At 45.9% G+C, this 70,683-nt stretch overlaps 1 long non-coding RNA gene across 1 annotated transcript; it reads right to left on the bottom strand.

The window, feature by feature from the left end:
- Positions 1 to 15,837: 15,837 nt before the first annotated feature.
- On the bottom strand, positions 15,838 to 40,745 carry LOC140205480 (uncharacterized). The gene is made up of 5 exons (XR_011887855.1): positions 40,659 to 40,745; positions 40,466 to 40,565; positions 37,561 to 37,689; positions 35,018 to 35,178; positions 15,838 to 16,230 (listed from the first exon to the last, which is right to left on the bottom strand). It is a non-coding gene; the product is annotated as an uncharacterized lncRNA (long non-coding RNA).
- Between the last annotated feature and the right edge of the window lie 29,938 nt (positions 40,746 to 70,683).

The raw sequence follows: 70,683 nt of genomic DNA, 5'->3' as shown, positions 1-70,683 counted from the left end.
GTATACGTAATAAGGTAGATGAGCTTGCAGCAGAGTTGCAGATTGGCAGGTATGATGCTGTAGGCATCACTGAATCATGGCTGGGAGATTAATGTCCAAGGATACACATTGTATCAAAAGGACAGACAGGAAGGCAGAAGGGGCGGAGTTGCTTTGTTGGTGAAAATGAAATCAAATCAATAGAAAGAGGTGACAAGGGAAATACAAAGGTAAAAGGAACCTAATGGGAATTGTATACAGAGCCCCAAACAGTAATGGGGATATAATGGGAGATAGAAAATACATGCCAAAAGGGCAATGTTACAATAGTCATGGGGGATTTCAATATGCAGGTAGATTGGGAATATCAGGTTGATGCTGGATTCCTGGAGTGGGAATTTCTAGAATGCCTATAAAATGGCTTTTTAGAGCAGCTGGTGTTTGAGGCCACTAGGAGATCAGATATTCTGGATTGGGTATTGTGAAATGAACTGGAATTGATTAGAGAATTTAAGGTAAAAGAACCCTGAGAGGCGAGTGATCATAATATGATTGAATTCACCCTGAAATTTGAGAAGGAGAAGCTAAAGTCAGATGTATCAGTATTACAGTGGTGTAAAGGGAATTACAGAGGCATGAGAGAGGAGCTGGCCAGAACTGATTGGGAAAAAACACTGGCAGGGTTGAATGCAGAGCAGCAATGGCTGGAATTTCTGGAAGCAATTGGGAAGGCACAGAATACATAAATTCCAAAGAGGAGGAAGTATTCTAAAGGAAAGATGACACAACTGTGGCTAAAAAAAGAAGTCAAAGCCAACATAAAAGCCAAAGAGAGGGCATATAATAGAGGATAAATTAGTTGGAAGTTAAAGGATGAGGAAGCTTTTAGAAATGAACAGAAGACTAAAAAAGTCATTAACATGGCAAAGATGGAATATGAAAGTAAGCTAGCCAGTAATTTTAAAGAGGATACCAAAAGTTTCTTCAGATACATAAAGTGTAAAAGAGAGATGAGAGTGGATATCGGACTGCTGGAAAACGACACTAGAGAGATAGTAAAGGGAGACAAGGGAGGCTGATGAACTGAATCAGTATTTTGCATCAGACTTCACTGTGGAAGACACAGGCAGAATGGTGGAAGTTCCACATGTCAGGGGTCATGACCTGTGTGAAGTTAGCATTCCTAGGGAGAAGATTCTTGGGAAGAGTCTTTTCTGAAGGTAGATTAGTCACCTGCACTGAAATAGGTGGCTGAAGAGATTGTGAAGGCATTAGTAATGACCTTTCAAGAATCACTAGATTCTAGAATGGTTCTTGAAGACTGGAAAATTGCAAATGTCACTCCATTCTTCAAGATGAGAGACAGGCAGAAGAAAGGAAACTAAAGGCCAATTAGTCTGGCCAGTGGTTGGGAAGATGTTGGTATCAATTATCAATGATGAGGTCTCAGGGTACTTGGAAGCACATGATAAACCTAGGCCATAGTCAGCATGGTTTCATAGAAACATAGAAACAGAGAAAACCTACAGCATAATACAGACCCTTCAGCCCACAAAGCTGTGCCGAACATGTCCTTACCTCAGAAACTACCTATGTTTACCCATAGCCCTCCATTCTTCTGAACTCCATGTACCTGTCCATGTATCCGCCTCCACCACCATTCCACGCACTCTCCACTCTCTGCATAAAACCTTACCCCGACATCTCCTCTGTGCCTAGTTCCAAGAACCTTAAAATTATACCTTCTCATGCTAGCCATTTCAGCCCTGGGAAAGAAGCCTCTAACTATCCACATGATCAATGCCTCTCATCATCTTATACATCTCTATCAGGTCACCTCTCATCCTCAGTCACTCCAAGGAGAAAAGGCTGAGTTCACTCAACGTATTCTCATAAGGCATGCTCCCCAATCCAGCCAACATCCTCATAAATCTCCTCTGCATTCTTTCTATGGTTTCCACATTCTTCCTATAGTGAGGTGACTAGAACTGAGCACAGTTCTCCAAGTGGGTTCTGACCAGGGTCCTATATAGCTGCAACATTACCTCTCAGCTCCTAAACTCAATCCCACGATTGATGAAGGCCAATGCACCACATGTTTTCTTAACCACAGAGTTAACCTGCGCAGCAGCTTTGAGTGTCTTATGGACTCGGACCCCAAGATCCCTCTGATCCTCCACACTGCCAAGAGTCTTACCATTAATACTATGTATCTGTCATCATATTTGACCTACCAAAATGAACCACCTCACACTTATCTGGGTTGAACTTCATCTGCCACTTCTCAGCCCAGTTTTGCATGCTATCATGTAACCTCTGACAGCCCTCCACACTATCCACAACACCTCCAACCTTTGTGTCATCAGCAAGTTTACTAACCTATCCCTCCACTTCCTCATCCAGGTCATTTATAAAAATCACAAAGAGTGAGGGTCCCAGAACAAATCCCTGAGGCACACCCCTGGTGACCAAACTTCATGCAGAATATGACTCATCTACAACCACTCTTTGCCTTCTGTGGGCAACCCAGTTCTGAATTCACAAAGCAATGTCCCCTTGGATCCCATGCCTCCTTACTTTCCCAATAAGCCTGGCACAGGGTACCTTATCAAATGCCTTGCTGAAATCCATATACACTACATCTATGGCTCAACTTCATCAGTATGTTTAGTCACACATCCTCAAAAAATTCGATCAGGGCTCGTAAGGCACGACCTGCCTTTGACAAAGCCATATTGATTATTCCTAATCATATTATACCTCTCCAAATGTTCATAAATACTGCCTCTCAGGAAAATCTTACCCCAAGGGAAAATCTTGCCTGACAAATCTGTTGGAATTCTTTCAGGAAATAACAAGCAGGATAGAGAACAGAGAACTGGTTGATGTGGTGTACTTGGATTTTCAGAAGGCTTTGGCAAGGTGCCACACATGAGGCTGCTTAGCAAGCCACGAGCCCATGGTATTAGCAAGATAAAACAGTGGCTGATTGGCAAGAGGCAAAGAATGAGAATAAAGGGAGTCTTTTCTGTTTGGCTGTCAGTGACTAGTGGTGTTTCACAAGGGTCTGTGTTGGTACCGATTCTTTTTACATTATATGTCAATGATTTGGATGATAGAATTGCTGGATTTGTTACAAAGTTTTCAGACAATATGTAGATAGGTGGAGGGGCAGATAGTTTCAATAAGCAGAGACTACAGAAGGACTTTGACAGATTAGGAGAATGGGCAAAGGAATGGCAGATGGAATACAGTGACGGGAACTATATGGTCATGCACTTTGGTGGAAGAAATGAAAGGTTTGACTACTTTCTAAATGGACAGAAAACAGAAAAAATCTGAGGCACAAATGGGAGTCCTTGTGCAGGATTTCCTAAAGGTTAATTTGTAGGTTGAGTCTGGTGAGGAAGGAAAATGTGATACTATCATTCATTTCAAGAGGATTAAAATATAAAGGCAATTGATGTAATGCTGAGACTTTATAAAGCACTGGCGGGGCCTCATCTGGAATGCTGTGAGCAACTTTGAGCATTTAGAAAGGATATACAGAAACTGAAGAGGGTTCAAAGGAGGTTGACGAAAATGATTCCAGGATTGTCATATGAACAGCTTGTCATATGAAGAGCGTTTGATGGCTCTGGGCCTGTATTAACTAGAATTCAGAAGAATGAGGGGTGACCTCATTGAAACTTTTCAAATGATGAAAGTCCTTGTAGAGTAGATCTGGAAAGGGTGTTTCCTATGGTGGGAGAGTCTAAGACCAGAGGACACAACGCCAGAATAGTGGCGCCTTTATAATGGAGATGAGGTGGAATTGCTTTAACTAGAGAATAGTGAATCTGTAGAATTCATTGCCACAGGCAGCTGTGGAGGCCAGATGTTTATTTATATTTGGAGCAGAGTTTGATAGATTCATGATCGGTCAGGGCATGAAGGGATATGGGGAGAAGGCAGTGGATTGGGATTGAGAGAAAAATTGGATCAGCATTGATGAAATGGTGAAGCAGACTCAATGGGCCAAATGGCTTAATTCTGCTCCTGTATCTTATGGTCTTATGATGTTGCGCTTTGGTAGGACCAACCAGGGTGGATCTTATACAGTGAAAGGTAGGGGACTGGGGTAGTAGAAGAAAGGAATTTGGGAGTACAGGTCCATAATTCATTGAAAGTGGCATCCCAGGTAGATAGGTTCGTGTAGAAAGCTTTTGGCACGTTGTCCTTCATATGAGATGAGATGTTATGTTGAAGTTGTATTAGACAATGGTGAGTCTAATTTTGAGTATTGTTTGCAGTTTTGATCTCCTACCTATAGGAAAGATGTGAATGATATTGAAAGAGTACAGAGAAAAGTTACAAAGATGTTTCTGGGTCTGGAGGACCTGAGTTATAAGGAAAGATAACTTTATTCTCTGGAATGTAGATTGAAATGAGATTTGATAGAGGTATACAAAATTATGAGGGGTATAGACAGGGAAATGCAAGCAGGCTTTTTCAGTTGAGGTTGGGTGGGACTACAATCAGAGGTCATGGGTTAAGGGTGAAAGGTGAAAAGCTTAGGGGAAACATGAGGGGACACTCTTCACTCAGAGGGTCATGAGAGAGTGGAACAAGCTGCCAGCACAAGTGATGCATACAAGCTGGATTTCAATGCTTAAGAGAAGTTTGGATAGGTACATGGATTGTAGGGGTATGCAGGACTGTGGTCTCAGTGCAGGTCAACGGGACTCATCACCATCATCATCATTATGCGCCGTGTCATCTGACGTAGGCGATCATGGTCTTTGACCATGATTGTTCTTGGCAATTTTTTTCTAAAGAAGTGGTTTGCCATTGTCTTTTCTGCCAGTGTCTTTACAAGGTGGGGCACCTCAGCCATTATCAATACTCTTCAGAGATTGTCTGCCTGGCGTCAGTGGTCGCATCATCAGGACTTGTGATGTGCACTGGCTGCTCATACGACTGTCCACCACGTGATCCCATGGCTTCACGTGATGCTGATCAGGGGTAAGAGGCTAAGCAGGTGCTACACCTTGCCAAAGGGTGACCTGCATATTAGCGGAGGGAAGGATGCCTTGCACATTCTTGAACCTGGTGGTGTGGGTCTTCAGGCTTCCGAACCTCATGACCAATAGTAGTTGTAAGAAGACGGAATGGCCTGGTGGGCGGTAATCTTTGATGAGAGATGTTGCCTTCCTGTGACAGTGCATCCTATGGTCCCTGTCTTCCTGAGACAGTACCTCCTGTAGATGGGACTGATGGTGGGGAGGGATGTGCCCGTGATGTATTGGCCTGAGTCTATGTCTCTCTGCAGCTTCTTACCTTCATCCGCATTCAAAAAACTGTTCCAGAGCATGAAGTCAGGATGGTTTCATTGTAGAACTTTGTTACAGTATTTTCTGACAAGCTGAATCTCCTTAACTTCCTGTGAAAGTATCAGAATTATGTTTATTATCACTGATAAATGTCCTGGTAATTGTATTCTGGCAGCAGTGCAGTGCACTTCAGCAAGTGTAATATAAATGGTAATGACAAATACCTATTAAAATTGAATAAGGAGAGCAGAAAGAGAGCAAACTCAATGACATAGTGTTCATGGTTTCATTGTCTGTTTAGAAATATAATGGTGGAGGGGAAGAAGCTGTTCCTGAAAGGCTGAGTGTGTATCTTCAGGCTCCTGTACCTCCGCCCTGATGGTAGTGATGAGAAAAGGGTATGTCCTTCGTGATGGATGCTGCTTTTTTGAGGCACCACCTTTTGAAGGCGTCCTCAATGGGGGGAGGCTGATTCCCATGATGGAACTGGCTGAGTCTACAAACCTCTGCAGCTTTTTACGCTGCTGCTGGCGTGATTCCTTGTGATTGTACCTGTGTGCTGGGCCCAGGAATTTAAAGGTGCTGAACTGCACCGGTTTTGTCTTGCCCTGAGAAGCAGCCTGTTTTAATGTCACTTGTGCATGATACACGTCTCCCCCAGTACTAGCCTGCCAGTGGCCTAAGTGGTTATTGATTTAATTTTATCATATTTAGAGACACAGCACGGTAACCAACTGATGCACTATCAATTACTCCAAAAGACTGGAAGTAGAGTAAATACTTAAAGGCTTTTATTAACAATAAATGGACCAACGTCCATGCTGTATGTCTGTCCTGGACTGAAGGAGGAGCAGTGACACAATCGCCTTTATTCAGGGGTCTGTGGGAGGAACCACAGGAGCAGTCAGCAGAGGGGCGTGTCCAGACAGGTAACCCAGTTACAACCTATATATATATGGTTTACCACACCAGCTCTTCCAGCCTATGGCCCATGCCGCCCAGTTATACCCACGTCACCAATTAACCTACTAACTAATTAACCTACTAACTCGTACGTCTTCGGAAAGCAAGAGGAAGCTGGAGCACCCGGAGAAAATCCACGTGGTCATAAGGAGCACGTCCAAACTCGCTACAGACAGCAGTGGAACTGAACACGGATGCTGGCCCTGTAACAGCATTACGCTAACCACTACGCTACCGTGTCCAGTCAGCATCCATCCTCACGATAAAAGCTGTACAATCATAGAAACATAGAAACATAGAAAATAGGTGCAGGAGTAGGCCATTCAGTCCTTCGAGCCTGCACCGCCATTTATTATGATCATGGCTGATCATCCAACTCAGAACACCGCCCCAGCCTTCCCTCCATACCCCCTGACCCCCGTAGCCACAAGGGCCATATCTAACTCCCTCTTAAATATAGCCAATGAACTGGCCTCAACTGTTTCCTGTGGCAGAGAATTCCACAGATTCACCACTCTCTGTGTGAAGGAGTTTTTCCTAATCTCGGTCCTAAAAGGCTTCCCCTTTATCCTCAAACTGTGGCCCCTTGATCTGGACTTCCCCAACATCGGGAACAATCTTCCTGCATCTACCCTATCCAATCCCTTTAGGATTTTATACGTTTCAATCAGATCCCCCCTCAATCTCCTAAATTCCAATGAGTACAAGCCCAGTTCAACCAGTCTTTCTTCATATGAAAGTCCTGCCATCCCAGGAATCAATCTGGTGAACCTTCTTTGTACTCCCTCTATGGCAAGGATGTCTTTCCTCAGATTAGGGGACCAAAACTACACACAATACTCCAGGTGTGGTCAGGCCTTGTACAACTGCAGTAGTACCTCCCTGCTCCTGTACTCGAATCCTCTCGCTATAAATGCCAGCATACCATTCACCTTTTTCACCGTCTGCTGTACCTGCATGCCCACTTTCAATGACTGGTGTATAATGACACCCAGGTCTCGTTGCACCTCCCCTTTTCCTAATCGGCCACCATTCAGATAATAATCTGTTTTCCTATTTTTGCCACCAAAGTGGATAACTTCACATTTATCCACATTAAATTGCATCTGCCATGAATTTGCCCACTCACCCAACCTATCCAAGTCACTCTGCATCCTCTCAGCATCCTCCGCACAGCTAACACTGCCACCCAGCTTCGTGTCATCCGCAAACTTGGAGATGCTGCATTTAATTCCCTCATCCAAGTCATTAATATATATTGTAAACAACTGGGATCCCAGCACTGAGCCTTGCGGTACCCCACTTGTCACCGCCCGCCATTCTGAAAAGGTCCCGTTTATTCCCACTCTTTGCTTCCTGTCTGCTAACCAATTCTCCATCCACATCAATACCTTACCCCCAATACCGTGTGCTTTAAGTTTGCACACTAATCTCCTGTGTGGGACGTTGTCAAAAGCCTTTTGAAAATCCAAATATACCACATCCACTGGTTCTCCCCTATCCACTCTACTAGTTACATCCTCAAAAAATTCTATGAGATTCGTCAGACATGATTTTCCTTTCACAAATCCATGCTGACTTTGTCTGATCATTTCACCGCTTTCCAAATGTGCTGTTATCACATCTTTGATAACTGACTCCAGCAGTTTCCCCACCACCGACGTTAGGCTAACCGGTCTATAATTCCCCGGTTTCTCTCTCCCTCCTTTTTTAAAAAGTGGGGTTACATTAGCCACCCTCCAATTCTCAGGAACTAGTCCAGAATCTAACGAGTTTTGAAAAATTATCACTAATGCATCCACTATTTCTTGGGCTACTTCCTTAAGCACTCTAGGATGCAGACCATCTGGCCCTGGGGATTTATCTGCCTTCAATCCCTTCAATTTACCTAACACCACTTCCCTACTAACATGTATCATGAGAGCTATACGTAGCGTAAATGCAAGCAGGCCGCTTCCACTGAGCTTGGGTGAGACTAGAACTTGAGGTCATGGGTTAAGGGTGAAAGGTGAAATGTTTAAGGGGAACATGAGGAGTAAACTCTTCACTCAAAGGGTACTGATAGTGTGGACGCAATTTTAATTTCAACGTATGAGAAATTTGGAAAGGTACGTGGATGGGAGGGGTATTAAGGTCCGGGTGTTTGTCAATTGGACTCAGCAGATAAATGGTTCAGCACAGACTAGATGGGCCTCAGGGCCTCATCTCCTCTCTTGCCACCATTGAGGGCCCCAAACAGTCCTTCCAGGTGAGGCAACACTTCACTTGTGAGTCTGTTGGGGTCATCTACTGCATCTGGTGCTCCCGGTGCAGCCTCCTCTACATCGGTGAAACCCGATGCAGATTGGGGGACCGCCTCGTCGAGCGTCTCCGCTCCGTCCACCAAAACAGACAGGATCTCCCAGTTGCCACCCACTTCAACTCTGCTTCATATTCCCCTTCTGATATGTCCATACATGGCTTCCTCTACTGCCATGATGAGGCTAAACTCAGGTTGGAGGAACAACACCTCATATACTGTCTGGGTAGTCTCCAGTCCCTTGGTATGAGCATCAAATTCTCCAACTTCCGGTAATTCCCTCCCCCTCCTCCAGCTGCCTATCACCTCCCTCATGGTTCCCCCTCCTTCCACTACCCATTGTGCTTTCCCCTATTCTTTCTTCACCTTTCCTGCCTATCTCCTCCCTGCTTCCCCTCTCCCACCCCTTTATCTTTCCCCTTACTGGTTTTTCACCTGAAACCTACCAGCCTTCTCTTTTCCACCCTCCCCCCACCTTCTTTATAGGGCCCCTGCCCCTTCCTTCTCCAGTCCTGATGAAGGGTTCCAGCCCGAAACGTTGACTGATCATTTCCACGGATGCTGCCCGACCTGCTGAGTTCCTCCAGCGGGTTGTGAGTGTTACTTGGGCCTCAGGGCTTGTCTCTGTGCTGTAGTATTCTGTGACTCTATTACTCTGTCCCCTTGCTGGCCTTCTGAGTCAGTCAGTGTCGGAGTGAGGGGGTCAGTCTCGGAGAGGTCGTATCCAGCCTGGCACTGGGATAAAGAATGGAGAGCCGGGGAGATGTAACTCAGGCTCAGGAACCCACCAGGATGAAGAGAGTTGGACTGAGAGGAGAGAGGCAATCAAAGAAACACACTCTCAGGCTGCGTGTGGGGCAAACTTTTATGCAACCAGGAGCAGTCTAGTGCTAGCTGAGTGGGTGTGAGGTGTGTGTCCTTAACTATACTCATAACGACCCTGTGGTTGAGATTTGCACAGTTACAGTGAAGAGTTGGCTTCGATCAGATTGTTTGGAATGGTTGAAGGCCAATCTCTATGATTAAATCTGACACTTGATAGGGTGGTTAAGAAGGCATAGGGAGTGCTGGCATTCATTAGCCGGGGATTGAGTTCCAGAGCGGTGTGGTAGCATACTGGCTTCAAGTAACACAATTACAGCAGCCAGCTAAAAGTTCAGGGTTCAATTCCTGCCACTGCCTGTAAGGAGTCTGTATGTTCTCCCCCTGCCTCCATGGTTTCTTCCTGTGCTCTGGTCTCCTCCCACGTTCCAGAGATGTATGGCTAGAGTCAGTGGGTTGGGGGCATGCTATTTTGGTGGTGGGAGAGTGGCGACACTTGTGGGCGCAGCACGATCCTCACTGATTTAATTTAATGCAAAGTAACGCATTTCACTTTATTTTTCGATGTGCATGTGACAAATAAAGCTAATCTTTAATACTGCAACTCTGTAAAACTTTAGTTAGACCACATTTTGGATTACTGTGCTCGGTTCTGGCTGCCTCATTTTACACGATGTTGTCCTTTGAGGAAAGGTTGAGCAAGCTGGAGCTTTACTTTTTGGAATGAAGGAGGATGAGAGGCCATTTGTAGAGGTGTACAAGATGATAAGAGGCGTGATCGAGTGGAAAAATCAGCGCCTTTTTCCCAGGATGTCAAAGGCTATAATTTTAATGTGATTGGAGGAAAGTGTAAGAGGAACATCAGAGTTGATTTTCATACACAGTGGAATGCACTGATGGGGATGGTATACAGGCAGATAGGTACATTAGGGAAATTTAAAAGACTCTTAGATAGGTGGGTCAATGAAAGAAAAATAGGTTATTTGTGAGGGAAGGGTTAGATTGATCTTGGAGTAGGTTAAAAGGTCAGCACAACATCGTTAACCGAAGGGCCTGTACTATGCTGTAGAGAACCCTTCCTATTCACCACTGTCTGGGTGCAGGCTTGTGGGGCTAGGCAGGTTAGTAGCTTGGCATGGGTTGAAGGGCCTTTTCTCGGTTGTAGTGTTCTGCTATATGACTCCATATCTTCTCCTCTGCCCCATAGTCAGTCTTCCATCTGGAATTTAGGGTTTTTTTCAGATCCAAAGCTGCCTCCCATTTACCCATGCTGAAGCCCATCGGCTGATGTCTGCCCACTGATTCAGTGTGCCTCAAGACATTTATTCTTTTCTTCATAACTCAGCAGTGGCTCCTCGTTCAGTCACCGCATGCTGCATGTTGGCAACACCCAAAAAAAACTGGGTGATTAAAGGCTCTCTTTCTCTGAGGCAAAAATGAGATTGCAAGCTGTTGGGCAGATGGCAGCTGGAGCTGGAAACGATTCCCACTGTGCTCATTGGGACAAAACACTATAAGGAATAAAATGTCTTTATTCAATGTGGGTTTGGGATCTGCAATTTGCTGCAACAGAGATGACAGGAACTGAATCAGTCACAGATATTACAAAGAAATTGCATGGACTAATAGGAGAGAATGATTTTCAGAGATGTGGATAAAATGCAAGGGAAATGAGTCCTACTTGTCTCCTTCCCTCCTTCCCTCTCCCTTATCACCACTCCCCTTCCCTCCTTCCCTCACTCTTATCACCGTTCACCTTCCCTCTTTCCCTCTCCCTTACCATCACCCCCTTCCCTCCTTCCCTCACCCTTATCACTACTTCTCTTCCCTCTTTCCCTCTCCCTTATCACCACTCCCCTTCCCTCCTTCCCTCACTCTTATCACCATTCACCTTCCCTCTTTCCCTCTCCCTTACCATCACCCCCTTCCCTCCTTCCCTCTCCCTTATCACTACTTCTCTTCCCTCTTTCCCTCTCCCTTATCACCACTCCCCTTCCCTCCTTCCCTCACTCTTATCACCATTCACCTTCCCTCTTTCCCTCTCCCTTACCATCACCCCCTTCCCTCCTTCCCTCTCCCTTATCACTACTTCTCTTCCCTCTTTCCCTCTCCCTTATCACCACTCCCCTTCCCTCCTTCCCTCACTCTTATCACCGTTCACCTTCCCTCTTTCCCTCTCCCTTACCACCACTTCCCTTCCCTCCTTCCCTCTCCCTTATCACCACTCCCCTTCCCTCCTTCCCTCACTCTTATCACCATTTCCCTTCCTTCCTTCCTTCTCCCTTATCACCACTTCCCTTCCCTCCTTCCCTCACTCTTATCACCATTCACCTTCCCTCTTTCCCTCTCCCTTACCATCACCCCCTTCCCTCCTTCCCTCTCCCTTATCACTACTTCTCTTCCCTCTTTCCCTCTCCCTTATCACCACTCCCCTTCCCTCCTTCCCTCACTCTTATCACCGTTCACCTTCCCTCTTTCCCTCTCCCTTACCATCACCCCCTTCCCTCCTTCCCTCTCCCTTATCACCACTCCCCTTCCCTCCTTCCCTCACTCTTATCACCACTTCCCTTCCTTCCTTCCCTCTCCCTTATCACCACTCCCCTTCCCTCCTTCCCTCACTCTTATCACCGTTCACCTTCCCTCTTTCCCTCTCCCTTATCACCACTCCCCTTCCCTCCTTCCCTCACTCTTATCACCGTTCACCTTCCCTCTTTCCCTCTCCCTTATCACCACTCCCCTTCCCTCCTTCCCTCACTCTTATCACCACTCCCCTTCCCTCCTTCCTTCTCCCTTATCACCACTTCCCTTCCTTCCTTCCCTCACTCTTATCACCGTTCACCTTCCCTCTTTCCCTCTCCCTTATCACCACTCCCCTTCCCTCCTTCCCTCACTCTTATCACCGTTCACCTTCCCTCTTTCCCTCTCCCTTATCACCACTCCCCTTCCCTCCTTCCCTCACTCTTGTCACCACTCCCCTTCCCTCCTTCCTCCTCCCTTATCACCACTTCCCTTCCTTCCTTCCCTCACTCTTATCACCGCTCACCTTCCCTCTTTCCCTCTCCCTTACCACCACTTCCCTTCCCTCCTTCCCTCTCCCTTATCACCACTCCCCTTCCCTCCTTCCCTCTCCCTTATCACCACTTCCCTTCCTTCCTTCCCTCACTCTTATCACCGCTCACCTTCCCTCTTTCCCTCTCCCTTATCACCACTTCCCTTCCCTCCTTCCCTCTCCCTTATCACCACTCCCCTTCCCTCCTTCCCTCACTCTTATCACTGCTCACCTTCCCTCTTTCCTTCTCCCTTATCACCACTTCCCTTCCCTCCTTCCCTCTCCCTTATCACCACTTCCCTTCCTTCCCTCTCCCTTATCACCACACACTTTCCCTCCTTCCCTCACTCTTATCACCGTTCACCTTCCCTCTTTCCCTCTCCCTTACCATCACCCCCTTCCCTCCTTCCCTCTCCCTTATCACTACTTCTCTTCCCTCTTTCCCTCTCCCTTATCACCACTCCCCTTCCCTCCTTCCCTCACTCTTATCACCGTTCCCCTTCCCTCCTTCCTTCTCCCTTACCACCACATCCCTTCCCTCCTTCCCTCTCCCTTATCACCACTCCCCTTCCCTCCTTCCCTCTCCCTTATCACCACTCCCCTTCCCTCCTTCCTTCTCCCTTATCACCACTTCCCTTCCTTCCTTCCCTCACTCTTATCACTGCTCACCTTCCCTCTTTCCCTCTCCCTTACCACCACTTCCCTTCCCTCCTTCCCTCTCCCTTATCACCACTCCCCTTCCCTCCTTCCCTCTCCCTTATCACCACTTCCCTTCCTTCCTTCCCTCACTCTTATCACTGCTCACCTTCCCTCTTTCCCTCTCCCTTACCACCACTTCCCTTCCCTCCTTCCCTCTCCCTTATCACCACTCCCCTTCCCTCCTTCCCTCACTCTTATCACTGCTAACCTTCCCTCTTTCCTTCTCCCTTATCACCACTTCCCTTCCCTCCTTCCCTCTCCCTTATCACCACTTCCCTTCCTTCCCTCTCCCTTATCACCACACACTTTCCCTCCTTCCCTCACTCTTATCACCGTTCACCTTCCCTCTTTCCCTCTCCCTTACCATCACCCCCTTCCCTCCTTCCCTCTCCCTTATCACTACTTCTCTTCCCTCCTTCCTTCTCCCTTACCACCACTTCCCTTCCCTCCTTCCCTCTCCCTTATCACCACTCCCCTTCCCTCCTTCCCTCTCCCTTATCACAACTCCCCTTCCCTCCTTCCCTCTCCCTTATCACCACTCCCCTTCCCTCCTTCCCTCTCCCTTATCACCACTTCCCTTCCTTCCTTCCCTCACTCTTATCACCACTCACCTTCCCTCTTTCCCTCTCCCTTACCACCACTTCCCTTCCCTCCTTCCCTCTCCCTTATCACCACTCCCCTTCCCTCCTTCCCTCTCCTTTATCACCACTCCCCTTCCCTCCTTCCCTCACTCTTATCACTGCTCACCTTCCCTCTTTCCTTCTCCCTTATCACCACTTCCCTTCCCTCCTTCCCTCTCCCTTATCACCACTTCCCTTCCTTCCTTCCCTCTCCCTTATCACCACACACTTTCCCTCCTTCCCTCACTCTTATCACTGCTCACCTTCCCTCTTTCCCTCTCCCTTATCACCACTTCCCTTCCCTCCTTCCCTCTCCCTTATCACCACTCTCCTTCCCTCCTTCCCTCTCCCTTATCACCACTTCCCTTCCTTCCTTCCCTCTCCCTTATCACCACTCACTTTCCCTCCTTCCCTCCTTCCCTCACTCTTATCACCGTTCACCTTCCCTCTTTCCCTCTCCCTTACCACCACTCCCCTTCCCTCCTTCCCTCACTCATATCACCACTCCCCTTCCCTCTTTCCCTCTCCCTTACCACCACTCCCCTTCCCTCCTTCCCTCTCCCTTATCACCACTCCTCTTCCCTCCTTCCCTCTCTCTTACCACCGGTTCACTTTCTCTCTCCTCATTCTCTCACTCTTTTCCTCTGCACTCTCAGCTCTTTGCCCTTTTCTCAGTCTCATCCCCCCCCCACACACACACATACATTCTCTTGCCCTTGTTTTCCTTGCTGTTAATTTTCTCACTCCTCTCACTCTTCCACTTTCTCTCCACACACTTGTTCACCTTTTACTCCTCACTCCTGCTCTCCATTTTCACTCTATTATAGAATCGAAATCAGGTTTACTATCAATGAAATTTTCTGTTTGGTGGCAGCAGTACATTATAATACATAAAAAATTACCTTAAGCTACAAGAAAAATTTAAATAGTGACAAACATGAATAGCGAAGAAATTTTCATGGACATTCCGAAATCTAATAGTTTTCAGAGGGGAAGAAGCTGTTCCTAAAATGTTGTGTGTGCCTTCAGGTTTCAGTTCCTCCTCTCTGATGGTGGTAATGAGAAGAGGGCATTTTCCAGATGGTGAGGGTTCTTAATGATGGATGCCACCTTCCTGAGGCACCACATTTTGAAGATGTCCTTGCCAGTGCGGTGGATATTGTCCATGGTGGAGCTGGCTGTGTCTACAACCCTCTGCAGCCGATTTCAATCCTATTCATTGGCGCCTCCACACCAGGCAGGGATGTAACCAGTCAGAATGCTCTCCACTGTACATCTGTCAAAATTGGCAAGAGTCTTCAGTGATGAATCAAATCCCCTCAACTCCAACTGAAATATAACTGGTGAAATGCCCTTTTCATGAGGGGAAATATTTCACGCAGAGAGTGGTGCGTATGCAGACAAAACTGACAAAGGAAGCAACCACAACGGGTACAGTAATGACAGCTACCGTTGTATAATTACAGGGGTGATAAGGGTTTAGAGGGATAAGTGGGACCAGTTTAGATTGCCATCTTGGTCAGTCTGGACAAGTTGAGCTGAAGAGCCTGTTTCAATCCTGTATTGCTCCAAGGCTCGAACTATTCCCCTCCAAAGCTATCAGCTCTCCCATCAGTCTCCTCTACTCCGAGGAAAACAAACCCAGAGTATTCATCCTCTTCTCTTAACTGTAGGGCTTCACACAGACAGTAACCTCCTCAGTTCCCTGGAATTTAGAGGGAGAGTGGGGGGAACGTCGACTCAGACCATGAGAGGCCTGCGTCGGGCATTTTCATGCCTTACAAGGCGCAGATTGGAAGTCTGTTGTGGGGCGCCACTCCTCAGTCCTTGGAGGGAGAACGGACTGGTAAGAGGGAAAAGAGAGGTTGTGTTTCAGTGTCCTGCTGAACAGTGAAAACGGAGGCATGCAGAAATGCTTGAGAAATGCGGATATGATAGAGGCAGCGGAACAAGTTTCACGACTCAGATTTATTTATCACATATACTACACTGAAGCATACAGTGAAAAGCATCAAATGCATTAACAACCAATTGCACTGGGGGCAGCCTGCTAGTGTTGCCACACATTCTGGCACCAACATAGCATACCCACAATGCTCGGTAGACCAACACAGAATACAACAAACTATAACATAACAAGCAACACAAAATCCACATTCCCTCCTGCTGACCACACATATACACAGCCCTGCAACCCCAGGACAACACATCGAAGAGTGCGCTGCAGAGAGTCCGCAAGTGTTGTCATACATTCCAGCTCCAGTCGCCACTGGACTCAGACTCTGACTCACAGACACTGGGCTTCGCCTTTCCAGTTGACTTTGAGATCTTCACAGGCTGAGGGCTCTAGCCAACAGGCCTTCAGTCTCAGGTTGAGGAGCTTAGAGTGGAAGTGAGGAGAAAATTCCCCTCATCACGAACTTTTCCAATTCTTTCTTCCAGATGCTTGTGGATTTCCAAAGTATTACAAGCATTGGCCACTAATGTCTATAAAGGGATAGAAAAGGCAGGCAGGACTGACCATATCCAACAAGAATGGGGTTGTAAAAGTCTAAATCTGGGCAGAATTAGCAAAGAAGTAGAATTGCAATTAGAGTAAAGTGTGCACATGCTTAGTGAAAACAAAGGGGCTTTTCATAAGTATGCATGAATGCATATTTCTCTCAACTCTCATTTTTCAATGCCAAACCCTGAGAGACTGACATAAAAGCAATTTGTGTTACCAAGCCCTCTGAGCCAAACATTCCTTGAAATGGCTCTGCTCCTTTGTGGTGATGTGTGGGGAAGTGGGAGGGTGGGGGAAGACCAGAAATACCTCAGAGAACCAGCTGTCTCAGTCAGTATTTCAGAAGTGTCCACACAATGTCACTCTGATTCAAGACAGCATCTGAAGCTCCAGTTCAGTATATTAAAGATCCCCACCATCCAGGCTGTGCCATCTTCTCTCAGATACCATGAAGCAGTAGATACAGAACACTGAAGCTCCACATCATCAGGTTCAAGAACAGCTACTTCCTTCAGCCAGTCAATTATTGAACCAACTAGCACAACGCTAATCACTACATCAGCACTATGATCACTTTGCACTCCAATGGTTTTTTTTGTTCTGATTGTCTTCCTGTAAAGTTGTGTATAATTTATGTTTAATTTTTTTACTTATCAACATTGTGACCCTGACGTGATGTGCTTGTGATGCCTCTGCAGGTAGAGCAGGAATTTCTCCTTTGTCACAAAACTAAAACACAAGATACACGATTATATGTACAAGTAACATCTGAAGACTTGCCCCAATGAAATCAGCAGGACTCAATTGCAGAGTCTTAATGGGCCAAATGATTTTCTTCAGAGTCATGGGTAGGGAAGAAGGCATATGGCATGTTTATCTTCCTTGGTCAAGACATTAGGTACAAGAGTTAGGGACAATGAAGTGGGGGGGGGGGTGTGAAATCTCTTTGAAGCCTACATGCTGTCCTCTCACTGCTGCCATTAGGAAGAAGGTAGAGGAGCCTCAGGACTCACACCACCAGTTTCAGGAACAGTAATTACCCCTCAACCATCAGGCTCTTGAACCAACTTCACTCAATTTCACTTCATCATTGAAATGTTCCCACAATCTGTGGACTCACTTTCACTGACTCTTTGTCTCATGTAAATGGTATTTATTATTATTATTATTTCTTTCTTTTTGTATTTGTACAGTTTATTGTCTTTTGCACACTGGTTGAATGCCCAAGTTCACGTGCACTAAGATGTTAACTGTCCTGTGCTATCACCAGTGGGATCATCAGTTGATCTGCCACCTGTCTTCAGGAGTTTCGGCCCGCTTATGATCAAGACTCCCTCGAGGTGGTGGGCCAGCTGTGCTAAAGCACCACCTCCCACTGGTGAGCTTAAAAACTTGGCATCTGCCTCTATCAGTCACTTCCATCCAACAGATAGTCTGCTCTTCAGGTGTCTATGCAACTACTGAAGGGTTTGCAAGATATGTATATACTGTCTGACTATCTGCCCCTCTGGACATACTTGGTCCACACCCATGCTGATCCTTTCTCTGCTGCCTCAGCTACAGCCCTGCTGGTTGACTTGATCTCTCTTCTAGTGAAGCCAAGGTCACGCAGCCACTTCTGGAGAGTGAACACAATAAACCCACGGCAGCCTACTTCGAATGGATAGCATGAGACCTTCCACCCTCTGTCTCTGCACTCTGATCTTAATTCTACATACTTGGTTAACTTGCGCTCTTGGGCTTCGTCGATGTTGTCTTCCCAGGGGACTGTGAGTTCACCAATAACTGCTTTTCTACTGGTGTCAGACCATACGATTATATCCAGATGCAATGTGGTGAAAGCTATTTGCTCCGGGAAATTGCCTTTCCCGTCCAGGTTGGCCTTGACACACCAATCATTGGCTGAAGAAAGTATGCTTGATCGTGAGCCTGCGCTGTACACCCATGACTTGGAGCCTTCTTTCACAAATGATATGCGATGTTCTGTGCAACATGGGGCATGAGATAAGTTGTGCTGCAGTACTCTCTGCTCAACCGCTTCTGTCACAACTTTGAGAACGTTGTTATGTCTCCAAGTGTACATGCCACTGGAAAGATTGACTCTGCATGCACTCAAGATATGTTGAAGTGTTCCCTTCTCACCACAAGCAGCGCACCTGTCTGTCTTATCTTCATACCAGGTGCTGAGGTTGGCAGGTGTTGGGAGAAAATCGTACGCTGCTCTGTGTAGAAAAGAGATGCTGAGTGGTTCCATCTGCCACGAAACATTCCAAGATAGATGTCGTTGTTCAACATTTTCCCACCGGGTCCAAGCCCCTTGTTTGGCCAGGCCAGCTGTTTTAGCTAACCTCTTCTCCTCTTCTACCGCTCGTATTTCCTGTGTTACAAGCTCACGGCACTCCTTTCCTGTAGAAGATGACCACCACTTGTGGGTTGTCCACCCAAGTCCCTGGTGGCCTAGCTGGATAGCCCCAACCGTCTCCTTGTGCTTCAATCTAGACTCTGCCTCATCAACTGCTACATGGGCTGACTACTTCCTGCCTGATCTCAAATCTGGCTGGGTATTCTTGATGACGGGGTCTTTTGAGTCTTGAAGCATCAAGAATGATCTTACCTTGGCAACCTTGACCTCTTCAACAAGGGACTGCACTGGGATGGTAAGCTTTCTCTGGCTACTGTGGATTGCAACATTGGTGAGGCTGCTCGGTACTCCAAGCCACTTCTTCACATATTTGTTGATCTTCCGTTCCATTGCCTCAACATGGGACATTGCCACTTCATAGACAGTTAGTGGCCACATTATCCGTGGCATCAGTCCGTACTGCAAGCACCACAACTTCAACTTGCTAGGCAAGCCACACTTGCCAACAGACATCAGACCTCTACTGATCTGTTCTCCTGTCTCTTGAACCCACTTGGTGTCTCTCAGCTCCTCTATGTACCGTCGCCCGAGGCTCTTAACTGGTTGGTCCTGAATGGATGGAATCTCCTCTCCACAAAGGGTGAAATGAAAGTCAACCAGCTTTCCTCTCCTAAGAACAAGGCTCCTTGACTTCTTGGTCTTGAACTTCATTCTTCCCCAATCCATTAGCTCCTCGAGTCTAGATAGTACATTTTCCACTGCCTCCGTGCTGGGACCCAAAAGGGTGAGATCGTCCATGAACGTTTTGGTGGTAACTCCCCTCCGCCATCAAGTGCAACACCTAGTCCCACTGATTCTGCAGCCCTCACAATGACCTCCATGGCTAACACAAAAATGAATCTCAGGGCTGCATGTGAGGACATATATGTACTTTGATAATGAATTTACTTTGAACTTTGAATTTTGAATATTGAAAAGCCTGGATAGAGTGGACATGGTGAAGATGTTTCCAATAGTGGAGGGGTCCAGGACCAAAGGACATACCCTCAGATTAAGTTGTCCTGTAGAACAGAGATGAAGAGGAATTTCTTTTGCCAGAGGGTGGTGAATTTCTGGAATTCATTGCCACGGATGGTTGCCACAGGAAACAGTTGAGCCCAGTTCATTGGCTATATTTAAGAGGGAGTTAGATATGGTCCTTGTGGCTAAAGGGATCGGGGGTATGGGGGAAGGCTGGTACAGGGTTCTGAATTGGATGATCAGCCATGATCATACTGAATGGAGGTGCAGGCTCAAAGGGCTGAATGGCCTACTCCTGCACCTATTTCCTATGTTGTAGAGACCAAGACATTGGGTCTATTTAAAGCAGAGTCTGATTTTTTACTTGTTTAGTAAGGGCATCAAAGGTTAAAAGGAGAAGACAGAAGAATTAGATTGAGAGAGAAAATAAATCAGCAATGATCAAATGGCAGAGTAGACTTGATGGGCCAAAAAGCATAATTCTCCTCCTGGGGAATAAAATCCTAGCCTATTCAACTTTTTCCCTATATCTCAGGTCCTCAAGTCCCAGCAAGATTTTTGTAAATTTTCTCTTCAATCTTTCAATCTTAATTTACATCTTCCCTGTAGGTAAGTGACTAGAACTGGACACAATACTCCAAATTTGGCCTGACCAATATCTTAGACAATTTCAATGTAACATCCCAACTCCTGTACTCAATACATTGATTTATGAAGGACAAAGATTTTTCTACAACCTTATCTACCTGCGATGCCACTTTCAAAAACTTGTGGATCTATTTTCCCCAGATCCCTCTGTCCTACCACACTCCTCACTGCCTGTGTAAGACCTACTCTGGTTGGACCTCCCAAAGAGCAACACCTCATACTTGTCTGCATTAAATTCCATCTGCCTTTTTTCAGCCCATTTTTCCAGTTGGTCCAGATCCCACTGCAAGTTCTGATAGTCCTCCCCTCTGTCCACCACACCCCAAATCTTGGTGTCATCGCAAATTTGCTGAACCACTTTCCCACAATATCATCCAGATATTGGATTATAGGAAAGATCTCAACAAAATAGAGAGAGTACAGAGAAGATTTACTAGAATGTTACCTGGGTTTCATCACCTAAGTTACAGAGAAAGGTTGAACAAGTTGGGTCTTTATTCTTTGGAGCATAGAGGTTGAGGGGGGACTTGATAGAGGTATTTAAAATTATGAGGGGGATAGATAGCGTTGACGTGGATAGGCTTTTTCCATTGAGAGTAGGGGATTCAAACAAGAGGACATGAGTTGAGAGTTAAAGGGCAAAGGTTTAGGGGTAACATGAGGGGGAACTTCTTTACTCAGATAGTGGTAGCTGTGTGGAACAAGCTTCCAGCTGAAGTGGATGAGGCAGGTTCGATGTTGTTTAAAGTTAAATTGGATAGATATATGGACAGGAAAGGAATGGAGGGTTATGGGCTGAGTGCAAGTCGGTGGGACTAGGTGAGAGTAAGCGTTCGGCACGGACTAGAAGGGCCGAGATTGCCTGTTTCCATGCTGTAATTGTTATATGGTTATATGATTGATATAACCCAGTGGTACACCACCAGTCACAGGCCTCCAGTCAGAGAGCCAACCATCTACGACCACTCTCTAGCTTTTCTCACAAAGCCAATGTCTAATCCAACTTACTATCTCATCTTGATTGTCAAGTGTCTAAACCTTCTTGACTAACCTCCCATGCAAGATGTTGTCAAATGCCTTGCTAAAGTCCATGCAAATTCTGCATTAGCTTCCCACAGGTTCCGAGGGAACACATCAAAGTTCAAAGTAAATTTATTATCAAAGTACATACATGTGATCATATACAACCCTGAGATTCATTTTCTCATGGGCATACTGAATAAATCCAATAAGCACTAAGAGAGGCAATGAAAAATCATATAAATAGGGCGGACAACCAGCAGGCAAAAGAGAACAAACTGTGCAAATAGAAAAAGAAAGAAAAATAGATAAAAAGGAAATAATAATAATAATAGATAAACAATAAACATTGAGAAAATAAGATGAAGTGTCCCTGACAGAGAGTCCATAGGTTGTGGGAACATTTCAGTGATGGGGCAAGTGAAGTTGAGTGAAGTTATCCCCTCTTATTTGGGAGCCTGATGGTTGAACGGTAACAACTGTACTTGAACCTGGTGGTGTGTGCCCTGAGGCTCCTGTACCTTCTTCCTGATGGCAGCAGTAAGATGAGAGCATGACCTGGGTGGTGGGTGTCCCTCCCTGATGATGGATGCTGCTTTCCTGGGACAATGCTCCATGTAGATGTGCTCAGTGGTGGGGAGGGCTTTACCCATGATGGTCTGGACCATCTCCACACTTTTTGTAGGATTTTCCATACAAGGGCATTGGTATTTCTATACCAGGCCGTGATGCAGCCAGTCAATATACTCTCCACTACACATTGATAGAAGTTTGTCAAAGTTTTAGCTGTCATGCCAACTTTTCACAAACTTCTAAGGAAGTAAAGGCTTTCTTCATATGTGCTGGCCCCAGTACAGGTCCTTCACAATGGTAACACCAAGGAATTTAAGGTTGCTGACTCTCTCCATCTCTGACAAGGACTGGCTCCTCCCCTTGGTCAATAATCAGCTCCTTGGTCTTGCTGACATTGTTGTTGTGGCACCACTCAGCCAGATTTTCAATTTCCCTCCTATCTGCTGATTTGTCACCTTGTTTGATTCAGTCTACCATGGTGCTATCATCAGCAATCTTAAACATGGATTTATGAATATGACATTGTCAGACCCTGGGGACTTATACACCCCAATTTGCCTCAAGACAGCAACCACCTCCTCTTCTGTAATCTGTATAGTGTCCATGACCTCACTGCTGGTTTGCCCACTTCTACTGTATATACACTGCATCCATCGCCCGAGTAAATACAGATGCAAAAAACCCATTTAAAATAACCCCCATTTCTTTGAGCTCCACAGATGGATTACCACTCTGACTTTCAAAGGACCAATTTTGTCCCTTGATATACTTTTGCTCTTAATATATCTGTAGAAGCCCTCAGCATTCTCCTTCACCTTGTCTGTTAAAGCAACCTCGTGTCTTCAGTTTGCTCTCCTGATTTCCTTCTTAAGTGTTGTTGTGCATTTCTTATAATCCTCATGTACCTCAGTTGTTCCTGCCTACCTATACTTCCGATGCATCACCTTTTTTTTTCAATATCTCTCGAAAACCAAGATTCCCTAAAACTGTTATCATTACCTTTTATTTTGACAGGAACATACGAAATGTCATTATTGAAGGCCTCCCACATACCAAGTACATCTTTGCCAGAAAACTACCTGTCCTCATACACACTTGCCAGATGCTTTCTCATACCATCAAAATTGGCCTTTCTCCAATTTAGAATCTCAACCCAAGGACTAGAACTATCTTTTTCCATAATTACCTTGAGACTAATGACGTAATGATTACTTGATACAAGGTGTTTCTCTATGCAAACGTCTGTTGTCTGCCCTGCCTCATTCCCCAATAGGAGATCTAGTATTGCACACCCTCTAGTTGAGACTTCCACGCACTGGTTAAGGAAACTTGCCTGAATATATCTTTCCCAACCAGCCCTTCTACAGTATGGGAGTCCCAGTCAATATAATACTATACCTACTATCTTATTATTTTTCCTACAACGGTCTGCAATTTCTCTATAAATTTGCTCCTCTAAATTCCACGGACTGTTGGGTGGTATGTTACATAGCACAATTGATGTGATTATACTTTTCCTATTGCTCATTTCTGCCCATAAAACTCACTAGTAGTGCTCCCGAGTCTGTCCTAACTGAACACTGCTGTGATATTTTCCCTGACGGGAAATGCCAACCATCCCCCTTTAATTCCTCCCGTTCTATCGCATCTAAAACAATGGAGCCCTGGAACATTGAGCTGCCAGTCCTGTCCCTCCTGAAACCAAGTCACACCAACGGCTACAACATCATAATTCCAGATGCTGATCCATGCCCTAAGCTCATCTGTCTTTCTACTTCTACAATACTTCGTGCATTCAAATATACACAGCTCAGAGATAATATTATCAGAATCAAGTTTATCACCGGCATGTGACGTGAAATTTGTTAACTTAGCAGCAGCAGTTCAATGCAATACATAATATAGAAGGAAAAAACAAAATATTGAATAGATTAAAAATAGTGCAAAAAACAAAAATACTATATTTTTAAAAAAAGTAAGGTAGTGTCCAAGGGTTCAATGTCCATTTGGAAATCAAATGGCAGAGAGGAAGAAGCTGAGTGTGTGTCTTCAGGCTTCTGTACCTCCTACCTGATGGTAACAGTGAGAAAAAAGCATGCCCTGGGTACTGGGGGTCTTTACTAATGGACGCTGCCTTTCTGAGACACGGCTCCTTGAAGATGTCCTGGGTACTTTGTAGGCTAGTACCCAAGATGGAGCTGACTAAATTTACAATCCTGTGCAGCTTCTTTCGGTCCTGTGCAGTAGCCCCCCAGCCCCCCATACGAGATATTAATGCAGTCTGTCAGAATGCTCTCCACGGTACATCTATAGAAGTTTTGGAGTGTATTTGTTGACATACCAAATCTCTTCAAACTCTTAATGAAATATAGCCGCTGTCTTGCCTTCTTTATAACTGCATCGAGGGGTAGCACCTCTGGTGTCACGTCCTTTTCTATACGTTAGTCCACCTTTGGTCCCCACCTGGCACTCAGCTCTCACCTGTGGCTCCTCATAGCTGTTTGCATGCGACAGTGGCCACACCCCGGGCAACGGTTTCGACAAGCTGGCTAAACTAGGTGAGGGTAGCCGACGGGTCACAAACCATCGGTGAGATAGGGAGTTCTCTCTCCCAGCATGTGAAAACAGATTCCGACGGATTGAGCGGGCGAGACCAATGGAAGGTCCAACGGTCAAGGAGGCGGTCTCTGCAAGCGTCGTGGAACGTGTAGAGCAGGACAAGACACAGAAGACATCCTGATCATCCACTGTGCCTAGTCCCATCTCCAGCCGTCTCGACTCTGTCTTGCCACTGGATCCAGATGGGAATTGGGAAGAGAGAGTGAGGCTGACACTGTGCAACTCTCCCTCACTTAAATCTAAATCACGCACTAGTCTTGACATCATCATAGTGGTGTCGAGATCTTCATCGACGACAATGATGGACGAACACATAACTGCATCGATATGTTGGGACCAGGTTAAATCCACAGAGATCTTGACACCCAGGAATTTGAAACTACTCAATCTCTCCACTTCAGGTCCCCCTATGAGGATTGGTATGTGTTCCTTTGTCTTACCCTTCCTGAAGTCCACAATCAACGCTGAGTGCCAGGTTGTTGCTGTGACACCATTCCACTACTTGGCATATCTCACTCATGTACACCCTCTCGTGATTTTACCAACAATGGTTATATCATCAGCAAATTTATAGGTGGTATTTGAGCTATGCCTAGCCCCACAGTCATGTGTATATAGAGAGTAGAGCAGTGGGCTAAGCACACACCTCTGAGGTGCACCAGTGCTGATAGTCAGTGAGGAGGAGATGTTATCACCAATTCGCACAGATTGTGGTCTCCCGGTTAGGAAGTCAAGGATCCAATTGCAGAGGACGGTACAGAGGCCCGGGTTCTTTAATTTCTCAATCAGGATTGTGGGAATGATGGTATTAAAAGCTAAGCTATAGTCGATGAACAGCGTCCTGACATAGGTGTTTGTGTTGTCCAGGTGATCCAAAGCTGTGTGGAGAGCCACTGAGATTGCATCGGTCTTTGACCTATAGTGGCAATAGGCAAACTGCAGTGGGTCCAGGTCGTTGCTGAGGCAGGAGTTCAGTCTAGTCATGACCAACCTCTCAAAGCATTTCATCACTGTAGATGTGAGTGCTACCAGGCAACAGTCATTAAGGCAGCCCACATTATTCTTCTGGTATAATTGTTGCCTTTTTGAAGCAAATGGGAACTTACGCCCATAGCAGTGAGAGGCTGAAAATGTCCTTGAATACTCCTGCCAGTTGGTTGGCATAAGTTTTCAGAGCCTTACCAGGTACTCCGTTGGAGCATTCTGCCTTGCGAGAGTTCACCCTCTTTAAAGACAGCCTAACATCGGCCTCTGAGACAGAGATCACAGGGTCACCGGGTGCAGCAGGGATCTTCACAGCTGTAGTTATATTCTCCCTTTCAAAGTGGGCATAGAAGGCATTGAGTTCATCTGGTAGTGAAGCATCGCTGCCATTCATGCTATTGGGTTTCGCTTTGTAGGAAGTAATGTCTTGCAAACCCTGCCAGAGTTGTCAACATTAGTCCCACCGTGCTCAACATCTCAAATTCTGACTTTGTATGTAAGCTTGATAACACCTTTCTCCACAACCACTCCCAGCCCTCTGCGACTCTAGTTTAAACCTTCCTATCCCCAAATCTTCCCATTAGAGCATTAGTTCCCCTCCAGTTTAGGTGCAAACCATCCTTTTGGTCCAGGTCCCACTTTCCCTGGAAGAGAGCCCAATGATCCAAAATCTGATGCCCTCCCTCCTGCACCAACTCCTTAGCCACATATTAAACTGTATAAATCTTCCCAGCTCCATCCTCACTAGCACATGGTATGGGTAGCAATCCTGAGATCACAACCTTGGAGGTCCGGCCCTTTAACTTAGCATCTAACTCCTCAAACTCACTTTGCAGGACCTCATCACTCCTCCTACCCATGTCATTAGCACCAACGTGAGCCACGACATCTGGCTCCTCGCCCTCCCACTTAAGAATGCTGTGGACTGGATCCAAGCTGTCCTTGACACAAAACGCATGAAGCAACAACACATTTTGGAATTTTGCTCTCACTCATACAACTTCCTTTTTGATCCTCTGACCAATGAATCTTGTCCCCACTTCCTTTCTGAGCCACAGGGCCAGAATCAGCGCCAGGGTCCTGACTGTCGTGGCTTACCTCTTCTAGGTTAACCAACCCCCACCTCCCCCAGCGCTATCCAAAGCAGTGTACCTGTTGTTGAGAGAAATGGCCACATCAATACTCTGCACTGGCTACCTACCCCCGCCCCCCAATTGTGTCATGCACCATGAGTGTAGCTACCCCCCTGTATGTCCTGTCTATAACCTCAGCCTCCTGAATATCTAGAGCTCATCCAGTTCCAGTTCCATCCCTGATTACAGTCAGTGAGAAGCTGCTGCTTGATGCACTTCTTGTAGGTGTAGTTATTAGGGACACTGGAGGTCTCCCCGCCTTCCCACATCCCGGAAGACAATCCAGCCTGACATCCTCACTGCTCTAAGTGTGTAATAAGAAGAAAGAATAAATAATGAAAAATATCTCCCTACAGGCTACTCTTCTCCTTGCCAAAGCCTCAACTCCCGCTCCAACACTGGCCACTCACACAATAGCCACTTCTGCAATGGTCGTTCCACTTAAACCTAACTTCTTTTAATTGGATCTTGGCAAGTGCCTAATTATCCAAAGTCTCCTCGGGATTGTGGTGCGCAAAATGTGCTGACTGCCTCCACTTACTCCTTTTAAACTCTCTTTCACCAAACAATCGGGTGGCTCCTTGAGACTGTGACATGCAAAATGACCAACTTCCCACGCAGGAGCTTGTCAAAGGCCTTTTTGCAGTCTATCCTTCATCAACTTTCCTAGAAAGTTCTTCGAAAAACTCTATAAGATCGATTAGATAGGACTGCACAAAACCATGCTAACTGTTCCTAATCAGTCCTGTCTATGTAAATACTTATATATCCGGTCCCTAAAAATACCTTTCAATAAATTTCCTTCTGCTGATATCAGCTTTACCAGCCTATAATTTCCTGACCTATTCTTAGAGCCTTTCTCAAACGACAGAACATTAGCTATCCTCCCATCCTCAGGCACTTCACCCATGGAAAAGGATCATTTAAATATCTCTGTTAGGCCTCTTGCAATTTCTGCACTTGCCTCCCACAGGGTCTGAGGGCACACATTGTCAGGCCCTGGGGATTCATCCACCCTAATTTGCATCTAGAGTTCCTCCAGCATTTTCTGATTACAACTAATCAGGTAATTAGGTCTGTTTACACTGGAGATTCTGCAGATACTGGAAATCTTAAGCATCACACACAAAATGGAGGAACTCAGCAGGTCAGGCATCGTCTGTGGAGGGGACTAAACAGTTGATGTTTTGGGCTGAGAACCTTCATCAGGACTGGAAAGGAAGGGAGCAGAGTGGGAGCTTGCTGTGTTATTTTTTATATGTTTAAAAACAGATGTTATTTTTTGTGTATTTAGTTAGAGATACAGCATGAACAGGCCCTTCCGGCCCAATGAGCAGCAGCCCACCTATTTAACCCTAACCTAGCAGCAGGACCAATTAACCCACCAAGTGCAATGAGCAGAAACCCACCTATTTAACCCTAACCTAACCGCAGGACAATTAACCTACCAAGCCGAACGAGTAGCAACTCACCTATTTAACCCTAACCTAACCACAGGACAATTAACCTACTGAGCCGAATAAGCAGCAACCCACCTGTTTAACCCTAACCTAAACACAGGACAATTGACCTACCGAGCCGAATGAGCAGCAGCCCACCTATTTAACCCTAACCTAGCAGCAGGACCAATTAACCCACCAAGTGCAATGAGCAGAAACCCACCTATTTAACCCTAACCTAGCCTCAGGACAATTAACCTACTGAGCCAAATAAGCAGCAACCCACCTGTTTAACCCTAACCTAAACACAGGACAATTTGCAATCACCAATTAACCAACTGTGACTGTGAGAGAAACCAGAGTGCCCAGACGACACTCACATGGTCACAGAGAGAAAGTCCTAACTCCTTACATACAGCGCCGGAATTGAACTCTGAACTCCGAACTCCGAACTCCGACACACTGAGCTGAAATAGTGTTGCGTTAACCATTACACCACCGTGGCGCCCCATGTTTCCCCCTGAGTAACATGGGCAACGTGCACGTTTCTGGTTGTAAAGAGATCTGTAATGCCCTGGAGTTATGTAACTCACAATCTCTCTTTTTGTGTAATCAATCAATCTCTCTCTCTCTCTCTCTCTCTCTCTCTCTCTCTCTCACACACACACACACACACACACACACACACACACACACACACACACACACACACACACACACACACAATCTTACAACTAATATATAAAACCATGAAGAAGCTGAGAGGATTGGGAAAAGGAGTACTCATATTTACTTGGTTCCTCTTGGATATTTCCCCTGGGTTTCATTAGGCAATATCCGGGAGATTAATCTTTCACTCCTGGACATTAGGTTCACAAAGAAATTGGTGATGCAATCGTATTGGAATTTGAGGCTGAAGAGTGACAAAACAGGGAAAAGTCGGGTTTACATTTGGGCTCCACTGTGGTGTTACACCAAAAATACCTACACACAATACCAAAACCCTGGTGTGGTGAGGTGTCTGTTGCTGTTTGACACAAACAGGGCCTCTCAGGCCAAAGTGCCTTGTTTTCCTTGGCAGGACTCAGCAGTCGGTGGAGACTGCATTTCCTGCAAAAAGAACAGGCAATCAAAGCTCCTGCAAACTGAGTGCCTGAGATTGTAGCTGTGTCCCAATGGCCTACCTCTCCCCAATCTGACGGGCTGCTGTGTAGCTAAAGGATTAACTTCAGCTGCAAAAACTTTCAGCTTGTGAATGCTTTCTGCACACTTTCCAGCTCATTGACATCTTTTCAATATCCAGGCAACCAGAACTCCACATAATACTCCAAGTACAGCCTCTGCAATGCCTTGAACATCTGTAATACCATGGCCCAGCTAAAACCATAAGACATGGGAGCAGAATTAGGCTATTCGGCCCACCAAGTCTTCTCTGCCATTGGATCATCACTAATTTATTTTCCTTCTCAAACCCATTCTCCTGCCTTCTCATAATCCTTACAAAACAAGAACCTCTCAAGCTCCACATTAAATATACCCAATGCCAATGACTTGTCCTCCACAGCCGCCTGCAGCAATGAATTCCACAGATACTCCACCCTCTGGCTAAAGAAGCACTTCCTCTTTACTCTTATGATGGGACATCCTCAAAAAATTGCAGCTAAATTGTGAACAAGACTGACAAGGGTGCCAAAGAAGTTGCATTTACACTGAGTGGTCACTTTTCTGGGTACACCTGCACACCTGCTCGTTAATGCAAATAACTCATCAGCCAATCATGTGGCAGCAACTCAATGCATAAAAGCATGCAGACATGGTCAAGAGGTTCAGTTTTTGTTCAGACCAATAATCAGAATGGGGAAGGAATGTGATCAAAGTGACTTTGAGTGTGGAATAATTGTTGGTGCCAGACGGGGTAGCTTGAGTATCTCAGAAACTGCTGATCTCCTGGGATTTTCACAAACAACAGTCTCTAGAGTTTACAGGGACTGGTGTGAAAAACAAAAAGCATCCAGTGAGCGGCAGTTCTGTGGACGAAAATACCTTGTTAATGAGAGAGGTCAGAGGAGAATGGCCAGACTGGTTCAAGCTGACAGGAAGGTGACAGTAACTCAAATAACCATGCGTTCTGACAGTGGAGCACAGAAGAGCATCTCTGAATGAAAACCACTCTGAATATTGAACTCAGTCAACATGTTGAAGTGGATAGGCTTCCGTAGCAGAAGACCACGGATACATAAATGTGGCCACTTTATTTGTCACGTGTATCAAAACATACAGAGAAATGTGTCACTTGTGTCTACAGCCACACGGCCTGAAGATGTGCTGGGGCAGCCTGCAACTGTCATCAGGCTTCCAGTACAACATAGCATGCCCACAGCTTACTAGCGCTAACAGCCATGTCTTTAGACTGTGGGAGGAAATGCCCGCGGTCATGGGGAGAATGTACAAACTCTTTACAGACAGCAGTAGGACTTGAAGCCCGATCTTACAGCTGACGCTGTAAAGAATTACAATAATTATTACGCTATCATGTTGCCTACGCACAGGAGCTTTTATTTACACACACACACACACACACACACACACACACACTCATCCACACTTACACACAGCCAGACACAGACACACTCACTCACACGTACACACTCTCACACACACACACATTCACATGTATAGATGCACACACTCATCCACACTTACACACAGCCAGACATAGACACACTCACAGACACACACACACACACACACGACACACACACACAAACACACACATACACACCTACTCACATGCACAGACACTCATTCACACTTAAACACAGCCAGACGCAGACACACACACTCACACACACACACACACTCTCACACATGCACAGACGCACTCACTCATTCACACTTAAACACAGCCAGACACACACACACAAACACACACACACACACACACACACACACACACACACACACACACACACACACACACACACACACCATATGCACTGTTTGTATTTGTGTACTTCCTGTGCACAAGTGTAGGTGTGCTCACAAACTGGAGTCCCCCTGCCATAATGTCGCAACCTAAGGTAACAAAGTCCTGTTGCTATGGTTCTATTTTGCTGATGTCAGCTTGGGCCTAGGAAGATGTATCTCTGATTAGTTGTGTGTGACCATGTGACTGCCCACCTCCATCTCCCACCCAGACACCAATATATGTATAACGAATAAACAAAGCTGTTCTCTGTAAATGTCAGTTGATTAATCTACAGACCCTCGAGGTACGGTAACTTGATCAAGGATTGCCTTACACTATCTCCACATTGTGCTGTTAATCCATGTGCTTTGCCAACGTAGATAAGCAGACAGAAGGAGATTAAACTACTAATTAAGTACCAAATGCAGGGACAGTAGACGAAGCATTTCTGTGATAGTTAAGTTCTATATTCATCCGTCTCGGTAAAAGGACATTGTGTTTTTCAATTCAGCTGAGACACATTAGTAACTTCTGACAAAATATTCTTAATCATACCCTTGGGCTGCTGCAGTCTGGCTGATTTGTAGAGCTGTGGTTTTCTATCCAGTATCTGGGAACCACAGCATGATGCAGTACAGAAGGACACTATTTAACTCAGCATGGCTCTTTAAAGAGCAATTTAATTTGGTCCGCACCTTCTTCACTTCCACCAGTTTCCTCTCAATGTTCACAAAAGATTCTGCAGACACTGGAAATCCAGAGCAACACACCCAAAATGCTGGAGGAACTCAGCGAGTCAGGCAGTATTTATGGGGAGCAATTTCAGGCCGAGACCCTTCTTCAGGACTGGAAAGGAAGGGAGCAGAAACCAGCATAAGAATACAGGGGGAGGGGAAAGAGTACAAGCCAGAAGGTGAAAGGTGAAGCTGGTGAGGGGTAAGGTGGTTGGTTGGGGGAAAGGGATGAAATAAGAAGCTGGGAAGTGATAGGTGGAAGAGGTAAAGAGCTGAAATAGAAGGAATCCTAGAGGAGAGGAGGGTGGACCATGGGAGAAAGAGCAAGAGGAGGGGCACGAGAGGGAGGTAATGTGCAGGTGAGGAGAAGGGAGGGAGTAGGAGGGGAGCCAGAATAGGGAATGGGAAAAGAGAGGGGGAAGGAAATTACCAGAAGTTAGAGAAATTGATGTTCATGCCGTCAGGTTGAAGGCTACCCAGACATCTGGGGGAAGGGAAAGGGAAAATGCAATGAATCTGAAAGAAGAGAAAATCTGCAGATGCTGGAAATCTGAGCAACACACACAAAATGCTGGAGGAACAAAATGGTTACCTATTTTAATTCCACTTCCCATTCCCATTCCTATATGTCCATCCATGGCCTCCTCCGCCACTGTCGTATGAGGCCACACTTAAGTTGGAGGGACAACACCTTATATTCCACTTGCGTAATCTCCAACCTGATGGCATGAACATCGACTTCTCAGACTTCCGGTAATGACCTCCCACCTCCCCCACCCCCGCTCCCATCCCTTCACCATTTCTCATCTCATTTTCCCTCTCTCATCTTATCTCCTTGCCCACCCATCACCTCCCTCTGGTGCTCCTCCAACACCCCGCCCCTCAACCTTTTTCTTTTCTCCATTGTCTTCTGTCTCTTTCGCCAATCAACTTCCCAGTTCTATACTTCATCCTTCCATCTCCAGGTTCCACCTATCGCTTGTGTTTCTCCCTTCCCTCCCCCACCTTTTAAATCTACTCCTCAGCTATTTTCTCCAGTCCTGCTGAAGGGTTTCAGGCCGAAATGTCCACTGTACTCATTTCCTAGATGCTGCCTGGCCTGCTGAGTTTGTGCAGCAATTTGTGTGTGTTGCTTGGATTTCCAACATTTGCAGAATTTCTCTTGTTGTGTAGGGTACTGACTATTCCTGAGCCTGATGGTATGGGATGTAAGATTTCAGTACCTGCTGCCTGCATGGTGGGGGTTATTGATGCCGGATGGTGGATGCTCTCCATGTAAATGTATTCAGTGATGGGGAGCGCTTTGCCTGTATGGACCACTTTCTGTAGACTTTTTTGTTCCTGAGCATTGGTGCTTCCATAGCAGGCTGTGATACACTCCACTGTATCGGTAGAAGTTTGCCAAGGTTTTAGATGACATGAGTTCACTTGCTGGTTGAAAGCCACTTCCACTGTGCTGGTCGCTGATTGACCCATTTGAGGGATGCAGCTGCCCTTTCCCATTGGTTGTCTTGCATGCCTCTGCACTGGTGTCTGGTTCCGGGTGCGTCAGTGGTATAAGAATAGCACATGCGAGAGACTCGCTCTCTTTCCTTTGCCTCCAAAGGCTCGTCTTCACACTGAGGCTGCAACCAGTGCTGAAGAACCATTGGGAAAGTGTGCTGCAGATAGGAGGGCCCATGTGTACACTTAGCCAAGTGTCTGTTTGTTGAATGTTTAATTTTGTAGTTCTGTAACTTGGGGAGACTTATGAAGTACCTGTAGAGTCTGAAACTTTACTGAATGTTACTGTCATAGTTTTTGTAACTTAGGGTGGCGTTGATGACTATTTGTTTGACTTAGATGTTTGGTTGAATGTTTTACTGTTTGTCTGTAAAATAAGTGGTTAATGTGCTTAGTCAGGGCATGAAGGGATATGGGGATAAGGTAGGAGATTGGGGCTGAGAGGAAAAATGGATCGGAAATGATGTAATGGCAGAGCAGACTCAATGAGCCAAATGGCCCAGTTCTGCTCCTATATCTTACGGTTTTATGGTCTTCTGCCTCACTTACCAATCCCGTGAACCTGCTTCCCACTTACACATGCCAATTCATCACAAACTTCTCAGAAAGTAGAAGCGCTGCTGTGCCTTTGAAATACTGTGACAAATAACCTTTTAAATCTGCTTTAATCACAGTTCTTCTCATCATAGACCTTGCACCTTATAGACGGTGGTTAATCTGTGGAGTTCATTGCCATGGACGGCTGTGGCATTTAAATGGGAGGTTGATAGGGTCTTGATTAGTAAGGGTGTCAAAGTTTATGGGGAAAAGGCAGGAAACTGAGGTTGAGAGGGATAATAAATAGACATGATGAAATATCAGAGCAGACTTGACTGGCCAAATGGCCAAATTCTGCTCCTACATCTTATGGTCTTAAAACCACTCTTCTGTCTATGTGTCTATGAATTCTCCTTTTCCTGCCAAGTGTCTCAGTATCCATGAAGAGTTGCTAGTGTCCTGTGAAGTTGCTAGGGAAGTTAAAGGGGAGCTGTCCTCTCGCACATTGGCCATGTTGGGTATTGCAGAGCACAGTAGCTTCGTTATGAGGTACAGTTGATGGAAAACACAATGTTAGACATAAACTTTTTCTCTCGTTCTCACATCCTCTATCATACCACTTGACTTCAAAAACTAATAGCTACCATGTGAAGGGCAAAGGGCCTGGAGAAGAAGGATAGAGAGAGGGAATGGAAATAAATTGAAAGCAGACTGATGTGGAAGGGCTTTTTTCCCCCATCTGTAATAAAGCGAGTCATGTTTGCTGAGGAATGTCACCACAAAAAGCACTTAGATGTGAACTGGATGATTCCCACAGCACACTAACCAAGCATTGCTGCCACTAATGTGCAGAGAGACAGTGACCCCTTTTCTTAGAGGCCAACAGGCTCTCAGAGAGAGAGAGAGAGAGAGAGATGATCAGAGGGAGGGAGAGAGTCAGAGAGAGGGGGCCAATGTGAGAAGGAGAGAGAGGGGCTAGTGTGAGGAGGAGAGAGAGAGAGGGAGAAAGAAAGAGAGACAGAGTTAGGGAGGGAGAGAGGAGAATCAGAGAGGTGGGGGGAATAGATTGCCGAGGAGGGAGAGGGAGAGAAGAGGGTTGAAGAGAGGGAATAAACAACAGGAAGGAAGCGAGAGGGAGAGAAGTTGTCTAAATTACCTTTTGTGAGTAATTTATTCTTGTATCTCATTGACTAAAGATGATTTAAGAATTATTAATTAATCAACTTACCGGTTTGAAAAATGAATTGCCTTTGAGTCTGGTAGTCCTGGCCTGGATGTTACATAGCCTCCTTCCTGATGGGTATGGGACACCAGTCCATGAGCAAGGTGGTTGGGATCCTTCAAGCACACACACAAAATGCTGGAAGAACTCAGCAGGCCAGGCAGCATCTATGGAAAAGAGAATACAATCAGTTGTTCAGGCCAAGACCCTTCATCAGCAATGGAGAAAAAAGATGAGAACTCAGAGTAAGAAGGTGGGGGAGGGAAGGAGAAACCACAATGTGATAGGTGAAACTGGGGTGAGGGGTGTGAAGTGTAGAGCTGGGAATTTGATTGGTGAAAAAGATACAGGGCTGGAGAAGGGGGAATCTGATAGGAGAGGACAGAAGGCCATGGAAGAAAGGGAAGGTGAAGAAATACCAATGGGAGGTTAAAGGCAGGTAAGGAGATAAGGTGAGAGAGGGAAATGAGAATGGGGAATGGTGGGACAGGCAATTACCAGAAGTTCGAGAAATCGATGTTCATGCCATTAGGTTGGAGGCTACCCAGACGTAATATCAGGTGTTGCTCCACCAACCTGAGTGTGACCTTATCACAACAGTAGAGGAGGCCATGGTTACACCTTCTGATATATGGGAATGGGGTGGAACTAAAATAGGTAGCCACTGGGAGATCCCAAGATCTCACATTTTCTGGCAGATGGTTCATAGGTTCTCAGCAAAGCAGTCTCCCAATCTACGTTGGTTCCCACCAATATACAGGAGGCCACACTGGGAGCGCTGAGTACAGTAGATGACCCCAACAAACTCACAGGTGAAGTGTCAACTCAGCTGGAAGGATTGTTTGGGCCCTGAATAGTAGTGAGGGAGGAGGTGTAGAGGCTGGTGTAGCACTTGTTCTGCTTGCAAGGATTAGTGCCAGGAGGGAGATCAGTGGGAAGGGACAAATGGACAAGGGAGTTGTGTAGGGAGGGATCCCTGTGGAAAGTAGAAAGTGGGGGAGAGGGAATGATGTGCTTGGTGGTGGAATCACACCGGAGATGGCGTTACAAAGAATCATGTGCTGGATGCAGAGGCTGGTGGGGTGCTAGGTGAGGAGCCCTATCCCTGGTGGGGTGGCAGGAGGATAGGGGAAGGGCAGACATGTGAGAAATGGAAGAGATGCAGTTGAGGGCAGTGTTGATGGTGGAGGAAGGGAAGTCCTTTTCTTTGAAGAAGGAGGACATCTCCTTTGTTCTGGAATGAAAAGCCCCATCCTGAGAGCAGATGTGGCAGAGACAGAGGAACTGAGAGAAGGAGATGGCATTCTTACAAGTAACAGGGTGGGTCGAGGTATAGCCCAGGTGACTGTGAGAGTTCGTGGGTTTATAAAACATATCAATAGATAAGCTGTCTCCAGAGATAGAGACCGAGAGATTGAGAAATCTTTCAAAGGGGACGGAGATGTTGGAGATGGACTAGGTAAATTTGAGATTAGGTTGGAAATTGGAGGCAAAGTTGATGAAGTCGACGAGCTTGGCATGGGTGCAGGAAGCAGGACCAATGCAGTCGTCGACGTAGCATAGGAAAAGTTGGGGAGTGACACCAGTGTAGGGTTGGAACATTGTTCCACGTAGCCGACAAACAAGCAGGAATAGCTGGGACCCTTGCGAGTATCCATGGTTACACCTTTTGTCTGAAGGAAGTGGGAGGAGCCAAAGGAGAAATGATTTAGGGTGAGGACAAGTTCCGCCAGGTGAAGGAGAGTGGTTGTGGAGGGGAACTGGTTGGGTCTGGTGTTCAGAAAGAGACAGAGAGCTTTGAGGCCTTCCTAGTGAGGGTGGAGGTGTAGAGGGACTGGACATCCATGGTGAAAATAAGACGATGGGGGCCAGGGAACCTGAAATTGTTGAAAAGATTCAGAGTGTGTGAGGTGTCATGGATGTAGGTAGGAAGGGACTGAACCAGCGGGGATAAAACTGAGTCGGGGTATGCAGATATGAGTTCAGTGGGGCAGGAACAAGCGGGTTTGTGGATTTTGGGTAGGAGGTAGAAATGGGAGGTGCAGGGTGAGGGAACTATAAGATTGGTGGCAGTGGATAGGAGATCCCCAGAATTAATAAGGTCAGTGATGGTGTGGGAGAGTGGCTTGGTGCTCCTTAGTGGGGTCTTATTCAAGGGGTAAGTAAGAGGAAGTGTCAGACAGTTGTCGTTGGGCCCCAGCAAGGTAGAGGTCAGTCCACCAGACTACCCCAACACCCCCCTTATCTGCAGTTTTATGGTGAGGTTAGGATTAGTGCAGACAGAGTTGAGGGCAGTGCGTCTGGAATGAGTAAGGTTGGAATTGGAGAGAGGAGTGGTGAGGTCAAGATGGTTGATGTCCCATCAGCAGTTGGAAATAAAAAGATTCAGAGCAGGCAGAAGACCAGGGTGGGCTGTCCAGGAAGAAGAGGAGGTTTGAAGACAGGAGAAGGGGTCATCGGTGCAGGCTGGAGAGCCCATGCCAAAGAAATAGGCACAGAAATGGAGGTGGCGGAAGAAGAGCTTGATATTACTGTCCCTTTTCCGGTACCTTTCTGTATACACGTCCCTGATGGTGGGTAGGCCGATCCCAGTGATGCGTTGGGCAGTTTTGACTCCCCATTGCAGAGCCTTCCTGTCAGATGTAATGCAGCTTGTTAGGATGCTGTCTATGGGGCATCTGTAGAATAACATAAATATAGATTAGGATTGGGATTAAGGTGCTGATGACAGGAAAATCAAGAAGGAATCCTATAAGAGAGGACAGTAGACCATGGAATAAAGAGAAGGTGGGGACCAGAGGAAAGTGATGGGCAGGTCCTGAGGGCACAGGGAGGGCAGGAGAAGGGGTGAGAGGGACATAAAGTTAAGATTGGGATTAAGGTGCTGATGGCAGGAAAGTCAAGGTGAAGTAAGAAATTAGTCTTGAACTTGAAGGTGAACTCAGTAGTTGCAGAGTCTCTCTTACTGTTCTCTCTTACACCCATGCCCATCACCACAAGTAATCTAATGACCTTAGCATGAGTTTAATAAGTAGAACTCACAAAGTGCTGGAGGAACTCAGCAGTTCAGGCAGCATCTATGGAAAGGAATCAACGTTTGGGGCTGAGACTCTACTTCAGGAGTAGAAAGGAAGAGGGAAGAAGCCAGAATAAAAGGTGGGGGGAGGAGGGGAAGGAGGACAAACTGACAGGTTTAGTAAAGTGAGGTGAGGGGGAAGGTAGGGATCAAGTAAGAACATGGGAAGGTGGGAGAGGGAGGGGAGATGAAGTCACAAGCTGGAAGGTGATTGGTGGAAAAAGTAAAGAATTGAACAAGCAGGAATCTGATAGGAGAGGAGAATGGACCAAGGAAGCAAGGGAAGGAGGAGAGGTACCAGGTGATAGGTCGGTGACGAGAAGAGGCAAGACTGGAGCCAGAGTGGGGAATGGAAGAAGGGAAATCCATTTCTCTAACCTCCAGTATTTTTGCTCTCCCCTTTTACTATTCTTCTTGACCTGCCTGACCCTCTGAGTCTTCCAGTATTTTGTGTGTTACTCTTGATTTCCAACATCTGCAGAACCTCTTGTGATTTTAATAAGTAAAATTGTTGTGTAAACATTTGGTACAATCAATACTGCCTACAGTGGTATCACTGACAATTTGCCTAATTCCTCATGGTTGACTTTACACTGATTAATAAGTTCATGATAACAAGGCTTTGAAATGTGACTTTGGGTGCAAAATCATTTAGAAAATAAACATTGCATCTTGACATTCTTTTAAACCTAATTAGTTATCCAGTAGCCTGCAAAGTCGCTGGCCTTGAAGCCGAACATTGCTTTAGAACTCTAATCAATAAACTTAGTTTGGGAATTTATTAAAATTTGAAGTTAAAAATTATTTAACTCTTTCTGACCAAGTATGGAAACAGGTTTTCTTATCACTCTCATTCTACTCAATGTAATCCCTGCTGTCTCTGTGCCAACACAGCAGGATCTGTCCACGTGCACAAGACAGATTAGATAGATTCACTTCTTTTCTCAGTCACATTAAAACAAGCCGTGAAAGGTATCAAATCAAATCAGCAAGAATTGCGCTGGGCTATCTGCAGGTGTCACCATGTTTCAGTCATCAGCATAGCATTGCCACAACTCCCTAAACCTGACTGTACAAGTTTGGCATGAGAGAGGAAACCCACACAGGCACGGGAGAAAGAACAAACTCTTTAAACGCAGTGGTGGGAATTGAACTGCAGACTTACAGCTGGCAATACACTGACTGCTCCACTACCTTGCCACCCCTGCACCTCACAATCACAGTGAGGGACAGGTACTGTGTAATGCCAAACTGATTGACTGTTACACTAACTTGCCACCCCTGTACATCACAATGACAGTGAGGCACAGGTACTGTGTAATGGGAAACTCACTTGCAGCTCTGTTATGTTTTGTATCTCCAAAACATAAAACTAATTTCAAGAAAAAGATGGAATGTGGAGATAACTTGCCTTACTTTTGGTTTTACTTCTAGTGATGTGCCCACATATGACATGGTGTCATGATGTTTTTAGCGAGGGTTCCTAAGACTTTTGCACAGTACTGCATTTGTCAATGTGGAGTAAGTTTGTAAATCAAGGGGGAGCAAAGGGTGTTGGGAATGATAAGGTGGGGTGCCGCTGGAGGGGTGTGGGACAGACGGCAGAGGAGGAGTGCCGGGGGTGCGGACACGCTCTGCCCTGAGACACCGGGCAAGGTCATTTGATTCCAAACAATTGGTTTATTGATTATTACGGAATGTCTCTCTAGTGCTTCCTGCTCCCTCCCCTCTCCCTTCCCCTTTTCCCAACCATGATTCCCTTCTCCCTGCCTCCTTCCCACTCTCAGTCCACAATTCAGCCCCATATCAGAATCAGGTTTATTGACACTCACATATGTCATGAAATTTGTTTTTTTTTTGTGGCAGCAGTACAGAGAAATACATAAAGTTACTACAGTACTGTGTAAATGTCTCAGGCACATGAGCTATATACGTGCCTAAGACTTGTGTACAGTACTGTAAGTATTACAAAACTGTGTGGAGTGACAGAGAGGTCTCAGGTGTCTGCGTCATGTGACCACAACTCTGACCTCTGACCGAAAAGTCCACTATTGACCGTGGGGCACCCAATTCCACGTGTCTCCTCCACATCTTTTTAATGCCCATGATTAACACTAACCTATCAGTCATCTTATATTTAAAATGGATTGCATCAATTGCTGTTTGTGAAAGCGCACCGCAACATTCAGTCATCCTCTGTTTGTAGAAGTTTCCATAATTTCAGTCATGCACAGACCTGGCTCTGACTTTACTGTAACACCCTCGCAGTTATCGACTCATCTGTCAGCGGAAACTATCTCATTACAACCATCTACACCAGGCACAACAAAACATTCAGAGCCCAGCGGATCCTTTCCCTGGGTGTGATCGATATTCACCTTCAAGGGTCCAAGAAGCCTCTTGTTCAGCTCAGCTTTCCAGCACAGAATACAGGTTACTAATTCACAGCATGGGGTGGAGGAGGGGGTTGACAGTCTGCTGAAAGATAAAGTTTGCAAAGTGAAATGACCATTAGACTTTTTGTCTCCATTAGGCAAACTCAAGAGAATGGAACTATGATAATTGGCCTACCTTAAACCAGGCAACAATAGCAATGTTATTTGCACTATTGTCAGAAGCTTTTTGACCTTCTGTGTGAGTTACTTTGTCCCAGCAAAGGTATCTGGAAAACATTGCATGCAGATGATGGCATCACAAAGCAACACAGTGTAGATATTAGGAAGTATTGGGGAATTGTTAGGAATGACGAGGAGAATGACAGAAAGAAAGTAAAACTAGAACTCATTCCCCAGCCTTCAGTTTCTGAGGCAGACGATTCACTCATCTGCAACTCATTGGTAGGTTCTTTTATTGTAAGAATTGCACCTGTGTTTGGAAATCATCTGTAGTTTGTAATTTTTTTTGTATCTTGCAATTTTTTTATAAATCAGAAATCCTGTGAGCATTAAATGTGTGTCAAGAACTATTTCTCTAAATTTAAACATGCATCAGTAAAAGTAAACTGTGTTTAAGCTATTTCATTAGCTGGAAGTATATCTCCTTGGAGGGGAGGGGAGACCCACACTCAAGTAGTAGGAATTGGCAGCTAAACCTCACGCCAGAGACTAGACAGGGAAGTAAGCTAGTCTTTTAATAGTAGGTAGATCTAGTACAACCTCCCTATAGCGAGGGTGACCATAGATCAAATAAAGCTTAAAATCTTCTTTTGAGTTTAGGGCTTTATGGACAGTGAATCAAATACCATCACATTGATAACTTAGCCTCGGTTATGTTGACAGTAACCAATATCTCCTGACATATAGATGCCTGCTTCCTCTCACCCTTTTACTGATTGGAATGCTTCACCACAGTGCTGTCTGAGGTTATTCCCACAGTAAAAACACTCAACTGATCAAGATCTTTGTTTTCTGAGAATCTGCTCGATACACCAAGGATATTTAATGCATTATAGCTATTGCCTGTAGGTCGTATTTTAACCACTAAGATATGGGAGGAATGGGTTGCTGTGGTGACGCCTGAATATGATTATGTTTCTGTCTGATCTGTGGTTCAGTTGCCTCTGACTCAGAGAGCTGACAGTTCAAAGTCCCTCTGGGTTTGAGAGAAAAGAGCTTGTTTAAAAGTCTGAAACAAAAATATTCAGCAGATCAGCCTGCATGTAGAACATCTAGGGCAACACGGTAGCATAGTGGTTAACACAATGCTTCACAGTACTGGCAGGATGCACTTCCCGCTGCTGTCCGTAAGGAGTTTGTACCTTCCCCCCGTGATTGCATGGGTTTCCTGTGGGTGCTCTGGTTTCGTCCCACAGCCTAAACACATACCGGTTGTAGGTTAATTGGTCATTGTCAATTGTCCTGTGATTAGGCTAGGGCTATATCGGGGGATTGCTGGGCGGTGAGGTTTGAAGGGCCACAAGGGCCTCTTGGCCCTGGATCTCAATAAATAAATAAATAAATGTAGTATATACAACACTTTGGCACAGCACAGGCCTTTCGGCCCACAATATTGTGCTGACCTTAATCTACTCTCGAGTCAGTCTAACCCTTTCCTCCTTCAGAGCCCTTCAATTCTCTACCACCATGTGCCCAAGAGTCTCACAGTTGTCCCTAATGTATCCGCCTCTACCACCATCCCTGGCAGGGTGTTCACACATCCGCCATCTCTGTCTTATCTCTGACATCCCCCCACTATACTTTCCCTCAAGCCCTTAAAATTATGCCCCCTCATATTATCCATTTGTCCCCTGGGAAAATGTTTTGGGCTGTCCACTCAATCTATGCCTCTTGTCATCTTGTACACCCCTATCAGTTCACCTCTCATCCTCCTTTGTTCCAAAGAGAAAAGGCCTAGCTCGCTCAAACTTCCTGCTCGGTGCGTGGTTTATACACTTGAAAGTCTGCTAGGAATTTTCACATGAGGGGAGGCCTCAAGCTAGTAGGAGGAATATGGTAATTTCCAAAGTAAGGATGAAAATATGTTCCACATGGCTCAGTATATTATCAGGAAGTGGGTTCCCAGGAATGTCACTACACAGACCACAGTCTGAAAGACTCTTTGTGAAATTTCAAATCCCTACGCCAACAAGAAAACAACTAAAAAAATGCAGCAGACTCCTTCAGAATAAAACATTGACATATTTGCCTCCTGCACAGAAGTCACGGGATAAACCAAGCATTTGAGAGGGGTGTGCAGTTCACCTTCCTCACTTTCAATACTCTGCTTGTGAGGTGCAGTAAGCTTCCAATAATCCGATACCATCACGATTTTGGTGGTGCTGGGAAAGAAGATTTTCCAAATTATTAGATTTTATTTTTGTTGTACGCTGGTTGTCTGTCTTGTCCGACAATGACAGGAAGCTGTGCGGGAGAGTTTTCCAAGTGGAAAAGCATTGCTTTGGGGCAGTTCCACTCTCTTGACCTCAGAGTCCAGGTCCAGTGGTATGAACAAGCGCCATAAGCTGGCAGCTTCTTTGGTGACAGTGGATGACCACGGCATCTTCTTAACCCTGACATGCCATTTGCTCCCCATGGAGTGTTGCAGTACTGCCTTCGTGGTCACTGGGTCCCACTGTAGATCTTATCTGCCCCGTCTGCCAGAGCTGACCTTCCACGCTGAGACAGGCATGTCCCTAACTCACTGTGGTGTGAGGCCGTCAGCTACCCTTAGCTGGCTTCGCCCACTTTTTGAAGCGGTTTGTGACCGCAGTCACATGCAGACAGCTACTTGGAGCCACAGGTGAAAGCTGAATGTCCAGTGCGGCCAAAGGTAAGTGAGCTGCCCCTTCACCAGAGGTGCAACCCCTCCCTGGACACCCTATACACCCCACTTTTGTTATATACTGCACTGTAATGTAACAAATGCTCTCATGAACCTGGTCCATTTAAAAAGAGTGAGAACTGTTCAAGTGCTTCTCCTGTATTGAGATACAGTGATGAGTTGGCTCTCCCAGCCCTTCAAACTGTGCTGTCCAGAAACCCCGATTTAACCCGAGCCCAATCACGGGATAATTTACAATGACCAATTATCCTACTAACCCTACTAATGTCCTTGGACTGTGGGAGGAAACCGAAGCAACCGGAGGAAACCCACAAGGTCACAGGGAGGACGTTCAAACTCCTTACAGGCACAAGGGAAATGAACCCAGATCACTGATTCTGAAAGCATTGTGCTAACTAATTCGCTACCGTGCTGCCCCCCTCTCTCCTCTCCCAACTTCCAAAAAGGTTCTGGTGGAAGATCTTCGGTTGCTTATGATAGATATCAATTATGTGATAATTAAGTGTGTGGTTAACATGAAAGTTGGTAGTGATATGGATACTGAGGCTACTCTAAAGTCAAAGAAATATTCAAATATTATCAAAGTATGTATATGTCACCATATACTACGCTTAGGTTCATTTTCTTGCCAGCATTTATAGTCAAACAGAAAAACACAAGAAAATTTATAAGAAAACTATACATAACAAAGACTGAGCAACATTCAAAATGCAAAAAAGGACAACACATGCAATTAACAAATTTTAAAAGGTAAACAAATAATACTGAGAACACAGGAGGTGTAGGGTCCTTGAAAGTGAGTCCATGGGTTGTGAAGTCAGTTCAGTGTTGACGTGAGGTCAGGAGTTATCCAGAAGCCTAATAGCTGAAAGGTAATGATTGTTCCTGAACCTGGTGGTGTGGGATCTTAGGCTCCTGTACCTCCTGACTGATGGTAATAGCAAGTAGAAAGCATGGCCTAGATGATGAAGGTCCTGGACGATGGATGATGCTTTCTTGTGGCAACGTTCTTTGTAATGTGCTCAAAGATGGGGAGGACTTTTCCTGAGATGGGCTAAGCTGTAGCCACCATGTTTCTATTCCTGGGACTGATGTTTCATGTTTTCACAGCAGACCATGCAACCAGTCAGGATAGTCTACAACGTGCATCTGTACAAGCTTGTCAATGTTTTAGATAACATGCTGAATCTATATAATTTTCTAAGAAAGTAGAGGTGCTGCCATTCCTAAAATATCAACAGAAGGAATTTGAACCTGAGAAGTGTGAGGTGATGCATTTGAGCAAGCCCAACAGGTGCAAGACATGAACATAAGAGCCTTGGAGTTCAAGTCCATAGCCTTCTGTGCCTTTTCCATTCAAATAACTCGCCTAAGTACCTCCTAAAGTTAGTGATGATATCTCCTCGTATAGCAAGTTTCAGATATGAAAAATGGAGGGCTGTGTAGAAGGGAAGGGTTAGATTGATCTTGGATAAGGCTAAATGATTGGTAGAACATTGTGGGCCAGATGGGCTGTCCTGTTCTATGATCTATATTCCATGGACTGTCCTGTTCTATGTTCTATATTCTATGATCTATAGTCTATATTTTGTCCTGTTCTGTGATCTATATTCTATATTCTGTCCTGTTCTATGATCTATATTCTATGGACTGCCCTGTTCTATTTTCTGTATTCTATGATCTATATACTATGGACTGTCCTGTTCTGTGATCTATATTCTATATTCTGTCCTGTTCTGTGATCTATATTCTATGGATTGTCCTGTTCTATGATCTATATTCTATACCATTCTATATTCTTTGGAATTGTAAACAAATGGGACTAGTTCAGAAAGGCATCTTGATCTGCTTGGCCAAATCAGGTCAAAGGGCATGTTTCTGTGCTAGACTACTCCATGACTATGACACATTGTAGTCTGTACACCACTGGCCAATGCCTTGTAGATCGTGGGAATGTTTCATTCTGGCTTTTGGAGCCTGGCAGCCTCTAATTTAGCTCTAGTCTAATCATGGAACACTTACAATGAGCAATTAACCAACTAAGTGGTACGTTTTTGGACTGTAGGAGGAAACTGGAGCACCCAGAGGAAACCCACACTTTCATGGGGAGAACATACAAATTCTTTACAGACTCCAGCAGGAATTGAAACTGGATCGTTGGTACAGTAAAGTGTTGTGCTAAACAATGTTTTACCCCTATATTCTGTTGAGTCACGACAGTGTAAGAACCCCAAAGCCCCCTGCCCCACCAAACTCAAGAAGCATCAAATGTCATCGGCCCCCTCCTACCCCTTGCCCCACATATTCGAGCAGAAAGCATCAGTATTTCACACACGTTCCAGAAACATTTCTTCATGCAAGGATCTCCCTGATGCTGGGTTGGAAATAGAAGACCTAACCTAAAGGAAATACTCATACAGGACTGTGGACCAAGGGCTGAAAAATGGGAATAATTCATAAAAAGATCCCTCCCATTACTTATTCTCCCTTCTCCCTCTTTCCATTGTGAAGAAGATACAAAAGCTTGAAAACATGTACCTCTGAACTCCAGGACAGGGTCTGTCTATTTGCTATCAGACTTCCTGTAAGATAGAGATGAACTCTTGATCTCCAAATTTACCTCACCATGGCCCTTATATAGAAAAGCCAACAACCACCATGGCACAGAAACAGGCCATTCAGGCCATCTATTAATCTGCCTAGTCCCATTGACCTGCATTCAGGTCATAGCCCTCCATACTCCTCCCATCTATGTTCCTATCCAAATTCCTCTTGATTATTGAAAGCTCTAATCATTCCCTGTCTAAACATATGCTTATATATCTGGTCCCTTAGAATACCTTCCAATAACTTTCCAAGGTTCACTGGCCTCTCATTTTCTCTCTCATTCTTAAGCAATGGAACATTAGCCACCTGCAGTCCTCTGGCACCTCACCCATTGCTAAGATTGTTCTAAGTATCACTGCAATTTCTGTACTTGCCTCCCACATGGTCCAAGGGAACACCTTATCAGGTCCTGGGGATTGATCCACCCTAATTTGCCTCATGCTGGCTGATGGCACAGTGACATCAGTGCCAGACTCCGGAGCAAAGGTTCCCAAGTTCGAACCCAGTCGGGCCGCTCCCGGGCACACTTTCCATCTGTGCCGGGTTGAGTGTCAAGCTCGCAACTCAGCCTCGTTAAAAAAAAACTGCATTGTGAGAAGGACGTGGGGGACCACTCACAGAATCTTTCCTCCAAGGCAACCACTTGAAAAGTGGTCGCCGAGGCTCTGGCAGAGTATGGCACACAGAAAAAAAATTTGCCTCAAGACAGCAAACACCTCCTCCTCTGTAAGTTGTAGAGGGTCCATGATTTCACTGCTACATTCCCTCACATCTATAGACTCTATGTCCATCTCCCAAGTAAATACAGATGCAATAACTTCATTTAAGATCTTCCCCATCTCTTGCTCTCCTTTTGCTCTTAATATATCTGTAGAAGCCTTTGGGATTCTCCTTCACCTTGTCTGCGAGAACAACCTCATGTCTTCATTTAGCCCTCCTCATTTCCTTCTTAAGTGTTCTCTTGCATCTGTTACACTCCTCAAGCACCTCATTCGTTCCTACCTGCCTATACCTGCTATGCACCTCCTCAGTTCATTGTCCATTCAGAAGTCTGATGGCAGAGGGGAAGCTGTTCCTGAAATGAGTGCATGTCATCAGGCTCCTGTACCATCTCCTTGATGGTAGCAATGAGAAGAAGGCATGTCCTGGGTGATGGGGGTCCTTAGTGGTGGATGCCACCTTTTTTGAATTTGGCAAGGAAGGAAGAAAGGGAGAGAAAGACCTGGTGAGAAACGACTGTAAGTTTTTGGAATTTGAGGAGACACTGATAAAATGAGCCAAATCAAGGATCAATTTTATTCACCATATGCATTTACATGCATTAGGAATTTTATTCACCATATGCATTTACATGCATTAGGAATTTGCTGTGGTGAGCTGGCACTACATGCAACAGAAATCAACAATGCAGCCTGTTTGTCCAAGAAACTCCAGGAAAACATGAGGCCATGTTTGGCACTCCACCAAGCAGACCAGAAGCCAGAAAAACGTCATGTAATGTAAAAAAAAGTTAAACTTGCTCCCAGCCTGCTCAGATTTACAGGGCAAGTCTTCCTGGGAAAAGTGTGAACTTTTGTACATACTTCCATAAGAAAAATCTCTGGCAGCTGATAGCACAGCAAGAGATATGAACAACTGGAATGTTGGTCGTGAAGCAAAAACCGTCAGCCGTGCCTTACTAATAAGAACAGTGCAGGGTGCGTCTCATTCTGGGCCACCTACTGGGATCCCTGCGATAAATCTATTGGTATTCATCAACCACAGGCATGTACGGTATAGGGAATGTTCCTGGGTGAACACCCTTACATTCAGAATGAACCCCATTCTATAAACATGATTCTTTTTCTTTTTTTCTTGCAAAAATTGTTTAATTTATGTTTTTCTTTGAACGCTGCTTATATGATGCTATGGATGTGTTTAAAGTAGAGGTTGATAGGTTCTTGATTAATCAGAGCATCAAAGTTATGGGAAGAAGAATGGGGCTGAGAGGGAGAATACATTCTCCATGATGGAATCTCCCCATGGCTTTCTCCCTGCAACTCTTGATGCCCTCGCTGATCAAGAGCATATCAACCTATGCTTTTATCAACCTTCATGGAGCAGACCCAATGGGTCAAATGACCTAATGTCTTATGGTCTAAATATACACAATGACTTAGCATCTACAGCTGTCTGTGGCAATGAATTCCTCAGAACCACCACCCTCTGGCTAAAGAAACTCCTCCTCATTTCTGTGCTAATGGGATGTCCTTCTATTCTGAGTCTGTGCCCACTGGCTGTCCCACTACTGGAAAAATCTCCTCCACATCCATTCTATCTAGGCCTTTTAATATTCAGTAGACGAAGAAGAATAGCCCTTAACTCAGCAGTGGAGTTATCGGGGTACCGTCTTTTGATGGTGTTTCCATCACAAGCTATTCTTGTTTTTACGAGGCCAAGTTGTTAGCTCGATGCTCAACCCAACTTGGATTCGAACTCAGGAATTTTCGCTCCAGAGTCCGGTGTTGATATTATTGCGCCACCAAGCGGGACAGATATTCAGTAGGCTTCAATGAAATTCCACTTGTTCTTCTCAACCCCAGCAAGTGCAGGCCCAGAGCCAACAGATTCGATGGGCTGAATGGCCTAGTTCTGCTCTTGTGGTCTATTAAAAAGAATCCCATTCACCAGACACCAGTGTGAGACCTAACATAGATTGGGGGGCTGTTTTGTCAAGCACCTTCATTCCATCCGCAACAAGCAGGATTTCATGGTGGCCAGCTATTATAATTCCATTCCACATTCACATTCCGACACGTTGGTCCTTGGTCTCCTCTGCTACCATGACTCCTGCACTCTCACGTTGGAGGAGCAACACCTCATATTCCATCTGGGTAGCCTCCAACCTGATGGCATGAACCTCAATTTCTCTAGGCTGGTATTTTCCCTCTCCCCCTTCCCTCTTCTTCCATTCAACACTCTGGCTCCTCTCTTTTCATCACCTGCCTATTTTCACCCTGTTGCACCTTCTCCTCTTTTTCTTATGGTCCCCTCTCCTCTCCTATCAGATTCCTTCTTCTCCAGCCCTTTACTTTTTCCACATATCACCTCCCATCTTCTCACTTGATCCCCCTCAGCTGGCTTCCAGCTTGTACTCCTTCCACTCCCCCGACCCCCAACCTTCTTATTCTGCCTTTTTCCCACTTCCTTTCCAGTCCTGGTGAAGGGTCTCAGCCGGAAACATTGACTGTTTATTCATCTCCAAAGATGTTGCCTGACCTGCTGAGTTCCTCCAGCACTTTGTGTGTGTCACTCTGGATTCCCAGCATCTGCAGGATCTCTCGTGTTTAGGTTTCATCATGCGCTGTGTTATGTCAGACATTATTCTGTCATTGCGACACTTCACATGCTGAAGCTTCCCAGAATAGCTCCAAACAGGGCTGGCAACCTTCCGCTCCCTCTACTGCTCAGATGGACAGGTTATTACCTGTTCTAACATGACATGTGAAGAGATTTGCCATCAATGGCAATTTCAGGGCTCTGAATTTGAAGGCAAAGGTTAAATACAACAAAAGAACCATTTAGCCCTCGAGAAGGCTTCGTTACAATCCACAAATGTTTTGATTCTGTTACAGAGATTTGGCTAGTTGCTGTCAGCTGCTTAAATTAGCTGAGCCATAGTTTATGCGTGTGTACAGCACCCACAATGATCCCAAGAGAGACACCTGCAGTTTTTAATAATGCTTTTTAACAAGATTTATCATGGAGGCTGGTGAGATTACTCTATTAATGGTGAGAAATTGCAATCCCCTAGTGTAGAAGGTCTTAAATCACTCTAATTGTAAATAACATGACAAAGTACAGACTCTGTGACCCAGTGGGACTATTCCTGGAGTGTGTGCTCTTTCTTCGTGGGAACCCAGCCCTATACAGAGCAGACCGCAGGCTGGCAAACATCTGCCTTATTTCCCCAACCACTGCGTCGAGCAGCTGATGCTGAATGACAGCTCAAAGAGAGAGATCGCTGTGCCTCATGTGGTCCTACTAGCCCATTGAAAAACCCAGATCAAGTCAGGTTGGAACATAGAGCACTACAGCACTGTATAGGCCCTTCAGCCCATGATGTTCATGTTGACCTATTCATCCCGCCAAGGTGTGGTGAAACAGCAAATATCAGATACGGTGCTTGTTAGAGCATGCCCCTCTGTAAAGGGGAGTTGTCATCTGCCATGTCTATTTCCTGTCATTGAACCTAGGACAGTACAGGCCCTTCAGCCCACGATGTTGTGCCGACCTTATATTCTACTTAAAGATCAACTTAACCCTTCCCACTTACATAACTGTCTATTTTTCTATCATCTGTATACCTGCCGAAGGATTTTTTTAATGCCCTAGTGTATCTGCCTCCACCACCACACTTGGCAAAGTGGTCCACACACCCATCACTCTCTGTGTAAAAAAAAAATACCTCTGACAACCACACCTCTTCTTTCCTCCAATCACCTAAAAATTATACCTCATAGTATTAGCAATTTCAGCCCTGGGTAAAAGTCTCTAGCTATCCAATTGATCGATGCCTCTCCATCATCCTGAACACCTCCCATCCTCCTCCACTCCAAAGAGAAAAGCCCTAGCTCACTCACCCTATCCTCATAAGACACGCTCACGTTTATTGTCATGAGCAGAGAATGCAGGGTGAATGGCATGAAAGGTTTTTGCAGCAGCAGGAGAGTACACTACCAACATAAGACCATAAAAGGATTTATCTATTCGGTCCATTGTATCTGCTCTGCCAAATGACCATAGCAAATTTACTTTCACTCTCAGCCCAGTTCTCCTGCCATCTCCCCATAACCTTTAATACCCTTACAAACATGGGACCTTTAATGTCCGCTTTTATCAACCTCTGTGGAGCAGGCTTCATGGGCTGAATGGCCTAATTCTGCTCCTCTGTTTTATGGTCCTGGCTTCCACATCATCTGTTGCAATGAATTCCACAGGTTCACCATCCTCTGACCAAAAAGTTCCACTTCATCTCTGTTCGAAAGCAACATCCTTATATGCTGCTGCTGTGCCCTCTGGTCCTAGATACCCCTCTGTTAGAAACACCACTCCATGTCCACACTATCTAGGTCTTTCAATATTCAGTAGTTTTCAATGAGATCCCTCCAACCTCACCTGCCTTCCACCACCATTCTTCTGAACTGGCCCAGAGCCATCAAACGCACCTTAAATGTGAACACTTCTATTCCCAGGGTCATTCTTGTAAACCTCCTCTGGACCCTCTCCAATGCCAACACATCTTTTCTTACATATGGGACCCCAGTTGTTTACAATATATATTAATGACTTGGATGAGGGAATTAAATGCAGCATCTCCAAGTTTGCGGATGACACGAAGCTGGGTGACAGTGTTAGCTGTGAGGAGGATGCTAAGAGGATGCAGGGTGACTTGGATAGGTTGGGTGAGTGGGCAAATTCATGGCAGATGCAATTTAATGTGGATAAATGTGAAGTTATCCACTTTGGTGGCAAAAATAGGAAAACAGATTATTATCTGAATGGTGGCCGATTAGGAAAAGGGGAGGTGCAACGTGACCTGGGTGTCATTATACACCAGTCATTGAAAGTGGGCATGCAGGTACAGCAGGCGGTGAAAAAGGCGAATGGTATGCTGGCATTTATAGCGAGAGGATTCGAGTACAGGAGCAGGGAGGTACTACTGCAGTTGTACAAGGCCTTGGTGAGACCGCACCTGGAGTATTGTGTGCAGTTTTGGTCCCCTAATCTGAGGAAAGACATCCTTGCCATAGAGGGAGTACAGAGAAGGTTCACCAGATTGATTCCTGGGATGGCAGGACTTTCATATGAAGAAAGAATGGATGAACTGGGCTTGTACTCGTTGGAATTTAGAAGATTGAGGGGGGATCTGATTGAAACGTATAAGATCCTAAAGGGATTGGACAGGCTAGATGCAGGAAGATTGTTCCCGATGTTGGGGAAGTCCAGAACGAGGGGTCACAGTTTGAGGATAGAGGGGAAGCCTTTTAGGACTGAGATTAGGAAAAACTTCTTCACACAGAGAGTGATGAATCTGTGGAATTCTCTGCCACAGGAAACAGTTGAGGCCAGTTCATTGGCTATATTTAAGAGGGAGTTAGATATGGCCCTTGTGGCTACGGGGGTCAGGGGGTATGGAGGGAAGGCTGGGGCGGTGTTCTGAGTTGGATGATCAGCCATGATCATAATAAATGGCGGTGCAGGCTCGAAGGGCCGAATGGCCTACTCCTGCACCTATTTTCTATGTAAAACTCCCTGTTTCCTACCATCAAGCTAATTATGAATTCATTTAGCTATCTCTCCCTGAATCCCATGCAATCTAGTCTGTCATGCTGAGCCTTGTCAAAGGCCTTGTTAAAATCCATAAAAACAAGGTCCACAGGCCTAACCTTATTGATTCTCCTGGTTACTTCTTTGAAACACACTAAGAGTTTTCTCAGACATGATTTCCCATGCACTAAGCTGAACCAACTACAGTAACTTTAATTAGATCTTGTCTATCCAATTTCTGATAGACCATGTCCCTCCGAGTCCCTTCCAGTAACCTACCAACCATTGATCTCAGACTCACCTGCATGACAAACATAAATTACATAAATTAGCATAAATTATACATAACTTACATGGCAAAAATAAACTTAATGAAATTAGTACGTGGAGAGAGAAAGAAGATGCAATTTGGTTGGTCCAAGGCGAAACATGCAAACAGCTAGAGGAACTCTAGGACAAGAGGGCACAGCCTCAGGATAGAGGGGTGTCCATTCAAAACAGAGATGCGGAGACATTTCTTTAGCCAGAGGGTGGTGAATTTGTGGAATTTGTTACCACAGGCAGCTGTGGAGGCCAGGTTGCTGGATGGAGTTAAGGCAGAGATTAATAGGTTCCAGACTGGACACGCATCAAATGTTACAGGGAGAAGGCCGGGGAGTGGGGCTGAGGAGGGGAAAAAAGGATCAACCATGGATGAATGATGGAGCAGACTCAATGGGCCAAATGGCCTAATTCTGTACCTATGTCTTGTGGTCCTATGATATAACTCAACAGGTCGGGCAGCATCTATGGAAATGAATAAACAGTCGATGCTTCAGGATGAGAACCTTCACTAGGATCTGATGAAGGATCTTGGCCTGAAATGTCGACTGTTTATTCATTTCCATAGATGCTGCCTGACCTGCTGAGTTCCTCCAGCATTTTGTGTGTTTTTCCCTTCGCTTTCCAACAACTGGAGATTTTCTCATGTTTGTAATTTGGTCCAAGGTAGTGTTCGGGTTTTTCAGGTTCGTTCAAGAACCTGACGGCAGTGGGGAAGAAGCTGTTATTGAACTTTGAGATGTGTCTCTTTATGTTCCTGTAAAGCATGTCCGAAGACAACAACAAGAAGAGGTCATGGCCTGGATGGTGGGGATCCTTCACGATGGATGTCACCTTCCTTGGATGTGGCCTCTTGGAGACGTTCTCAATGATGAGGAAGGCTCTACTGGTGATGGAACAGGCTGCGTCTACCATTGACTGCAGCCCTTTGCATTCCTGTGCATTGGAGTTTCCATATCAGGTTGTGTGGAGTTTCCCTGTGGGCGTAGTTAGCAAATTTATAGAACAGTAACTGTAAACAGGATCAATGAACAACAAACTGTGCAAATGCAAATATAAGTAAATAGCAGTAAATGATGAGAGCATGTAATAGCAAGAGAAAGAGTCCTTAAGGTGAGACCATCGGTTGTGAGAACATCAGAAATGGAATGAGTGTAGTTATCCCCTTTTGTTCAAGAGTGTAATGGTTGAGGGGCAGTAACTGTTCTTGAACCTGGTAGTGTGACTCCTGAGGCTCCTGTACCTTCTGCCTGATGGCAGCAGTGAGAAAAGAGCCTGGGCTAGTTGGTGAGGATCTTTGATGATGGCTGCTGCTTTTCTACGGCACTGTTTCATGTAGATGTGTTGGGAGGGCTTTACCCGTGACGTACTGAGCCGAATTTATCATCTTTTGTAGGATTTTCCACTCAAAGGTTCCCATACAGCCACATCTATAGAAGTTTGCCAAGGTTTTTGACGACATGCTGAATCTCCGTAGACTCCTGAGGAAGTAGAGGCGCTGTCATGCTTTCTTCACAATTACATTTATATGATGGGTCCAGGACAGGTCCTCTGAGATAGGGTCACCCAGGAATTTAAAGTTAGTGACCCTCTCTACCTCTGATCCTCCGATGATTACTGACTCATGGACCTCTGGTTTTCTTTGCCTGAAGTCCACAATCAGTTCCTTGGTCTTATTGACATTGAGTGAGAGGTTGTTGTTATTACATCATAGAAACATAGAAAACCTACAGCACAATACAGGCCCTTCGGCCCACAAAGTTGTGCCGAACATGTCCCTACCTTAGAAATTAGTAGGCTTACCTATATCCCTCGATTTCTCTAAGCCCCGTATACCTATCCAAAAGTCTCTTAAAAACCTTATCGTATCTGCCTCCACCACCGTTGCCAGCGGCCCCATTCCATGCACTCACCACTCTCTGAGTAAAAAACTTACCCCTGATATCTCCTCTGTACCTACTCCCCAGCACCTTAAACCTATGTCCTCTTGTGGCAACCATTTCAGCCCTGGGAAAAAGCCTCTGACTATCCACACATCACTCAGCCAACTTTTTAAGCTCCCTCCTGTATGCTAATTCATCACCATCTTTGATACGGCCCACAAACGTGATGTTATCAGCAACTTTGTATATGGTATTAGAGTTGTACTTAGCCACACAGTCATAGTTGTAAAGTGAGTAGAGCAGGGGCTAAGCACACATCACTGTGGTGCTCCTCTTTTATTTTCTTAACCAGGGCCTCAAAACCTCTTGGAACCAAGGTTCTCTATAAGGGGTGACTGATAAGTTCGTGGCCTAAGGTAGAAGCAGTCAATTTTAGAAAAACTAGCACATTTATTTTTCAGCATAGTCCCCTCCTACATGTACACACTTAGTCCAGCTGTCGTGGAGCATACGGATCCCTTCTTTGTAGAAGTGATCCACAGCAGGGGTGATTGATAGGTTTGTGGCCTAAGGTAGAAGGAAATGAGTTATACAGCTCTCATTACATGCATGTGCAGTTCAACTCTTTGAGTGAAAATGCAGAATGTTTGAAGCTTCTTTTCATCTGCTTCTACCTTAGGCCACAAACTTATCAATCACCCCTGCTGTGGACCACTTTCTGGAGGTCCAAGACGCCAACTTCTACAAAGAGGGGATCCGTATGCTTCACGACCACTGGACTAAGTGTGTAAATGTAGGAAAAATAAATGTGCTAGGTTTTCTAAAATTGACTCCTCTTAGGCTACGAACTTATTAATCACCCCTCATACACTTGTTATCTTTATCTTTTATTCTGTTAGGCGCATACAGTACAAGTTTTGTAATCTCAGATTTTCACTTTTGAAAGTCTCTTGCTTACCAAGTACAACTTTGCCAGAAAACAACTTGCCTTGTAGAGTTGTAAAGTCCTTGAAAATGAGTCTGTAGGTAGTGGAGTCAGTTCAGAGTTGAGGTGACTGAAGTTATCTGCACCAGTTTGGAAGCCTGGTTGTTGTAGGGTAATAACTGTTCCTAATCCTGCTAGTGTGGGACCTAAGGCTACTATACCTCCTTCCCGATGGTAGTAGTGAGAAGGGAGCATGGCCTGGATAGGATGAGAGGGAATCCATGATGATGAATTTTGTTTTCCTACACATCACTCTTTGTAAATGTGCTCAATGGAGAGGGGTCAGGGGGTGGGGGGGGGGGGGTTGCTTTACCTGAGATGGATCTGGCTGTATCTATTACTCTTTGCAGGCATTTCTGTTCAATGACATTGGTGATTCCATACCAGGCTGTTAAGCACCCAGTCAAAAAACTCTCCACTGCACATCTATAGAAGTTTGTCAAAGTTTTAAATGACTTTGCTCAATCTTTGCAGACTTCTAAGAAATGCGATGCACTTTGTAATGGCACATAGGTGGTGTACCCAGAACATATCATCTGATCAGGGGTCAATTCCAGCCACTGTCTGTAAGGAGTTTATACGTTCTCCCCATGAACTCACGGGGTTTCTCCAGGTGCTCTGGTTTTCTCGCACATATCAAAAGCATGATGGCTAAGGTTAGTAATTTGTGGGCAGGCAATGTTGGTGCCCGAAGTGTGGCTGCTCCTAAGACATCCTTGGATTGTGTTGGTCATTAATGCAAACATCGCATTCCAATGTACATGTAACAAGTAGAGCTAATCTTCAAAGATCTTTAATCTTAGAAGGGGGTTGAGTTTTGGAATTGGAATGGGTTTTATTGTCCTTTATATCAACATACAGGAAAATTTGCCTTAAATAATGTGGTGACCTCTTAAACTACTCCAAGATCAATACTCACGTCATTCTACAGATGCGTTGTAGAGAGCATCCTAACAAGCTGCATCACTGCTTGGTATGACAGGAAGGGTCTACAACAGGTAGTCAAAACTGCCCAATGCATCTCCGGCACCAGCCTACCCAGCATCAAAGACATATACACAGAAAAGTGCTGAAACAGGGCCAGTAACATCATAAAGGATCCCACCCTCCCAGCCAATGGACTGTTTCTTCCACACCAATCCGAGAGGAGGCTACATAGCATCCACACCAGGAGTGCCAGACTCAAAAATGACCTTCCCCAAAGAGTTGGGCTGATCAACACCTTCACCCACTAAACCATGCCTCCACATCCCTCACCACCACCTTCACTCACCAATCAACCCCTCCACAACCCCACACCCCCACCCCTCTACACCCTCACATCCCTCACCACCACCATCACCCATCAATCAACACCTCCACAACCCTACCACCTCCACCCACAAACCCACCCCTACAGACCCACACCACCTCCACCCACCAATCTAACCCTCCACATCCCCACCACCACCACACTTCCACACCCTCACAACCCCACCACCTCCACCCACTAACATTCCTCCACACCCCCCACCAACACCCTCAAACCCACCTCTACACACCCCCACCACCTCCACCCTCCAATCTAACCCTCCACACCCCCACACCCTCACCCCTCTACACCCTCACAACCCCACCACCTCCACCCACTAACCCACCCCTCCACAACCCCACAACCTCCACCCACCAAACTAACCCTCCACACCCCCACCCCTCTACACCCTCACAACCCCACCACCTCCACCTACTAACCCACCCCTCCACAACCCCACCACCTCCACCCACTAACTTTCCTCCACACTCCCCACCTCCACCCACAAACCCACCCCTCCACACCCCCACCACCTCCACCCACCAATCTAACCCTCCACACCCCCACACCCCCACCCCTCTACACCCTCACAACCCCACCACTTCCACCTACTAACCCACCACCTCCACCCACCAATCTAACCCTCCACACCCCCACACCCCCACCCCTCTACACCCTCATAAACCCACCACCTCCACCTACTAACATTCCTCCACATCCCCCACCAACACCCACAAACCCACCCCTCCACACCCCCCACCACCTCCACCTACTAACATTCCTCCACACCCCCACTAACACCCACAAACCCACCCCTACACACCCACACCACCTCCACCCACCAATCTAACCCTCCTCACCCTCCAACACCCTCACAACCCCACTACTTCCACCTACTAACCCACCCCTCCACACCCCCCACCACCTCCACCCACCAAGTAGAGTGGATAGGGGAGAAGCAGTGGATGTGGTATATTTGGATTTTCAAAAGGCTTTTGACAACGTCCCACACAGGAGATTAGTGTGCAAACTTAAAGCACACGGTATTGGGGGTAAGGTATTGATGTGGATGGAGAATTGGTTAGCAGACAGGAAGCAAAGAGTGGGAATAAACGGGACCTTTTCAGAATGGCAGGCGGTGACTAGTGGGGTACCGCAAGGCTCAGTGCTGGGACCACAGTTGTTTACAATATATATTAATAACTTGGATGAGGGAATTAAATGCAGCATCTCCAAGTTTGTGGATGACACGAAGCTGGGCGGCAGTGTTAGCTGTGAGGAGGATGCTAAGAGGATGCAGGGTGACTTGGATAGGTTAGGTGAGTGGGCAAATTCATGGCAGATGCAATTTAATGTGGATAAATGTGAAGTTATCCACTTTGGTGGCAAAAATAGGAAAACAGATTATTATCTGAATGGTGGCCGATTAGGAAAAGGGGAGGTGCAACGAGACCTGGGTGTCATTATACACCAGTCATTGAAAGTGGGCATGCAGGTACAGCAGGCGGTGAAAAAGGCGAATGGTATGCTGGCATTTATAGCGAGAGGATTCGAGTACAGGAGCAGGGAGGTACTACTGCAGTTGTACAAGGCCTTGGTGAGACCACACCTGGAGTATTGCGTGCAGTTTTGGTCCCCTAATCTGAGGAAAGACATCCTTGCCATAGAGGGAGTACAAAGAAGGTTCACCAGATTGATTCCTGGGATGGCAGGACTTTCATATGAAGAAAGAATGGATGAACTGGGCTTGTACTCGTTGGAATTTAGAAGATTGAGGGGGGATCTGATTGAAACGTATAAAATCCTAAAGGGATTGGACAGGCTAGATGCAGGAAGATTGTTCCCGATGTTGGGGAAGTCCAGAACAAGGGGCCACAGTTTGAGGATAAAGGGGAAGCCTTTTAGGACCGAGATTAGGAAAAACTTCTTCACACAGAGAGTGGTGAATCTGTGGAATTCTCTGCCACAGGAAACAGTTGAGGCCAGTTCATTGGCTATATTTAAGAGGGAGTTAGATATGGCCCTTGTGGCTACGGGGGTCAGGGGGTATGGAGGGAAGGCTGGGGCGGTGTTCTGAGTTGGATGATCAACCATGATCATAATAAATGGCGGTGCAGGCTCGAAGGGCCGAATGGCCTACTCCTGCACCTATTTTCTATGTTTCTATGTTTCTATCTAACCTTCCTCACCCCCCACACTCCCACCCCTCTATACCCTCACAACCCCACCACTTCCACCTACTAACCCACCCCTCCACACCCCCCACCACCTCCACCCACCAATTTAACCCTCCACACCCCCACACCCCCACCCCTCCAGACCTTCACAACCTCACCAACTCCACCCACTAACCCATTGCTCTGAAACCCCACCACCTCCACCCACCAATCGAACCCTCCACACCCCCACGCCCCCACCCCTCTACATCCTTACAACCCCACCACCACCCACAAGCCCACCCCTACACAGCCCCACCACCTCCACCCATCAATCTAACCCTCCGCACCCCCACACCACCACGCCTCTACATTCTCACAACCCCACCACCTCCACCTACTAACCCATTGCTCTGAAACCCTACCACCTCCACCCTCTAATCTAACCCTGCACACCCCCACATTCTCACCTCCTCTGCACCCTCACAACCCCACCACCTCCACCTACTAACCCACCCCTCCACACCCACACCACCTCCACCCACCAATCTAACCCTCCTCACCCCCACACCCCCACTCCACTACACCCTCACAACCCCACCATCGCCACCCACTAACATTCCTCCACACCCCCCACCAACACCCACAAACCCACCCTTGCACTCCCACACCACCGCCACCCACCAATCTAACCCTCCGCACCCCCACACCACCACGCCTCTACATTCTCACAACCTTACCACCTCCACCTACTAACATTCCTCCACATCCCCCACCAACACCCACAAACACACCCCCACACACCCACACCACCTCCACCCACCGATCTAACCCTCCACACCCTCTACACCTCCACCCCTTCACATCCCTCACAACAACCCCACCACCTCCACCCACTAACCCACCCCTCAACACCCCCACCACCTCCACCCACCAATCTAACCCTCCACACCCCCCACACCCCCACCCCTCTACACCCTCACAACTCCACCACCTCCACCCACTAACCCACCCCTCCACACCCCCACCAACACTTACAAACCTTCCCTACACACCCACACCACCTCCACCCACCAATCTAACCCTCCACACCCCCACCACTCTACATCCTCACAACCCCACCACCACCACCCACTAACCCATTGCTCTGAAACCCCACCACCTCCACATCCCTCACTACCTCCACCCACTAACAACCCCTCCACACCCCTCACTACCTCCACCTACTAATCCACCCGTCCAAACCCCCACCACCTCAACCCACTAACAATCCCTCCACATCCCCCACCACCACCTCCACCCACTAACAACTGCTCCATACCCCCACCAGCTCAACCCCTAACAGCCCTCCACACCCCTGCTACCTCCACCTACTAACCCACCCCTCCACATCCCCCACCACCACCTCCACCCACTAACAACTGCTCCACACCCCCACCAGCTCAACCCACTAACCCACCGCTCTGCACCCTCACTACCTCCTCCCACTAACCCACCCCTCCACACCCCCACCACCTCTACTTTATCATTTTCTGTCAGTCACCTCATGTACAGACGCTTCTGTGCCTTGCGTCATTTTATGAACATATAATCAATCTACGTATATAAGCTGTCCTATGTATTTATATTTACTGTTTTCTTTATTATCATTGTGTTCCTTATCTTTTTTTTTGTCCTGCAGGTGGCAATTATTTTGTTCTCCTTACACTTGTTTGCTGGAAATGACTTTAAACGAACTTGAATTTTGGATCTTGAATCTTGAACTTACTCAACCATCGGTCAGTTATAAAATTCAGAAAATGCAGGGGTTCCAGAAGAGATCCCTGCAGCACAGCGCCAATCACGGACCTCCAAGCAGTATACACTTCCTGTACTATCACCTTCTGCCTTCTAAGGACATTCTAATTCAAAACAACCACCCCTTCATTACAGGAATAACCTCACAAAGTGCTTCATTGGCCTTAATGCTAAACAGGTGTCATGTATAAAGAGAGGTCTTTGCTAAAATGATGCCGTAATGATTTGCACATTACATGTGGGTGCAGAAAGCAAAATATTGTTTTACCTGTATTCTGCTAGTTCTCATTGTATAATTCGTTCAGATGTGTGGGCTACATACGTACCCAAAACCTTCAATCCGGGGAATGTTCCAAAAACTAAACACTATTCTCAACAGCTGTTTATCTCCAAGATGTATTGAGGTACAAGCAAAGTGAGGAAAGCTTTTCTTTAAAGACCCAGAATGAAGTGCCTAAGTCGTTCCTGATTTCGAAGGGATCACAGAAAGAGGCTATTCGACCCATCCTAGCCCTGCTAGCCAGAGAGAGAGAGTCTGTTGAGAAATAAACGTGGATGTTGGCAATCCAAAGGTGAAACAAGAAATCATGGCGGTGCTCAGTGGGTCTGGGCGCACTTGTAGGGAAATAAACTTCGCTGTGAAGTCTCTTGCACATAGAAACAGGGCTGACATTTCAAATCAAGGACCTTTAACGGGACAAGGAAAGACAAGATAGCGTTATAAAAGGCATAGATGTAAGTGAGCTAGAGCAGGGTGGAGGAAGGAAGTTTTCAGTTAAGTGTTTGGAATCTGTCCACAGAACTGCTGTTCACTGGATGTTTTTTTTTGTTTTCGCGCCATTCTCTAAATCTAGAGACTGCTGTGCATGAAAATCCCAGGAGATCAGCAGTTTCTGAGATTCTCAAGCCACCCCATCTGACACCAACAGTCAAAGTCACATGGATCACATTTCTTCCTCTTTCTGAACAACAACTGAACCTCTTGAACATGTCTGCATGCTTTGATGCATTGAGTTACTGCCACAAGATTGACTGGTTAGTTATTTGCATTAATGAGCAGGTGCACAGGTGTGACTAATAAAGTTGCCATTGAGTGTATGTTTGTCTTGTGAATGCTGCTTTGATGATGCCATGTGCTTATGGCACCGCTGCAAGTTTTTCATTACACATGTGCCTGAGACAATAAACTCACTTTTACTTTGACAACAAGAGGGATGATGGACAAGCCATGTGCAAGCACTCTTCATCTTTTGACATTGTGGTGAAGTTTTGGCAGCATTGCATCACTCAGGTATATTTCACCAGTAAACCTGTCCTACACTGCAGCAGATGTGCTCCATAGATGACAAGTCACTAAGTAATCACCACCTTCACCTATGAGCTGATTAGGGTAAATAGACATCACCGCACATTGTAACAAGCTGTTACTTGCTCAGAAAGTGGGAATGTTGATGGAGAGCATCCGCAGGAATCAAAGTTCACATTTAAAGTAAACGTATTATCAAATTACATATATATCACCATATACAACCCGGAGATTCATTTTCTTGCAGGCATTCATAGTAAATACAAAGAATAAACAACAGAATCCATGAAAGACCACACACAACAAAGATAGGCTAACAAACAGCATGCAAAAGCCAACAAATTGTGCAAATACAAAAAGAATGAAATAAGCAATAAATATCAGGAACATGAGATGAGGAGTTCTTGAAAGTGAGTCCATAGGTTGTTGGAACATTTCAATGATGGGGCAGGTGAAGTTATCCTCTTTGGTTCAAGAGCCTGATTGTTGAGGGGGAATAACTGTTCCTGAACCTGGTGGTGTGAGCCCCGAGGATCCTGTACTTTCTTCCCGATGGCAGAACATGACCTGGATGGTGGGGATCCCTGATGGTGGATGCTGCTTTCCTGCAACAACGCTCCATGTAGATGTGCTCAATGGTGGGGAGGGATTTACCGGTGATGGACTGGGCCGTATCCACTACTTTCTGTAGGATTTTCTGCTCAAGGGTATTAGTGTTTCCATACCAGGCTGTGATGCAGCCAGTCAATGTATTTGCCACCACATTTATAAAAGTTTGTCAAAGTTTTAGATGTCATTCTGAATCTTCGCAAACTCCTAAGGAAATAGCGGTGCTGCCATGCTTTCTTCGTAATTGCACTCGTGTGCCGGGCTCTGGTTTAAGATTGCGCTACGAAGATGAGCGACAACTTACTGGTAGTTCCTAAAGCAAGAAATACAACTGAATGCTTTATTAATAACACCTTTTCTGTAAAAGATTATGGTAAATGATCACCCCCAACAATGAAGAGGCGAGCAAAGGTGAGGCCGACTCGAGGGTCAAGGCGAGTGGGTGCGATGCAAAATCAGAGCAACGCTGAGGCGTGTCTGAGGAGAAATGGTCGGAGCAAGATCGAGGCGGAGTCGAAGCATGCGAAGCAGAGAAAAGTCAGACTGGAGGAGTCTGGGAGCCCGTCCGCCTAAACTGAGAGGGAGGTTTGATCAATCTAAACGCCGGGCTGATTTGGAAAGGCTGGGTACGGACCAGAATGTGACAGATGGGTCCAGGCCCTGAGCGTATCGATGTGACACGGCCTGGGTCTTAGAGCGATGAACAACCCAATGTTTGAATGACTTACATGCTGGGCCAGATGGATTGAAATACAGGGTGTTGGGACCAGAGGCAAGAGCCAGGCTGGTCATGCTCACTGCCCTGCAAGATTTGCACCACCCTCCACAGAACTGAGGCTGAGGCTGTGGGCCTGCTCCAGCTGCTCTGGGCTTCGTGTCTGTGAGCTCACTTTCATTTTGAGTGCTGTTCCTTGCTTTTATTGTTTGCATGATTTGCAGGATTTTTTTCTCACTCTGCGCATTAGGTGTTGGTCGTTTTTTAATGGGTTCACTTGGGTTTCTTGTTTGTGACTGCCTGTAAGGAGACAAACCTCAAAGTGTATAATGTATACAGACATTGATAATAAATGCACTCTGATAGTTCCACCGAAATGATAGCACTGAGGAATTTTAAATTGCCGACCCTCTCCACCTCTGACCCTCCAATGAGGACTGGCTCATGAACCTCTGGTTTCTCCTTCCTGAAGTTAATAATCAGCTCCTTGGTCTTGCTGACATTGAGTAAGAGGTTGTTGTTGTGGTGTTGGGGAGAAAGAAGAGAAAACGCTAACCAGGGAGACTCCTTTTGGTTACCTGAATGGTAGAAAAATAATAGTGCACAAGTAGTGCTGACTGTCATCAAAATGTTTTGCACAAGGTACTGATTGTGGACCTCAGGAAGAGGAAGCTGAGCGAACACACAACAGTGTTCCTCGAGGGATCAGCAATTGAATGGGTGAGCATTTTTAAGTTCCTGAGCATTAACATCTCTGAAGATCTATTCCGGGTCCAACGTATTTATGCAATTACAAAGAAGGCATGACAGCGGCTATACTTTATTAAGAAATTGACAAGACTTGGTATATCACCAAACATTCTCATTAATTTCTACAGATGTACTGCAGAGAGCATTCTAACCGGTTGCATCACTGTCTGGTATGGAGGGGCCTCTGTACAGGATTATAAAAAGCTGCAGAAAGTTGTAAATTCAACCAGCTCCATCATGGGCCTCAGCCTCCACAGCATCCAGGCCATCTTCAAAAAGGCAGCATCCATCATTAAGGATTCCCATCACCCAGGACATGCCCTCTTCTCATTGCTACCGTCAAGGAGGAGGTACAGGAGCCTGAAGACACACACTCAGTGTTTCAGGAATAGATTCTTCCCTTCCATCATCAGATTTCTAAATGAACAATGAACACTACCTCACTGGCTTTTATCTTTATTTGTTCTCTTTTGGCACCAAGTTACTTATTTAATTATATACATTTCTCATTGTTATTTTTAGTTTTCTTTATCAGTATCTATTGCAATGTTCCTCTGCCGCAAAACAGAAAGTTTCCTGACATATGCCAGTGATATTAAATCTGATTTGGATTCATATTTACAAACAATATTTAGGTTGTTACCATTTTACACCACCATTCAGAATCATTAACATCAGGGACAGGTTGTGAAATGTGTTAGCTTGCATTCATGGTATAAAAGTTACTATGAATTCCATGGTAGCGTAGCGGTTAGCACATCACTGTTAGTCATAGTCATAGTCATACTTTATTGATCCCGGGGGAAATTGGTTTTCTTACAGTTGCACCATAAATAATAAATAGTAATAGAACCATAAATAGTTAAATAGTAATATGTAAATTATGCCAGTAAATTATGAAATAAGTCCAGGACCAGCCTATTGGCTTAGGGTGTCTGACCCTCCAAGGGAGGAGTTGTAAAGTTTGATGGCCACAGGCAGGAATGAATCTGTGCTGCATCTCGGTGGAATGAGTCTCAGGCTGAATGTACTCCTGTGCCCACCCAGTACATTTTGTAGTGGATGGGAGACGTTGACCAAGATGGCATGCAACTTAGACAGCATCCTCTTTTCAGACACCACCGTGAGAGAGTCCAGTTCCATCCCCATAACATCATTGGCCTTACAAATGAGCTGTAACCCTTTTACAGCTCAGGGTGTCGGAGTTCAGAGTTAATTTCTGATGTCCTCTGTACGTCTCCCCATGGAATGCATGGGCTTTTCCCCAGATGCTCCTGTTTCCTCCCACAGTCCAAAGAGGTACTGGGTAGGTTAGATGGTCATTGTTTATTGACCCATGATTAAGTTAGGAGTTATTGAGGGTTGGTGGATTGGGGCGGCTTGTAGAGCTGGAAGCCCTGGTTAGACCACACTTGGAATATTGTGTTCAATTCTGGTCATCTCAGTATAGGAAGGATGTGGAAGCTTTAGAGAGGGCTCAGCAGAGATTTACTAGGATGTTGCCCAGTTAGAGAGCATGTCTAATGAGCGAGCTAGGCTTTCTGTATTTTGGAGTGAAGGAGGATGAGAAGTGACTTGTTAGAGGTGTACAAGATGATAAGAGGCATAGATAGAGTGGAAAGCTAGCGCCCTTTTCACAGACCAGCAATGTCTGATACATAACATCAGAGTAACTAGAGAGATGTCAGAGGTGGGTTTTTTACACAGAGAGTGATAAGTGCATGGAACGCACTGCCAGGGGTGGGGTAAGGGTGGACACATTAGAGAGAGAAGTGACTTAAGTAGGCACATGGATGAAAGAAAAATTTCTCAGGTTGTCTCAGTTATTGATAGGGGTCCACGGACCCTCAGTTATTGATAGAGGTCCATGGCAAAAAATGGTTGAGAATCCCTGCTCTAAACTCTCCCACAAGTGGAAACTTCTCAACATCTCCCCAGTCTACTTCTTATCTTGTATGCTTTAATGAGCTCACTCTGAGGAATGCAGACCAACCCATCCAGCCTCTCTTGATTGGATAACTCATCCCAGGAATTAGCTTGGTGAATCTCCTTGGGTTGCCTCCAATGTTACTATATCATTTCCAAGGTAAAATGTACTCAGTATTCCAGGTGTGGCCTCACCTGTCAACTGTGACAAAACCTCCCTACCTTAAACTCCAGTCACTTAGGAATAAAGCCAACAAGATGCTTGCAGGGCATCACAGTGGTGTAGAGGTTAACACTATAGTACCAATGACCCGAGTTCAATTCCCAATGCTGCCTGTAAGAAGTTTGTACGTTCTCCCTGTGACCGCTTGGATTTCCTCCGGGTACTCTGGTTTCCTCTCACAGTCCAAAGGCAGACCGGTTAGTAGGTTAATTAACTGATCATTTTAACTTGTCCCATGATTAGGCTAGGATTAAATCAGAGGATTGCTAGGTGGTGTGGCTCAGTGAGCCGAAAGGGCCTATTCCACACTGCATCTCATTAAATTAATTCACACTTGTCTTTTTAACAATTCGTTAGACCAGCCTGAATGTTGTAGACGAAGGCTATTGTGGAGGACAACAATTTCTTTGACCCACCATCATCAAGGACCTATTAACCGCTGCTTTAAATATACTTAATAACTTGGCCTCCAGGTGGGGTCTGTCTACCCACTCTGTGCCCCTCATAATCTTATGAACTTCTTTCAGATTGTCCTTCAGCCTCTGACGCACCAGGGGAAATAACCCAAGTTTGTCCAAGCTCTCACTGTAGTTCATGCCTGTTTATCCAGGCAGCATCCTGGTAAACATCTTCTGTACATTTTCCAAAGCTCCACAACCTTCCAGTAATGGGCCAACCAGGAATGCACATACAAAGCTTCAAGTGTGGTCTAAATTAAGGCAGGTGATACCTGGAGTATCTACGCCTCACTGCATGAGGGATGAAGGGTACTGGATTTGAAGTAATTCAAGAAAGCCAATGTTTAATATCCTTGAGGAGCTGAGAAAGTTGCATACTTGAATAAATGACACAGATTTATTCAGCAATTACTTCCCACACAAGTGGTGTAATTATAAATTTCAACTGAGCTCTTCACAGTGTGAGCTATCCATTCACAACAACTATTGAGAGGAAATTGTCAAGCTCTCCAAACATTGTTTATATTCTAATTAATGCACAAAAACACAAGGACAGGAGGTGAAATTTGGTTCTCAAATAAGCTTCTGAACTTAGTTCTCTTAATTGTCTGCAATTATGGTTAGACAATTACAGGAAATGTGTTTTGGAAAGGATACAGAAGAGGCTTACCAAAACTCTGCTCAAATTAAATTAGTAAATTGGTTTACTATTGTCTCATGTACCAAGGAAGAGTGAAAAACATGTCTTGCCTACCATCCATGCAGATCGAATCAATCAGGATGGCATATTGACGTAGAGGACTGTGCAAGAGTCTTAGACACTGTGCCTAAGACTTTTGCACAATACTGTAATACAAAGTAAAGCAGTAACAGCATATAGAATAAAGTGTAACAGCTACAGAGGAAATGCCATGCAAGATCATAACAGCGTAGATTGTGAGGTCAAGAGTCTATCTTATTGTACAAGAGGTGGCGAGGCTCGTTGACCTGAAACTGTGATGTATCATTAAAAAAATATCAATGATATATGAGTTGTACAAGACAGTCAAAGAGAAAGGAAAAAGAAGAGTGCAAAACCATTAGTGAGAAAATAGACACAATCAGAGACAAGTCATATATTGGCAAAATTGGTTTATTATTGTCACATATGTGTGGCGGGAAATTTTGTTTCATACAGTGCCCAGACAAATCATTTCATCATGAGTGCATTGAGGAAAAATCAATAACAAAGTGCAGAATAAAGTGTTGCAGTTACAGAGAAAGTGCAGTGCTGGCAGACAATAAGGTGCAAGGTCACCATGAGGTAAATTGTAAGGTCAGGAATCGATCTTAGCGTACTGAGGAAGCATTCAATGATCTTACAATACTGGATAGATGGAAGCTGTCCACCAGCCTGGTGGCATGTGTTTTCAGACTTACTGCCTGGTGGGAAGGGGGAGAATAGAGAATGGGGAAGGTGACACCTTGATTATGCTGGCTGCATTACTGAGGCAGCAAGAAGCACAAACAAAGCCCTTGGAGGGAGGCTGGTTCCTGTGACGTGCTGAGCTCTCTGCAGTTACATACCCTCTAAAAGTTCAACAACCTTGTGTTAGTTCCTCTGGAGCGTCAGAGGCTGAGAGGAGACTTGATAGAGGTTAACCAAATGTTCAGAAGTATACATAGGGTAGATAGAATATTTTCCCCAGGGCCATCATCATCATGTATGGGGTGTCCAGGGAGGGGTAGCACCTCTGTTGGCGGGCCGTTGTGCTCCGCCGAGGGGCAGCTTGTCCCCACCTGCCACCCAGCTCTCACCCGTGGCTCCTAGTAGCCATTTGCATGCGGCGGTGTCCTCACCCCAGTACCCTGTACCAACAGGTGGACTAAACCAGGTAAGAGTAGCTGGGAGCCTCCAATGCTGGTGAGACAGGGTTATTCCTACCTCAGCATGGGAAGCCACTTCTGGCAGGCTGGGCAGATGAGATCAGCTGCTAGATCCAACAGCCAAGAAGGCAGTGCTGCAACGCTTTGTGCAGAGCGAGGGGCACGACAAGGCACAAGGCACTGCAGCCGAGGAAGTCTCCGGCCGTGACAATTTTTTGTACCATTGGGCCAAGATTTTCCAGGCCCTGCCCCAGTGCAACAGCTTTTTCACTCTGAAACTCCTCCCGTACAGGTCATGCCATCATTGGAAACGATGGACAACCAACACACCATCATCATTATGTAACACACATCAAAGTTGCTGGTGAACGCAGCAGGCCAGACAGCATCTGGTACAGTCGACGTTTCGGGCTGAGACCCTTCGTCAGGCCTAACTGAAGGAAGAGCTAGTAAGAGATTTGAAAGTGGGAGGGGCATCATTATGTGGCATGTCTGTTGGGTGGAGGGGTGGAGATACAAATCTACCAAAGGAAGTGTAAGGCTCTCCTCCCCTCTGCGAGCCTACAGGTCACTCTTGGGCAAGGTGTAGCACCTGCTTTGCCCCCCCCCCCCAATCATGGCCATGTAAAGCCATAGAAGGAGGAGGTGGATGGTCATACGAGCAGCTGGTGTATATCACAAGTCCTGGATACGCGACCACTGACACCAGGCAGACAATCTCTGACACCGCCCAGAAGAAAGTAATGGCAAATTGCTTCTGCAGGACATTTTGCCAAGAACAATCATGGTCATAGACCATGATTGCCCACATTTCCTGTGGGTAGAAATGTCAAATACTAGAGGACATGCTTTTAGGATGGGAGGGGGAAAGTTTCAGGGAATTGTGTGTGGCAAGTTTTTTAACAAAGAGTGTAGGTGTCGAGAACAGGCTGTCAGGGGTGGTGGTAGAGGCAGACGTAATAGTGGCATTCAAGAGGCTTTTACACCAATATGCAGGGAATGGAGGTAAGTATATCATCTGCAGGCAGAAAGGATTAACTTACTTTAGCACCATGTTTGGCACAGGCATTGTGGGCCTGTTCCTGTGTTGTACTGTTTCCTATTCAATGTACTAATTAACATTGAAGAGGTCACAGACACTACCTCCACAACCGTCTCAAAGTGGGCAAAATTCTCAGCCCTTCTGGCCAATAAATTTATAAACTGAAGGCCCATTTCACAGCCCTTAACACAAGAGTTTAGTTAAACAGTGCAGGATACTGCTGAGGGAGCACTGCTTTGTCTGCAGTGACATCTTCCAGATGAGATGCAAACTTGAGGTCCAGTTGGCTCTCTCACATGGACTTCAGAGTATGCATGGTATTCTATCAGAGAAGCCTGGAGGAGTTTTGCATGTGGTCTTGGGTCAATATGCTTTCAGTGGACACTTCATTAGGTACCTCCTGTGACCAATTATTATTTTTAAATTTTTTTTGAGATTCAACACAGAATAGGCCCTACTCAGCCCTTCAGGCTACACCACCCAGCACCACCTGTTTTAACCCCAGCCTAATCATGGGACAGTTTTAAATGACCAATTAACCTACCAACCGGTACATCCTTGGACTGTGGGAGGAAACCGGAGCACCCAGAGGACCCATGTAGTCACAGGGAGTGTCATATGGGGGTGGCTGGGAACAGACCCAAGTGAAAGACACAGACACTGAAGGACTAGGGACAGGACTAGGATACAGGGTGAGAGCAAGGACATGGACACGAAAACCGGGAACCCGGAACAGGACTGGACAAGAGAGCTAGGAGCCTGGGCTTGGACTCCGAGCCAGAGACTGGACAAGGACCCGATACCTGGGTCTTGCCTCTGGCTCGGACCCCAGAACTAGTAGTCAAGGACGAGGCTTGGCTGGCAGGCAGGACGAGGCTGGAGTCTTCAGGCTTGAGGTTAGAGGCTAGAGACCCAAGGCGAGGCTTGGCAGGAGGCTGGAGTCTTCAGGCGTGAGGATAGAGACTCGAGGTGAGGCTTGGCAGGAAGCAGGAGGCTGGAGTCTTCAGGCTTGAGACTAGAGGCTAGAGACTAGAGGCATGGCTTGGCAGGAGGCAGGAGGCTGGAGTCTTCA

Source organism: Mobula birostris, chromosome 11, assembly GCF_030028105.1.
Source record: "Mobula birostris isolate sMobBir1 chromosome 11, sMobBir1.hap1, whole genome shotgun sequence".
NCBI classification, from domain to species: domain Eukaryota; kingdom Metazoa; phylum Chordata; class Chondrichthyes; order Myliobatiformes; family Myliobatidae; genus Mobula; species Mobula birostris.
Note: the sequence above shows the minus strand (reverse complement) of the source record. Positions and strands in the feature narration are given on the sequence as shown.